The 72,089-nt window shown below is 38.2% G+C and overlaps 2 non-coding genes across 2 annotated transcripts; both read right to left on the reverse strand.

Annotated features, from left to right (window-relative positions):
* Positions 1 to 27,608: 27,608 nt before the first annotated feature.
* On the reverse strand, positions 27,609 to 27,716 carry LOC130942564 (small nucleolar RNA R71). The gene has a single exon (XR_009071132.1). It is a non-coding gene; the product is annotated as a small nucleolar RNA R71 (small nucleolar RNA).
* A 24,930-nt stretch (positions 27,717 to 52,646) lies between these two features.
* Positions 52,647 to 52,754, reverse strand: LOC130942892 (small nucleolar RNA R71). Its single transcript, XR_009071438.1, has one exon. It is a non-coding gene; the product is annotated as a small nucleolar RNA R71 (small nucleolar RNA).
* Between the last annotated feature and the right edge of the window lie 19,335 nt (positions 52,755 to 72,089).

Here is a 72,089-nt window from a genome sequence, read left to right on the forward strand (position 1 = left end):
CAAATCTCTTATATATATGCTTCTAGAGAGAATTATTAACTAATATTCAAGATCTTCAACTCTTCTGAATGTGATTGAGAGTTTTGTTGATATGGATAATTAAGCTTGGCCTTAATTGTTGCATCTTGAGAATTGGAACACGTCGGGCTTGCATTTTAAGTTGTCTGGAGTGCTGTTTTTTCGTGTCCAAAAGATGATGGCAGTACATGGTTGAAACTAAACGTCCTTTATAAACATATGCATATCATCTTGAAGTTCTGGACATTAGCTCTTTTTAACATAATTGAAACTACCTCATTTGGACCTCTATGACTCAAGTTATGACCGTTGGAGTGTGAAGAGGTCAGGGCTGGTGGACATGTACATTGGGCGTATGTGTTTTGGGCTCCAATTTCCTTTCCTTTGGGCACTCTTTTGTTACTTAGGCTATGCTTCTTGGGCCACGCTTCTTGGGCCATGCTTCTATTTTCTTTGTGCTTTCTTTGTGAGAAAGCGTTGATTCTTGCTACTTTTTAAACTCAAAATTCTTGAAAATATAAAACCATTATCTCAACTCCAAATATTTGATTATTTATTAGATTCTATTAGAAATCATATGAAATTTAATTAGAAACCTAAGAAAATAAATAAAAAATCCTAAAAATTGCTTAAGTTGATATGTCATCACAATTTTAAACTTAAAACTTTGCTTGTCCTCAAGCAAAAAAAAAAAAAAAGATAAATGGAGTTTAGTTTAATAAAAAAGATTTGAAACTCTCTTAAGATTGAAAACAAAAGTGGATTGTTTATGTTAATTATTTGTAGTTGCACTTGACTTCTCTTATCCTTCATGAATCTTGCATACTTAGGGTTTATGAGTTTTCTTTTGAATTTGTATTACGTGAAGGCACTTACTTTTTATTTAAATTAGAGAAAAGATCTTCGCAGTTTTTTACTCTAAGGGTTCTGTCACAAGGCCACTTTTAGTGGATTTTTCTTGGCACAATCACCCCAGAAGTGTAAGATCCCGGATTTTTAAAAATTAAATGATAAGTTATTTATGTTTTATTATGTTTATAAAAAATGATATTTTTTTGAGATTTTTACAATTTCTTATTTATAATTTAAAGTTTTAGTAATTGAAAAATAATGAGAATTTTATATGTTTCAATTTGAATATTGAGATTTCGAACTTTGTTTTATGAATGACAATGAAAAATATTTAGAACGTAAACTCGAGTACTTATCTCAAAAGATTTGGCCCAAAGTTAGGCCAAATAGATAAAAACCCACAACAAGCCTTCATTGGGCCCAAGCCCACATATTTAAACCCACACATAATTCAAACTTAGCCTCATTTTCTCCATTTATTGAGAGAGACGAGCTGAAAGAAGAAAGAGAACAGAGGAAAACATAAACCTTTGGTCACTATTCACCAACTTTTTCAATTACTCATAACTTTCAATCTGGAGCTCCGATTGACGAGTCTTTTGTAGCCACACATCGCTCTCCTTATTCTCTTCAATTCTATCTAACTGTTGTAGTGAGTAAGTCCAAAACCCCTACTCTATTTTTAAATTTCCCACTAAATTTGTGTTTTTGGTATATGTTAGTTGAAATATTGTAATTTTAGTTCCTTAGGGGTGCTCTAGCATGGATTCCCGGTGAATTCCATTTCAATTTTGAGTGGGTTAACGTAAAAACACCTAATCCATTTATTATCCCCAATTTTAAGTAAGAACCCTAGTATGAACGTTGGAATAATTATTGTGATTAGATTATATAGAGTAGCTTGGGTGATTGGTTTGTTTTGGTACATGTTAGATGCTTGGGTTGATTTTGGAGCACTTAGTGAAGGTGTGGTATCGTTGGTTGAGGCGTGGTTTCGTTTCAAAAAGGAAATTCAAAGGTTGGGAACCGCCGTCAATGAGGTAGAATTTTTCTTAAAACTATTTTATTACCAAAAATTGTTATAAATCGATATCGATATGAAAATTATATTTTTGGTGATTATATGAGTCTCATTAATAGGTATGTTTGATTGTTGTGGTGATTAATTAATTGGTAGTGGCTTGAATTATAGAATGGATATTGTATGTGTATGTGTGCATAATTATAATGGTGTGATTTAATTGCCTATTATGATTATTGATGTGAAAGTTTGGGCCCAAAGCCGTGATAGGGTGAGAAATCTCCCAAATTGGTACGTTAAGGTAAGTGGTGGTATTACCTCATTGCAATATGTTGAAATAATGATGATGAGTGATTTTTAGTGTGAATGTAAATTTGGATGTATAAGTATTATGTGCTGTCTTGTGAATGAATAATTTGATGGTTTATGATATATATAAACTAGAATTGGATTGATTAGGTTTGGAATGATTATAAATTGGTAATAAGTTATGAGGGTTATGTATTGTTGATGTAAATAGAATTATAGTTGTATGAGTGTGGGTGTCAAATGTTTGATTAGTTGAATTGGTGTTGAAATGGTTAGAAAGGGGTAGAGAATTGATAAATGCATGATTAAGCTTGCTTAGTAAAGGTTTTGGTATTGTTTGGAATTGAATTGGATTGAGAATTAAGAAAATTGAGCAATTGTGTAACTTTGGTAAAAATAGATGTTTTACTAACTTCGACGGGCCATAATTTGGTTCTCGGAACTTTAAATTTTGTGAAACTTGTCTTAAATGAAAATTGGGTCTGTTTAGTTTATGACATTTGAAGAACAGACATAAAAATAATTTTTAACGAAAAAGTTATGCATGTTTAAAATTCATGGTTAAAATCTGAATTCTGCAAAAGTTGTAAAAAATTGAGGTCGTTCGTATGTACGACCCATTCGTACGCATGAGGGGTGTTATAGAATTGAAAGAGTTTTGTGCTCATACACACAAAAGCCAAGTCATGCGTATGCATGACTAAACGTACGCACAACTTGCATTCCAGAATTGAATGTTTTTTATGCGCGTTCTGTGCGTACACACCAAAAGGGGACTCGTGTATACGCACGAGGTATGAATACATATGACTGTCCTGTTTTTCAGAAAATATTGATTTTAACTATTTTTGCCTACTCAATCTGTTTTTTCACCTTTGTAATCCCTATTTATGGTCCACTAACTAGTATTTAACCTTGGGAATGAGTGTGAATATATAGAATGAATTAAATTGAATTATTCTCAAATAAATGTTTGGTTAAACAGGGTGACATAGTTGCAAAAATGGTGGTTCATCCCGTCCACGGTGAGGATGGTGGTATTATCCCACTCATGAGAGTTGGGAATGGAGACTGATAGAAAATTGGGTTTAATGAGTTTAAGCTTGAGAAGTTGAACAAATGGTTATGGTTAATGGATCTAATGGTTATCAGGTTTATTTAAAGACATTAACATTGACTGGTTGTGGTCCAAATGACTGAAATGCCAATAATAGTGATAAATTCTGTTTGCATATTGAAGTGGCACTACCTCCAGGGGATGCGGTTGTTGTATGGGAGTGGAAAAAGTGGTAGGGCACTCTCTCTCGGAATATTTTCTCTACATTCTCTTTTAATTGTGTATGCTAAAAGTGGAGAAGGTGGTAGGGCACTCTTCCTTAGAAAATTTCTCCCACTTACTCTTTTGATTGTTGTTTTAGAGTGGAAAAGGTGGTAGGGTACTCTCCCTTGGAATATTTCTCTCACATCCTCTTTTAAATGTGTGATGAAAGTGGAGAAGGTGGTAGAACACTCTTTCTTGGAATATTTCTCCCACATCGTCTCTCTCTGATTGCAAGGTGGTAGGGCACTATCCCACAGAATTTTTAGGCATCCAAGGGAAGGTGGTAGAGCATTCTCCCATGAAATATTTTTCTCTGAGTATACCTCCAGTAAAAAGTGGTAAGACACTCTCCAACAGAATTATTCCTCCTTGGGATGCGCCACAGAGAGACTAATCCGGGAGATACTAACCGGATTTGGGTCAAGTTCTGATAAGTTAACCAACACATGAACTCATGACTAGTAGGACAGGCATGTATCATACTGCATTTGTTTGAAATTGCTTGGATCTGCATAATTATTTTAGTTTGTCTAATTGATATTCTGTTAACTGCTAATTGCACTACTTGTTATTATTGTTCTCTATATGTGATGGTTTGATTATTTGTTTGATTTTTGCTTGCGTCTGTGACTTGTTGATCGGATCATTGTGAAGTGTGGTGGCTTGTGAATGATTTGATATTATTTTTGGTTAGAGGCCAAGTTTTGTTATTGTTTTGGATCGGAGGCCGAGATTTGATTATTTTGGGCTAGAGGCCGTGACTGGTTGGGTCAGAGGCCGTAATTTAGTAAGTTGGTAAAGATTGATATGTGCATTGGTTTGTGGTGGTTTATGTGTTAATTGATTTTTCTTGGGTCGAAGGCCATGATTAATTATGTGATGGGTCAGAGGCCATGAGTGATTTCTGTTTAAGGTTTGGTAAAGTATAAAAGATCAAGCTAGTTCAGCATATACTTAATGAACCTATGCTTGGGACAGGTTGGTCATTCATTCGGTTTAAGTAACTTTTAAGATTTTATAATGGAAGCATGAATTTGGATTTTGAATAAGTAACTATTGGTGTTTGAAAAAAATTCATAAGACAAATGATAATCACTATGTTTGAGAATCCATCCCTTTTCTTACACGTATCTTCTTATGACAATTTTAAACTTCTTTAGTGAGACCGTGTGGTCAGGTTCTCACCCCCTACAAACTACTCTTTTCAAGAGGTGGACAAGGAAGCTTATGACGTGGTTTTTGCGCTTTATGGTTGTATTATCATAGATGTCTTTTTCCTTGTCTTGTTATTGAGATTTATATTTCGGTAAAGAGGGATAGGAGTCATAATTGTAATAATGATTAATATGTGTAAGTTACTTATTTAAAGGATCCTTGAGAGAGAGAGAGAGTGTGTGTGTGTGTGTGTGTGTGTGTGTGTGTGTGAAGTCATGTAATTGGTATTGTATCTATGCATGCTTGTAAAAAGAAAAAAAGTATTTTTGATTTTTCAAACAAAACAGGGATACTGTTTCAAGTTAAAGGCTCCTATTTTGTTATTATATATGTATAGAAGTCATCGTAATATTTGCTCTATCAGAGTAGTGCATTCAAAAGCATAACATTTTGATAGTAAGGATGTTACAACAAGCATATAACTAGGGTTTTGATCCAGACATCGATGCTCAGAGCCTCTTTGGACTCTAAATATTTTGTCTTATGGAAACTCTTTAAATGAACTTTCAATCGATAATTCCAGATTAGTTGGCCTCAGTTATCAGGTGATAAAGCACCCTTTGGATTTACTGATCCAAGTCTATTCTTAGAATAAAAATACCACAGGCACATAACTGGATCCTAATCATTGGTGCTCAGAGTCTTAAAACTTTTGATTTTTGATCTTTCCATATTTTTTTCACTGCTCCAAAGAATTGATTATCGAAATATCATAATACTTCTTTAAATTTCTATTTCTTGAAGATTCTTTTTTCATTTTCTCAAGATTCAAGTATTTCATATCCCTTCAAATACAACCACATATTCTTAAGTACCACCATTGTTTGTTTTTGAATAATTTAATTCAATCCCTGCATCAAGATATTCTCCATAAAAATAGTTACTGGAGGAACAAGCATTCAAATTTTAAGTTTAAGATGAGAAAAAAAAGGATAAAATATGCTATGTATTCAGGAAGAGAAAAACAAGGAAAATTAAAATAGAAAAGATGAAAGTAATGAAGAAAGAAAATAACTAACCACCAGCAGTGAGGATTTATCTTATTTTGATATTACCCAAGTCTGTTTAGTTATCATCACTACTTCTGGTGTTGATTTTTTATGGTCTATGGTGTTACCAATGTAACACCCTACCATACAGAGTCTTATGCTTAAGTCATAATTCAGAGATGGCAAGGTATTACGACCTCTAAAATAAAAATTAGTACGTATAGTAGTATGAATGATTGATTATAACTAGAAGCCTTTGTAGAAAAAGGGGTAAACCAAAAAAATCGCAACTCAAAAGCGTAACACTCTGATTGATAACGTAATGAACAAGGATAAACCAACGCGAGATTATAAATATACAAAGGAGTGTCAAAAACAGGAATATCAAGACTCAAGATCCGGCTACGAAGATAACCGGTCCGAGCATAGCGATATATGCATATGATAAAAATAAGGAAAACCCCAAAGAAGACCCAAAGGAACACAAAAACATAAAACCTATTCTCCAAAATCTCCCATAAGAGGAGTCATCACAGTTTGTATTATTTAATGGAGATAAAAGTATCTAAGCAAAACATATAAATCAAAACATAGCCCCGAGAACAAAGGATCTTCGCAAATCTAGAAGTCTCCAGCATGCCTCAGCGGGAAACCTCATGTCCTACATCTGAAAACCACAAAATCCGCATGGGTGAGAACCAAAGGTCCCCAGCATGGTAACAGCTTCCACATATATAATACATAATAATAGAGGAAAGCCAAAGGCAATCCTAGAACTTCCTCCAGATAATATCAAAGCTTATAAACAAGCTAAACCATATAAGGGTATCTGACTAAAGATTCTTCAGTCTAACTAATACTTCCCTTTCTAATTCCTTCTCACCTCCAAACCACCCGCAGGAGTATAATGTAGCAAACACAGTTATATCAAACAAGGAATATACAAATAAGAACAATTAAGGCATTTAGATAATTAGCAAGTAATATGCAGTCAAATAGGCAATCTCAAACAATTCATATAGTATGCATATGATGAATGCCTGTCCCTAGTGGCCGATGATATCATCTGTCGGTTATAGAGCCAACCCGACAAGTCCTGGCAGTTAACCATTGGACTGTCCCTCTGTCGTGTCTCCCCAACTTGAGTCATGCTCATTATAACTTGATCATAATCATGATCCATATCCATCACCCTCACTGGTGAATATTTATCCATCACCATCACTGGTGAATATTTTTGGGGGTGAGCTCGTCTGGGAATTTCACAGTGCCCAGCCACCCTGATGACATAGGGTCAAAAGAGCTTCAAGTCTCGACCTGGAGCACGTGGTGGCTAGCCACTGCTTTCTCCCAGGGAAACTCTCATCTCCGATAATGAAAGTGCAACATTCACAATTCATTCAACAGCATATATATGTGTTTATACATAGCCATAATCATGGCCCCGCCGTAACACGACAATAATCCAGCCATCCGGCTCACGGTTAAATCCATAACCAGCCACCCGACTCACGGTTAAATCCATAACCAGCCGTTTCATCAACAATTACAGCCTTTCGGCCCATGGCATAACAAGCACTTCCACCACCATCCTCCGCATCTCACATAATCATCTTTGATCCTCTTTGATCATTCATTTTTCCCTTGCTTCACTCGCAAGTTACCATATTCACTAGCCCTTCTTCTCATAGCTAGACATATCATAATGATTTAAGACATAAGTGGTGAGATCGGAGGCTTAGAAGTATGAGATTTGGCTTTTAAAACTCAAAAGTCAACTTTGGGATGAAAATAGGGCCACGCGTACGCGCACTCCACGCGCACGCGTGGACGGCCTCAAAAACTCATCGACGCGTAAGCGTCATGCACGCTAACGCGTGGATTGAAAACTAGCAAATCGACGCGCACGCGTCAACCACGCGTACGCGTGGGTGCTCTCGTGCCCCAGGCACAAAGCTGGCACAGTTCTGGCACAACTCTCTGGAAAATGGCTGGGCATTGGGTGCAGCACAATCGGCGCGCCCGCGCACATCACGCGCACGCGTGGATGGCACTTTTTGGAAGAACGGCGCGTGGGCGTACGCGCAAAGGGGTCATTCTGCTAAAAATTTTCTGAGTTAAAAGCTGCAGAATTCACAGATTTAAACCCCAATCTTCCAACGGACATAACTTTCTCATTTTAAATCGTTTTTCACCCGTTCTTCGAACGGCATGGACATCCCAGATCCAATTTCATTTCTAAACAAATTTGGCACAAAACAGAGATCCGTAGTCCAAGTTATGCCCCGCCAAAGTATGCCCAAAAAACCATATTTTTCATAAAAACCACAAAGTGCCATTTTCAAAACAAGCCATTTCCAACTCTTTTCAAAATCAGTCAAAACATGCCAATTTCATCCATTTTCTTTGAAATCAATCAAAATATATCAAATTCAACATCAAGCCTCCTCAACTCACACATTGACACTTTACCACAATTTACAAAATCACCATCTCATCATTTTAACCCACTTCACCCAAGTGGCTCAAACTCAAACATATTGACATATCATATACTCTTCCTCATGCCAATTCTCAACAACACCAATTCCAATAAATCATCATTATACACAATCAATATCATACTCACCATCAACATGGTTCAACCTACAATTCAACCATAACCAATCATCAAGCATATATCACAACATGCATATTTCTCACACATCATACCACCAAGGCATCAATAATCATCATCACATATATGACCACATCATATATCTCAATCATTCAACAACATCAACCATTCAATGCCTATCTTAGGGCCTCTAGCCTAAGTATTTCCTACCACATTACATATTTGATACGGGAAACCGAAACCATACCTTAGCCGATTTCCCAAGCTCAACCGGAGCACTTCCAAATCACTTATCCACAAGCTCTCAAGGCCTCAGAACCTCCAAGAACAGATTTTTCACCACCAAATCCCTTTTTCAAGCTTTTCAAAATCACCAATCAAGCTCCAATATTCACATATACACAACCTAAGCCACAATCATCATACCCATACACAACATCTCAATACCCAAACATCATAGAACAACAAATTACACTAGGGTTGAGAATCTTACCACACCCAAGGTCCAAGGAGACAAGATTAACCTTCTCCTTCAAGAGAGTTGGGTCCTATAACATCAAAGAGCCCAAAATCTCAACATTTTTGCTCATAAAACTCGAAAATAAGGCTGGAATTTCGAAGAACAAAACGTGGCTTACCTCAAGATTAATTGTATGCATTTTGTAGAGCTCTTCGCGGTGAATGCGTGGCCACAAACGGAGCGGCAATCGGAGCTCTAGATCAAAAGTTATGGTGTTTGAAGATCAAGTGAGAGAAAGAACTTGAGAGAGAGTTCTCCCCTCCATGGCCTCCATTTCAGCATTTTTGAGTGATAAGTGAGGAGAGAGAGTGCTGAAAACTAGGGTTTTGGTTTAGTTATGTTGGGCCAAGGGCCCACTTTGGGTCCGGTTGGCCCGATTTGGCCCGTTCGGACCAATCTTGGTCTGAATTCTATAAAATTGGTACCGAAATTCTCGTCTCAACCTCCTCTATCATATTAAGCCATAAAAATTACATTTTAGACTTTCTAGAATAAATTTTCATTTATGGGTTAATTAGCCGTTAATTAACCGGGTTTTACAACCAACACCAAACTCAGATATTTACAGAATCTTGATGACAAGTGTAAATTATGGATAAAAGCATACATGCATAAGGAAGAAAAGAACATGATATAACCTAAATGTTGTGGAATTTTTTTATAAACGTAAATCAAAAGTATGAAAATATGTATGCAATAGAGGAAGGTGAAGGGGAAGAAGAAGATGATGATGATGACTAAGACCTCTTAAACAAAAAGAAACACGAATGAAAAAAGAAATACTAACCATGGTTGGGTTGCCTCCCAACAAGCGCTTCTTTATCGTCGCTAGCTTGACATTATATTGAATCCTTTAGGTTGGTGGTTGGGGTATCTCATAGCTTCCCCTAGTGTCATTTGAATTGTTTGGCTCCTATTTATCTTTAAAATCCTTGGGATATAAAGGGTCTTCAAGGATTCTATCGTCCACAGTTTCTTGGACTAGAGTATCAACCAAATCAATGAACATGCAATCTTTCGCTTCTTCTGATTCGCTTGGATATTATATGGCTTTAAAGACGTTCAAGACCATTTGTTCTTCATGAATTCTTAGTGTGAGCTCTCCTCTTTCAAGATCAACAAGTGTCCATCCAGTGGCTAAAAATAGTCTTTCTAGGATGATTGAAGCGTCATCATCTTCTTCCATGTCAAGAACTATGAAATCAGTAGGAAAAATGAATTTTCTGACCTTGACCAATGAATTTTCTACTATCCCATGTGAAAATTTTATTGATCGATGGGCTAGTTGTACCGAAATCTTGGTCAATGTTATCCCTTCAATCTGCAACCTCTTTACCATACATAAGGGCATCAGACTGATACTAGCTCCTAAGTCACAAAGAGTTTTGCCAATGGTGATGTTTCTAATAGTGCAAGAGATCTGAAAGCTTTCTCGATCCTTTAATTTTTGTGGTAGATTTCTTTGAATGATAGCACTGCATTCATTGGTGGGAATTACTTTCTCATCTTCTTAATATGATCTTTTCTTGGTCAACAGTTCTTTCATAAATTTGGCATAGAGATGCATTTATTCAAGGTCCTCAACAAATGGAATGTTGATTTATAACTTCTTAAAGACGTCTGAGAATTTTGAAAAGTTTTTCTCTTAATCTTACTTCTTTAGCCTCTGAGGGTATGGGATTCTTGATTCATAGGATTACTTTGTCTGTTTTAAATTCTGTAGATATAGGAGCTTCCTATGAGTTCTCCTCCCTTTGTTCTTTTGGAGGGTCTTCGATTATCTTCTTGTTTTTATTGGGGAGCACTTTATTGATTATTGTTCCACTTCTTAAGGAGATGGCTTTACATTCTTCCCTAAGGTTTAGTATGGTGTCACTAAGAAAGAAAATATTGCCCATTTCTGCTAATTGCTTGGTCATCTATCCTACTTGCACCTCTAGATTTTTTATAGATGGTTCTTGATTTCGGAGATTTCCCTTGATTCTTGCATGAAGACCTCAGTGGCTTGAGATAGTTTTTCCACCATAAACTTGAGACGTGATTTTTGATGGTTGGTTGGTTGATATGAATTGTTGAAGTCTCTTTGTCATTGGTTACTCCAGCAAAAGTTGGGATGATTCTTCCAACCAGGATTATAAGTTTTGGAAAAAAGATTGTTCTTTTCTGTTGAAGAATGTCCCATAAAATTTACTTGCTCATAGATTGAATGGCCCCCAGTGTATAAATCACACTATTTACCTAGATGTTCTCCTCCATACATATCACATCAAACTTGGCTTTTGATGGCTGCTACTTGATTCTGCTCTATCTGTTTTGTGAATGACTATTTTTGTTTAGCCATCGTCTCGCTCTGTGCTATGAGAGTATCTATGGTATATAGTGCCATTGCACCCTTTTTAGTGGCTCTTTCAGATGAATACATAAAATTGTTGGCCGCCACTGTCTCTATTAATTCTAGTGCTTCTTCAGGTGTCTTTCTATGAAGAGAATCCCCAACTGAGGAGTCAATTATTGCCGTCGAAGTTTGAGAAATACCATCATAAAAGGTCTGAATTTGAGGTCATTTAGAAAAAGTGTGATGTGAACATCTTCTAAGCATCTCTTTATATCTTTTCCAAGTTTGATAGAGCGACTCACCCTCCTTTCGGGATAATGAATTGATGTTATTCCTTAACCGGGCCAGCTTTTGAGGTGGAAAGCATTTAGTTAGGAATTTACTAATTAGATCCTTCCATGAAGTGATGCTGCTCAAGAGTTGTGATTGGAGCCATTATGTGGCTCTATCTTTCAGAAAAAAGGAAAATAGTCTTAGTTGGATAGCTTCAGGGCTAACTCCATTACTTTTCACAGTGTCACGCAGCTACAGAAAATTTTTTATGTGGATGTTCAAATCCTCTTAATGACTGCCTCCGAATTGATCTCTTTGTACTAGTTGGATGAGCGAAGACTTGAGTTCAAAGTTATTTGCTTGAACTGTGGGCCTTACTATGCTAACTTCATAACTATCAGAGGTAAGTGTGTTATAATCTCCCAGGGTCCTTCTTGCATTGTTTTGATTGTTTGCCATTTTTTCTTCTTCTTGTCTCCTAGATCTTGCTTTTTTTCTTAATCGGAATAGAGTTAACTCTATCTTAGAATGATAGTGGAGTGTGGAATCTCCTCCTTCTTGTATGCAAGACAATAATTAAAACAAGATTAAATGCACCTTGTGGAATAAAGAGGAGAAATAAGTAATTTAAATAGAATAAGGAATTAAAAAAAATATTAAAAGAAAATAGGGACAGAGGAAAAAATATGGAATAAATAGGAAAAAGAAGTAATTTAGACTAATTAAGAGTAAAAAAAATAAAATAGAATTTAATTTTAGACAAAAATTATACAAAAAAAGAAAGTAGAAGGGAAGAAAAACTAAAAAAGAACGTGGAATAGAATAAAATAATAACGTAAACAGGATTATTTTTTTTTGTAAGCGTACCTTGTGGAATAAAAGAGAAATAAAGAGAAAAAAGAATTTCAACAAGATAAAGAAACTAAAAGAAAGTAAAAACGAATGTTAAAATTGTAGAAAAACAAAACTAAAGAAAAAGGAATAGAAAAGATTTAGATAAAAAATAATAAATAAAAATAATTGTAAAATAAAAGAAAAGAAAGAAAGAATGTGAAAAAAATCAAGACAGTAAACATGATCTAAATTAAGACTTAATTAGACGTCGTATGTTGTCAATCTCAATTAATTCCTGACAGCGAAAATCGAAAATAATAGATAGTGGCAAGTGCACTGGATCACACAAGTAATACCACGATGAGTGGATGTTATTTCCATGAGGATTAAAGGATTGAACAAGCAAATATTATATTAAAAGCCTAATTAGAATAATTGCACCTGATTGATGATCAAAGAGGGCAAGAGAAAATTTTGGAATTTTGCTGAGAATCTTGAGATGTTGGTTGCTTGGATGTCAAGGATAGTGAGTTTGAATGATGAATAGAGAGAAGACATTGATAATGAGAGTCAGGGACTTTGAAGATGCTTATGCTCTTAGAATAACTTATCTTGTTTGTTTATCTGAAAGTTTGCAAAGATCTTTCACGACAAAATATTTAGTAACTAATTTCCAATTCCTTGACTCCTCAATTCTCAAGCATTAATTAGGCATCACTTTGATTAATCAAGAGACTAAACACAAAAACTGATTCTAGATTTAAATAACATTTAAAAATAGTTCTTAGGTCAAATTATATGTCACATATTCAAACTAGTCCTATCCAGTTAAATCTTAAAAGAAAACATGATTTTCAAAAGTTGTTCTAATCCGAATTATGTCATTTATTCAGAATTAGAGTGATTAAAAATTATGTATGTGTCGCACACTAATTGAACTATTATTCTAAGCCGAATTCAAATAGTCATGTGAAAGAGTTTTCAAGTTATAATTCAAATATCAAAATTTTCAATTATAATAAAAAAATTCAAAAAGATATTAGAAAACCTTTCAGTACCACTAATCTGAATGAAGAACAAATAACTCAATCATGAAATAGATCAATACAAGACTTCAAAATGAAATAAACTTCGATTAATTATCCATAAAAAACATAAACAGAGCTCCTAACCCTTTGACAGAGAATTAGTTACCAATGAGAAAGTAAGAAAAACAGGAAGAAGAGAAGTAGTCTGTGGACTTGATGATCTCCTCTGTGAGCTATGCTCACTTATTTATAGACTAAATTCTAGAATTCAAATTCAAAACTAAACTAATCTTACCTTTAAGAGAGATAAGATAACTACTTATCTTTCGGAGAGAAAGATAAGCTATTTTAATTCAAATTAAAAAATGATAATTCAAATCAATTCTTAACAACCAAATCTCTTATGCTTTTAGAGAGAATTTTTTCTAGATTTTTAACTCTTCTGAACGTGATTGATACTTTTGATGATGTGGATAATTAAGTTTGAGCCTTAATTGTTGCATCCTGAGAGTTAGAACATGCCATGCTTGCATTTTGAGTTGTCTGGGGAGTTATTTTTTCATGTGTCAAAGATGATGGTAGTACGTAACTGAAACTAAATGTCCACTATAGACATATGCATATCATTCTAAAACTCTAGACGTTAGCTTTCTAACGCAAATGGAACCACCTCATTTGGACCTCTGTAGCTCATGTTATGACCACTGGAATGCGAATAGGTCAATATTGGTGGACATGTACGCCAAGCGTATATGTTTTGGGCTCCAGTTTCCTTCCCTTTAAGCACACTTTTGTTCCTTAAGCTATGCTTCTCGGGCCATGCTTCTATTTTCTTTGTGCTTTGTTTATTAGAAAGCATTGATTCTTACTAATTTTTAAGCTCAAAATTTCTGAAAATATAAAAAGACTATCCCAACTCCATATATTTGATTATTTTTAAAATTTTATTACAAATCATAAGAAATATAATTAGAAACCTAAAAAAAAAAATCCTAAAAATTACTTAAAATGACGTATCATCAAGTTCTATCTATATATCTATTTAAAGAATGAATCAATCACAATATATAATTGAAAAACTATAATGTAATTACTTTATTTTTTTATTTAAATATTTTTTGATTGATTTTTTCGTACTAATTGATTTAAAAGAAGAATCAATTGTCTAATATAATATGAAAATTGAAATGTAATAAATAGAGATTAGGGATTTTATTTATAAAAAGAATCAATCAAGGAATATAATCTAAATATAGTGGGAATAAATCAATCATGAGTATAAAGCTTTGAATATATAAAATTGAATAAATAATTCCATAATGAGGCACATTCTCAAGTAAGTATTTGAATCCCTTTCTTCATATGCATTTATTTAAAGAAAGAATTAGTCATGAAATAAAATTAAAAAAATGAAAATGTAATAATAAATTAAGGATTTTAATTATAAAAAAATAATTAATTAAGGGATGAAACCAATATATATATAATAGAAATAAAATTATTGACATAAATGTTTGAATAGAAAAAATGAGCCTGAAACTTAGTGATATAATACATTTTAATTCGTGTTTTGGAATTGATCCTCTCCTACATATCCATTTAAAGAAAAAATCAATATTATTCTTGGGTACATAATAGAAAAAAATAAAAATATGATCAATTAGATTTTATTTTATCCTTTTCACAAAAAGAAACAATTAAGAAAAGCAATCAAGATATAATATAATTGTATGGGTAAGGTTATGTGTAAAATACGATGATATGACATATTATGATGTGTGTTTAATTTTAAAAATGACTGATTTTAAAACGAATATTAATAGATCAATATAGATGAAGAAAAAAGAATTGAAAGTAAAATAGTGTTACCAGAATTTGAGTAAAGAAAAAAAAATATTAAAACGTGTTTATTTTGGGATTTGATGTTAGTTGATAAAAAATTATAATATAAAGTAATATAATATAAAAAAATAAAAAATCAATATAAATTAAATCAATTAGCAATTATTTTGGGAGTTGATGTTAGTTGATGAAAAATATAAAAAGTGGATATAAAGTAATTAAGAAAAATAAATTAGTTACATTGGCTGAGTGAATAATGGTTAAGTAGCATTTCTATTTTTAAATTTAATTATTGAAAAGAACATATTACAAATTTGTAATACTTTAATAAAGAAAATCTATATATATATATATATATATATATATATATATATATATATTATGAATCTGTACATGTATATAATTATGCTAACGATTAAAATTATACATTGGAATTTATGCAATTTAAAATTTTAGAAAACATTATCTACAACATATTATTAGATAATATTGGCCAGAAAGCTTAATAATTTGGGATGATTCGATGGGTATTTGAATTGGATTTTAGAATATTTACATTGAATTTAAAAAAAATTAGTTACCATATATATATATATATATATATATATATATATATATATATATATATTGAAAAATAAAAATATGATACGATATTATATTAAGAAATTGAGAGAATTAAATAAAAAATTAAAGGAATAGAAAAATTTTTAGAATTAGAACCAAGAGAAAGATCAAAGTTTTCAATTATATTATGCATTTTTATAAGACATTGAATTTTAAAAAATTATTAATAAATTATTTATGATTGTTTATATTTACTTGAGATTATATTTTTGAGATTTTGTATATAAATCGGACGGATTCTTATTTGCAATTTAAAGTTTTTATAATTTGAAAATAATGAGTATTTTTATATGCCTTAATTTTAATATTTAGATTTTTAACTTTATTTTATAAATAAAAGAAAATTAATTTACTTATCTCTAATTTTTATTAAATTAGCATTTGACTAAAAATAATTTACAATTTTATAATTAAAAGGTATTTTAAAGATGAAAATTTTATATTTAATTTGGTTTTAATTATTATTCTATCTTTTTAATTATTTTATGAAATTACGCTACTACCCCTATTTTTAATAAAAATACCTAAACTAACTCACACCATCCCAAACTCTAACACATTTACACTCACTCACTCACTTCACTCACCCTCTTCCTCACCAACACACATACACACACGGTTTTGAGAAGAAGAAAGAAAAGAAAGAAAGAGGGAGAAAGAAAAAGAGAGTTATTTATAATTAAATAGTAAGGCCTCGGATTTTTAAAAATTAAATAGTAAGTTATTTATAATTTATCATATTCGTCGATAATTTTATTGTCCTAAAAATAATTAAATTATATTTTATGATACTTTAAGTTTAAAATCTATTATGATTTATAAAATTTTCTAAATAATCGAGCATTTTCATATTAGGAATTAAAAAATAATGAGAGCTTTATACAATTTAAAATTGAATAATTGAAAGTTTTGATTAATTTTATGAACTAAGAGAACATTTATTTATTTGTTTCTAATTTTAAATTAGAATACTTAATTAAATATAATTTTATAAACTATATAGTATTCTTAAATTTAATTATATTGGATTAAATTGGTTTTAAATTAATACTCTACCTAAACCCTAAATTCCCAAAACACAACCCTAACCCTATTTCAAAACACACACACAAAACCCTAACCTAGCCACCGCCACTCACCCACTGCCACCCCCTTTCCTTTTCTTCCCCAAAACCAACACAAGAACAACATATACGCACATGCAGAGAGAGAAGGGAGAAACGAAAGAGAGAGGAAGATCCAAGGGAGGCGTTGCTGGTGGGCTAGAGCCGCTGCTGCATTCGTGCTTCATCGTCGCCGTTTTGTCTTCCATCTATCCTAAACCGCCACGCGAGAGAGCCGAGGAAGAAGACGCTGACACTGTCACGGGCTTCGTCACGCTGGTCTTTGTTACCGTCGGGTCACTTTGCCGTCACGGGAGAGAGGAGATGTGTGAGCTGAAGGGGGCTAGAGGACTGCCACCGCCGTTTGCATGTCAATGTTGCCACTGCCGCGCCCTCCATCGGTGCTGTTGCCCGCGAGGAGGAGGAGGAGGAGCTCGTCGTCGCAATATCTGCACTGTCGAGCTATTATGCAATGCAGAGTCTTCCTGGAGCTGCCGTCCCCTACTGCCACTGTCATGGGCCGTGTGGTTGTTCCGTTGAGCTGCCGCCACCGTTGTTTGGATCGTGGTGGTCGAAAAGACTGCTGATGGAGTTGTCACCAGAGTCGCTACTGTTTTGTTTCTCTGTTACTTTCTAAGTGTAGTAGGGTTGAGTATCAGTGCTTGCATGTTGTGTTTGAAGTCACTATTATTGCCCCAAAAATGGTTCGAAGCTGTGGTTATTGCCGGCCACGAGGAAAATTGGGTTTTGATGCATTTGGTTTTGTGAGTTTTGACGAGTTGAAGTAGGGGCGTTTTCTTAAATTCCTTTGACTTTCAAGAGTTGTTACAAGTCGATAATAGTATGAAAAATATATTTTTATAATTACGTGATTCTTATGAATTGAATTGAACTGTTTGAATGGCTGTGATTATTTATTTAATTTATTTATTGAATTATTGAGGAAGTTGGTTATTCTAATTTGCTGTTTTGGTTTGTTAAATTGGTCATTGTTGAATTGATTTTTCTTGAATTACTGGAAGAATTTTAATGTTGGATTTTAGTTTAATTTTGAAAATATTTGATTTTTGAAAAAGATTTGATATTTAAAGCAAGTTGGGTATGGGTTGAAAAATGTGATTTTGATCAGACCCATAAGGGTGGCATAGTCCGAATTTTAGAGGAGACGTTGCCTAAATTTTTATAAAAATTGGAGACTTTGTTTAAAATGGTTATTTAGAAAGATTTAGATTTTTAAGGATTTTATAATTTGATTTTTGTAGTTAATAAGAAAAGGGTTACATTTTGGAGTTTGATTTATTTAGAAAAGAATGAATTATGTTTTGAATCTGAATTATTTAAGGAAGTAATAAGAGGTATGATGAGAATGAGTGTGAGAATAAAGATTGATTTTTTAGTATAATTTTTGAATAATTGAATGATAATGAGAATGAATGTGAAAATGAAATTGAATTTGATTGAGATACCTGGGGAGCAGAAAGGATTATGGTTCGTCCTGCTTGCTCCAGGTCGGTGAATGTGACGCCTGGGTAGTAGTAGTAGTAGTGAACTATTTCACTTGCTCCAGGTTGAGTCTTTAAACACCCGCCTAGGTAGTAGCAGCAGTAGTGGTTTATTCTACTTGCTCTGGGTTAAGCGGGTAGTAGCAAGGGGGTTGTGGCTCAGGCCTACTTGCTCCGCAATGGGTGTTTCTGTCCAAGGTTAGCTACCAGGACATGTCGGGTTGGCTATATAACTGATAAAAGATATCATCAGCTGTAGGACAAGCATGCATCATATGCATTTGCATGTTTTTTTTAGTTTGAATTTGTTTTGATTTGTCTAATTGCTTATCCGTTATTAACTGGTAATTGTAATACTTATTGTAACTGCTCCTTAAATGTGTTTATCTTGTACTATTTGTATCTGTGTTTGGTTCTGTTTTGAGATTGAGTATTGGTAAATGAATTGATGCCTTAGATGATAGTGTGGTTAATTATGTTTGGGCCGGAGGCCGAGGTTGATTATGTTTGGGCTGGGGGCCGAGGTTTGATTATATTATATTGGGCAGGAGGCTGTGACTTGATTCTGTTCTGGGTCAGGGAGCTGTATTTGAATATATTATGGTGTATTATTAAATTTTGGAATTTTTTATAATTTAAAGAAAAGAACTTTGAATTTGGATAAGTAAACGTCGGATTTTTTTTCAAAATATTCATAAGATAACGATAATCACTGAGCTTGAAAATAGTTTCTTATTAAATATCTTCTTATAACAAATTGCTGAAAATCCATGGTAAGACCATGTGGTTAGGTTCTCACCCCCCCTACAGACTTCTCTTTTCAGGATGAACGAGGAAGCTGAGGAAGTTTTGATGATAAGTGATGAGCGGATATTTTATACACTTTTTGGGGGTAATTTCATATAGTTTTTAGTATGTTTTAGTTAGTTTTTAGTATATTTTTATTAGTTTTTAGGCAAAATTCATATTTCTGGATTTTACTATGAGTTTGTGTGTTTTTCTGTGATTTCAGGTATTTTCTGTCTGAAATTGAGGGAGCTGAGCAAAAATCTGATTCAGGCTAAAAAAGGACTGCTGATGCTGTTCGATTCTGACCTCCCTGCACTCGGAATGGATTTTTTGGAGCTATAGGAGTCCAATTGGTGCGCTCTTAATTGGGTTAGAAAGTAGACATCCAGAGCTTTCCATCAATATATAATAGTTCATACTTTTCGCGAAGATAAACAACGTAAACTGGTGTTTAACGCCGGTTCCATGTTGTATTCTGGCGTTGAACGCCAGAAACAGGTTGCAAGTTGGAGTTAAACGCCAGAAACAGGTTACAACCTGACGTTTAGCTCCAGAAACAGCCCAGACATGTGAGAAGCTCAAGTCTCAGTCCCAGCACACACCAAGTGGGCCCTAGAAATAGATTTCTGCACTATCTATCTTAGTTTACTCATTTTCTGTAAACCTAGGTTACTAGTTTAGTATTTAAACAACTTTTAGAGACTTATTTTGTACCTTGATGAGCGAATAATTTGTACGCTTTTTGGCATTGTTTTTAGTATGTTTTTAGTAGGATCTAGTTAGTTTTTAGTATATTTTTATTAGTTTTTAGTTAAAATTCACTTTTCTGGACTTTACTATGAGTTTGTGTGTTTTTCTGTGATTTCAGGTATTTTCTGGCTGAAATTGAGGGATCTGAGCAAAAATCTGATTCAGAGACTAAAAAGGACTGCAGATGCTGTTGAATTCTGACCTCCCTGCACTCGAAGTGGATTTTCTGGAGCTACAGAAGCCCAATTGCCGCGCTCTCAACGGCGTTGGAAAGTAGACATCCTGGGCTTTCCAGCAATATATGATAGTCCATACTTTGCCCAAGATTTGATGGCCCAAACCGGCGTTCAAAGTCACCTCAAGAAATCCCAGCGTTAAACGCTGGAACTGGCACCCAAATGGGAGTTAAACGCCCAAACTGGCATAAAAGCTGGCGTTTAACTCCAAGAAGAGTCTCTACACGAAATTGCTTCATTGCTCAGCCCAAGCACACACCAAGTGGGCCCGGAAGTGGATTTTTATGTCATTTACTCATCTCTGTACACCCTAGGCTACTAGTTTTCTATAAGTAGGACCTTTTACTATTGTATTTAACATCTAGGAATCTTCGGACATCTAGTTCTTAGATCAGATCTTGGTTCTTCTGGTTCCCTCTCTGGGGCCGAAACCAATGATCACTTTGTTCTTATGTATTTTCAACGGTGGCAGACCCTTCCTAGCCACAGCAAAGGCTGTGATTGATGTTGATAGAGGTGAACTAATCATTCAAGTGAATGAAGAATCCTTTGTGTTTAAGGCTCAAGGATATCCCTCTGTCACCATGGAGATGAAGCTTGAAGAGCTTCCCTCAAATCAGAGACAAATAGAGCCCCCACAGTCAAACTCTAAGTTTGGTGTTGGGAGGCCACAACCAAACTCTAAGTTTGGTGTTGAACCCCCACATTCAAACTCTAAGTTTGGTGTTGGGAGGTTCCCACATTGCTCTGATCATTTGTAAGGCTCAATGAGAGCCATCTGTCAAGCTACTGACATTAAAGAAGCGCTTGTTGGGAGGCAACCCAATGATTATATTTTATATATTTTCTTTTGTTATTTTATGTTTTTTGTAGGTTGATGATCATAAGAAGTTACAAAATCAATGAAAAAAGCAAAAACAAAATGAAAAAACAGGAAGAAAAACAGCACACCCTGGAGGAAGATGTTGCTGGCGTTCAAACGCCAGTAAGCCTAGCAGTTGGGCGTTTAACGCCCAGTCTGGCACCATTCTGGGCGTTTAACGCCAGAAAGGGGCACCAGATTGGCGTTAAACGCCAGAAAAGGGCAAGAACCTGGCGTTAAACGCCAGGAATGGGCACCAGCCCGGCGTTTAACGCCAGAAATGGCTCAAAACGTGATTTTGAGCAACATTTGGTGCAGGGATGACTTTTCCTTGACACCACAGGATCTGTGGACCCCACAGGACCCCCACCTACCCCACCACCACCCTCTCTCTTCTTCCCCCATTCACCAATCACCTCAATACCTCTTCCCCAAAAACCCTTCACCTATCAAATCCCATCTTTCTCTTCACCACTCACATCCATCCTTCATAAATCCCCACCAACCTCACCCTTCAAATTCAAACCACTTTCCCTCCCAAACCCACCCATACATGGCCGAACACACTACCATCTCCCTCTTCCTCATTTCTTCTTCTTCTACTCTCTTCTTTCTTCTTTTGCTCGAGGACGAGCAACCTTTTAAGTTTGGTGTGGTAAAAGCGTTGCTTTTTCGTTTTCCATAACCATTTATGGCATCCAATGCCGGAGAAACCTCTAGAAAGAGGAAAGGGAAGGCAAAAGCTTCAACCTCCGAGTCATGGGAGATGGATAGATTCATCTCAAGGGTGCATCAAGACCACTTCTATGAAGTTGTGGCCTTGAAGAAGGTGATCCCCGAGGTCCCCTTTTCACTCAAAAAGGGTGAATATCCGGAGATCCGCCATGAGATCCGAAGAAGAGGTTGGGAAGTACTTACCAACCCCATTCAACAAGTCGGAATCTTGATGGTTCAAGAGTTCTATGCCAATGCATGGATCACCAAGAACCATGATCAAAGTGTGAACCCGGATCCAAAGAATTATCTTACTATGGTTCGGGGGAAATACTTGGATTTTAGTCCGGAAAGTGTGAGGGTAGCGTTCAACTTGCCTATGATGCAAGGAGATGAACATCCTTACACAAGAAGGGTCAACTTTGATCAAAGGTTGGACCAAGTCCTCACAGTTATATGTGAAGAGGGCGCACAATGGAAGAGAGATTCAAGAGGCAAGCCGGTTCAATTGAGAAGGCATGACCTCAAGCCCATGGCTAGAGGATGGTTGGAGTTCATTCAACGCTCAATCATTCCCACTAGCAACCGGTCCGAAGTTACTCTAGACCGAGCCATCATGATTCATAGCATCATGATTGGAGAAGAAGTGGAAGTTCATGAGGTTATAGCCCAAGAACTCTATAAAGTGGCGGACAAGTCTTCCACCTTGGCAAGGCTAGCCTTTCCTCATCTCATTTGTCATCTCTGTTATTCAGTTGGAGTTGACATAGAAGGAGATACCCCCATTGATGAGGACAAGCCCATCACCAAGAAAAGGATGGAGTACACAAGAGACCCCTCTCATCAAGAGATCCCTGAGATGCCTCAAGGGATGCACTTTCCTCCACAAGACTATTGGGAGCAAGTAAACACCTCCCTAGGAGAATTGAGTTCCAACATGGGACAACTAAGGGTGGAGCACCAAGAACACTCCATTCTCCTCCATGAAATTAGAGAAGATCAAAGAATCATGAGAGAGGAGCAACAAAGACAAGGAAGAGACATTGAGGAGCTCAAGCACTCCATAGGATCTTCAAGAGGAAGAAAGAGCCGCCATCACTAAGGTGGACCCGTTCCTTGATTTCCTTGTTCTTTATTCTTCTATTTTTCGAATTTTATGCTTATGTTTATCCATGTTTGTGTCTTATGATCATTAGTGTCTTTAGTGTCTATTCCTTAAAGTTATGAATGTCCTATGAATCCATCACCTTTCTTGAATAAAAACGTGCTTAATTGAGAAAAAAGGAAAGAATTGCATGAATTCTGAATTTTATAATAGTTTAATTATTTTGATGTGGTGGCATTACTTCTGTTCTCTGAATGTATGCTTAAACAGTGCATATGTCTTTTGAATTTGAGGTTCATGAATGTTGGCTCTTGAAAGAATGATGAAAAAGGAGACATGTTACTGAGGATCTGAAAAATCATAAAAATGATTCTTGAAGCAAGAAAAAGCAGTGAATACAAAAAGAAAAAAAACAAACAAAAAAAAAGAGAGAAAGAAAGAAAAGAAAGAAAAAAAAGAAAGAATAAAGTTGTGATCCAAGGCAATAAGAGTGTGCTTGAGAACCCTGGACACCTCTAATTGGGGACTTTAGCAAAGCTGAGTCACAATCTGAAAAGGTTCACCCAATTATGTGTCTGTGGCATGTATGTATCCGGTGGTAATACTGGAAGACAGAGTGCTTTGGGCCACAGCCAAGACTCAATAAGTAGCTGTGTTCAAGAATCATCATACTTAAACTAGGAGAATCAATAACACTATCTGGATTCTGAGTTCCTAAAGAAGCCAATCATTCTGAATTCCAAAGGATAAAGTGAGATGCCAAAACTATTCAGAGGCAAAAAGCTAAAAGCCCCGCTCATCTAATGAATACTGATCTTCATAGATGTTTTTGGAGTTCATTGCATATTCTCTTCTTTTTATCTTATTTGATTTTCAGTTGCTTGGGGACAAGCAACAATTTAAGTTTGGTGTTGTGATGAGCGGATAATTTGTACGCTTTTTGGCATTGTTTTTAGTATGTTTTTAGTAGGATCTAGTTAGTTTTTAGTATATTTTTATTAGTTTTAGTTAAAATTCACTTTCTGGACTTTACTATGAGTTTGTGTGTTTTTCTGTGATTTCAGGTATTTTCTGGCTGAAATTGAGGGATCTGAGCAAAAATCTGATTCAGAGACTAAAAAGGACTGCAGATGCTGTTGAATTCTGACCTCCCTGCACTCGAAGTGGATTTTCTGGAGCTACAGAAGCCCAATTGGCGCGCTCTCAACGGCGTTGGAAAGTAGACATCCTGGGCTTTCCAGCAATATATGATAGTCCATACTTTGCCCAAGATTTGATGGCCCAAACCGGCATTCAAAGTCACCTCAAGAAATCCCAGTGTTAAACGCTGGAACTGGCACCCAAATGGGAGTTAAACGCCCAAACTGGCATAAAAGCTGGCGTTTAACTCCAAGAAGAGTCTCTACACGAAATTGCTTCATTGCTCAGCCCAAGCACACACCAAGTGGGCCCGGAAGTGGATTTTTATGTCATTTACTCATCTCTGTACACCCTAGGCTACTAGTTTTCTATAAGTAGGACCTTTTACTATTGTATTTAACATCTAGGAATCTTCGGACATCTAGTTCTTAGATCAGATCTTGGTTCTTCTGGTTCCCTCTCTGGGGCCGAAACCAATGATCACTTTGTTCTTATGTATTTTCAACGGTGGAGTTTCTACACACCATAGATTAAGGTGTGGAGCTCTGCTGTACCTCGAGTATTAATGCAATTACTATTGTTCTTCTATTCAATTCCGCTTGTTCTTTGTCCAAGATATCACTTGTTCTTCAACTTGATGAATGTGATGATCCGTGACACTCATCATCATTCTCACTCATGAACAAGGTGACTGACAACCATTCTTGTTCTACAAGCAATCAAGGCTCTAGTGAATATCTCTTGGATTCCTGATAACACGATGCATGGTTGATCGCCTGACAACCGAGTGCTCGCCTGACAAACGAGCCAGCCATTCCGTGAGATCAGAGTCTTCGTGGTATAGGCGAGAACTGATGGCGGCGTTCAAGAGAATCCGGAAGGTCTAACCTTGTCTGTGGTATTCTGAGTAGGATTCAATGATTGAATGACTGTGACGTGCTTCAAACTCCTGAGGGTGGGGCGTTAGTGACAGACGCAAAAAAATCACTGGATTCTATTCCGGCCTGATTGAGAACCGACAGATGGATAGCCGTGCCGTGACAGGGTGCGTTGAACATTTCCAATGAGAGGATGGGAGGTAGCCACTGACAACGGTGAAACCCTTGCATAAGCTTGCCATGGAAAGGAGTAGGAAGGATTGGATGAAGGCAGTAAGAAAGCAGAGAGACGGAAGAGAAGGCATCTTCATGCGCTTATCTGAAGTTCCTACCAATGAATTACATAAGTATCTCTATCTTTACCTTTTATGTTATTTTCGTTCATCACCATCATATATTTGAGTCTGCCTGACTAAGATTTACAAGGTGACCATAGCTTGCTTCATAGCAACAATCTCCGTGGGATCGACCCTTACTCACGTAAGGTATTACTTGGACGACCCAGTGCACTTGCTGGTTAGTTGTGTGAAGTTGTAGTGATCACAATTTCGTGCACCAAGTTTTTGGCGCCGTTGCCGGGGATTGTTTGTGTATGAACAACTGACGGTTCATCTTGTTGCTTAGATTAGGTATTTTTTTTTTCGAAATTCTTGAAGGTGAATCCTAGAGTTTCATGATGATTTGTTGAAATCTGGCTGGCTGAGAAGCCATGTCTAATTTCATTGGACCGAGGTTTCAACTTATCATCACAAGAGCTTGATGATTTTTATCAATCTTGCTTTTGGAGCAGTGATCTGCTAAGGCTTGGCTGGCCTTTGGCCATGTCTAGTGTTTTGGACCGAAGCTTTCTTTGAAAGCTTGGCTGGCTGTGAAGCCATGTCTAATTCTTGGACCGGAGTCTTAGACTAGCATTGCACTGATTCCTGGAATTCTCATTAAGAATTTTGATATCTTTTTCCACTTAATTTTCGAAAAACACAAAAAAATAAAAAAAATCATAAAAACCAAAAATATTTGATGTTTCTTGCTTAAGTCTAGTGTCTCATCTTAAGTTTGGTGTCAATTGCATGCATTCATTCATGTGTCTTAAGGATCTTTAAGTAATTCTTGATGATTTCTTACTCTGATCTTTGAATTCTTTTGGCTTGAGTGTTTATGCGTCTCATATAGTGTCAAACTGCTAAGTTTGGTGTCTTGCATGCATTGTTATTTGATTCTTGTTGCATTTTGATTATTAAAAATCCAAAAATATTTTTAATTTGTGTCTTTTCAAGTCAATAATACAAAGAATTGAAGATTCAGAACATGCTGCAGAGGAATTATACAGAAAAAGCTGAGCATTCAAAAATGCCCAGTGAAGAAGACAGACTGGCGTTTAAACGCCAGCCAGGGCACCTGGTTGGGCGTTTAACGCCCAAAAAGGGTGCATTTTGGGCGTTAAACGCCAGAATGTATACCATTCTGGGCGTTTAACGCCAGGATGGTGCTAGGGGGAAGATTTTGTTTTCAAATCAAATTTTTTTTTCAAATTTTCAAAGTTTTTCAAAATCAAATCTTTTTCAAATCATATCTTTTCAATCAAATGTTTTCAAAATCAATTTCTTGCCTTTTTTTAAAGATACTTACTAACAATTAACGATTTGATTGAACATCTCAAATTTGTTGCCTTTTCTGTTGAGAAAGGTTTAATGTTTGAATCATATCTTTTCTTGTTAGGCAAGTCACTAATTTTCAAAATCAAATCTTTTAAAATTGTTTTCAAAACATATCTTTTAAAATTGTTTTCAAATCATATCTTCTCAATCACATCTCTTTAAAACTAATCATATCTTCTTAACCTCATCTTTTTCAAAATAGTTTTCAATCAAATCTTTTTGATTTCTAATTTCAAAATCTTTTTCAAAAATCACTTGATTTCTTTTCCACTTTCAATTTTCGAAAATTATCAATCAATTTTTAAAATATTTTTGACATCTTTTTAATTAATTTTCGAAAATTCTCTTCCCTCCTTCTCACATCCTTCTATTTATGGAGTACTACTCATTCTTAATGCACAATTCGAACTTTATCTAATCAAGTTCGAATTCCTCTACCTCCTTCTTCTATTTTTCTTTTCCTCTGACACTTCAAGGAATCTCTATACTGTGACATAGAGGATTCCACATTTTCTTGTTCTCTTCTCTTTCATATGAGCAGGAGCAGAGACAAAGGCATTCTTGTTGAAGCTGACCCTGAACCTGAGAGAACCTTGAAGCGAAAGCTAAGAGAAGCCAAAGCACAACTCTCTGTTGAGGACCTGACCGAATTCTTCAAAGAAGAAGAACACATTGCAGCCGAAAACAACAACAATGCCAACAATGCAAGGAAGGTGCTGGGTGACTTTACTGCACCTACTCCCAACTTCTATGGGAGAAGCATCTCTATCCCTACCATTGGAGCAAACAACTTTGAGCTTAAGCCTCAATTAGTTTCTCTAATGCAACAGAATTGCAAGTTCCATGGACTTCCAATGGAAGATCCTCATCAGTTTTTAGCTGAGTTCTTGCAAATCTGTGACACAGTCAAGACTAATGGGGTTGACCCTGAGGTCTACAGACTGATGCTATTCCCTTTTGCTGTAAGAGACAGAGCTAGAATATGGTTGGACTTACAACCTAAAGATAGCCTGGACTCTTGGGAAAAGCTAGTCAATGCCTTCTTGGCAAAGTTCTTTCCACCTCAAAAATGGAGTAAGCTTAGAGTGGAAGTCCAAACCTTCAGACAGAAGGATGGAGAATCCCTCTATGAAGCTTGGGAAAGATACAAACAATTAATCAGAAGATGTCCCTCAGACATGCTTTCTGAATGGAGCATCATAGGTATCTTCTATGATGGTCTCTCTGAACTATCCAAGATGTCTTTGGATAGCTCTGCTGGAGGATCTCTTCATTTGAAGAAGATGCCTACAGAGGCTCAAGAGCTAATTGAAATGGTTGCAAATAACCAATTCATGTACACTTCTGAAAGAAATCCTGTGAACAATGGGACTAGTCAGAAGAAAGGAGTTCTTGAGATTGATACTCTGAATGCCATACTGGCTCAGAACAAGATATTGACTCAACAAGTCAATTTGATTTCTCAAAGTCTGTCTGGAATGCAAAATGCACCTGGCAGTACTAAGGAAGCTTCATCTGAGGAAGAAGCTTATGATCCTGAGAACCCTTCAATGGAAGAGGTGAATTACCTAGGAGAACCCCATGGAAACACCTATAATTCTTCATGGAGAAATCACCCAAATTTCTCATGGAAGAATCAAGAGAGACCTCAACAAGGTTTCAATAATAATAATGGTGGAAGAAACAGGTTTAGCAATAACAAGCCTTTTCCATCATCCTCTCAGCAACAGACAGAGAGTTCTAAGCAGAATACCTCTGACTTAGCAACAATGGTCTCTGATCTAATCAAAACCACTCAAAGTTTCATGACTGAAACAAGGTCCTCCATTAGGAATTTGGAAGGACAAGTGGGTCAGCTGAGCAAGAAAGTTACTGAACTCCCTCCTAGTACTCTCCCAAGTAATACAGAAGAAAATCCAAAAGGAGAGTGCAAAGCCATAACCATGGCCGAATATGGAGAGGAAAGAGAGGAGGTGGACGCCACTGAGGAAGACCTCAATGGGCGTGCACCAATCTCCTCTGAGTTCCCCAATGAGGAACCATGGGAATCTGAGGCTCAAAATGAGACCATAGAGATTCCATTGGACTTACTTCTGCCTTTCATGAGCTCTGATGAGTATTCTTCCTCTGAAGAGGATGAGTATGTCACTGAAGAGCAAGTTGCTAAATATCTTGGAGCAATCATGAAGCTAAATGACAAGTTATTTGGAAATGAGACTTGGGAAGATGAATCTCCCTTACTCACCAAAGAACTGGATGACTTGTCTAGGCAGAAATTACCTCAAAAGAGACAAGATCCTGGGAAGTTTTCAATACCTTGTACCATAGGCACCATGACCTTCAAGAAGGCTCTGTGTGACTTAGGGTCAAGTGTGAACCTCATGCCTCTCTCTGTAATGGAGAAGCTAGGGATCTTTGAGGTACAAGCTGCAAGAATCTCATTGGAGATGGCAGACAATTCAAGAAAACAAGCTCATGGACTTGTAGAGAATGCTTTGGTAAAAGTTGAAGACCATTACATCCCTACTGATTTCATAGTCCTAGAGACTGGGAAGTGCATGGATGAATCCATCATCCTTGGCAGACCTTTCCTAGCCACAGCAAAGGCTGTGATTGATGTTGATAGAGGTGAACTAATCATTCAAGTGAATGAAGAATCCTTTGTGTTTAAGGCTCAAGGATATCCCTCTGTCACCATGGAGATGAAGCTTGAAGAGCTTCCCTCAAATCAGAGACAAATAGAGCCCCCACAGTCAAACTCTAAGTTTGGTGTTGGGAGGCCACAACCAAACTCTAAGTTTGGTGTTGAACCCCCACATTCAAACTCTAAGTTTGGTGTTGGGAGGTTCCCACATTGCTCTGATCATTTGTAAGGCTCAATGAGAGCCATCTGTCAAGCTACTGACATTAAAGAAGCGCTTGTTGGGAGGCAACCCAATGATTATATTTTATATATTTTCTTTTGTTATTTTATGTTTTTTGTAGGTTGATGATCATAAGAAGTTATAAATCAATGAAAAAGCAAAACAAAATGAAAAATAGGAAGAAAAACAGCACACCCTGGAGGAAGATGTTGCTGGCGTTCAAACGCCAGTAAGCCTAGCAGTTGGGCGTTTAACGCCCAGTCTGGCACCATTCTGGGCGTTTAACGCCAGAAAGGGGCACCAGATTGGCGTTAAACGCCAGAAAAGGGCAAGAACCTGGCGTTAAACGCCAGGAATGGGCACCAGCCCGGCGTTTAACGCCAGAAATGGCTCAAAACGTGATTTTGAGCAACATTTGGTGCAGGGATGACTTTTCCTTGACACCACAGGATCTGTGGACCCCACAGGACCCCCACCTACCCCACCACCACCCTCTCTCTTCTTCCCCCATTCACCAATCACCTCAATACCTCTTCCCCAAAAACCCTTCACCTATCAAATCCCATCTTTCTCTTCACCACTCACATCCATCCTTCATAAATTCCCACCAACCTCACCCTTCAAATTCAAACCACTTTCCCTCCCAAACCCACCCATACATGGCCGAACACACTACCATCGCCCTCTTCCTCATTTCTTCTTCTTCTACTCTCTTCTTTCTTCTTTTGCTCGAGGACGAGCAACCTTTTAAGTTTGGTGTGATAAAAGCATTGCTTTTTCGTTTTCCATAACCATTTATGGCATCCAAGGCCGGAGAAACCTCTAGAAAGAGGAAAGGGAAGGCAAAAGCTTCCACCTCCGAGTCATGGGAGATGGATAGATTCATCTCAAGGGTGCATCAAGACCACTTCTATGAAGTTGTGGCCTTGAAGAAGGTGATCCCCGAGGTCCCCTTTTCACTCAAAAAGGGTGAATATCCGGAGATCCGCCATGAGATCCGAAGAAGAGGTTGGGAAGTACATACCAACCCCATTCAACAAGTCAGAATCTTGATGGTTCAAGAGTTCTATGCCAATGCATGGATCACCAAGAACCATGATCAAAGTGTGAACCCGGATCCAAAGAATTATCTTACTATGGTTCGGGGGAAATACTTGGATTTTAGTCCGGAAAGTGTGAGGGTAGCGTTCAACTTGCCTATGATGCAAGGAGATGAACATCCTTACACAAGAAGGGTCAACTTTGATCAAAGGTTGGACCAAGTCCTCACAGTTATATGTGAAGAGGGCGCACAATGGAAGAAAGATTCAAGAGGCAAGCCGGTTCAATTGAGAAGGCATGACCTCAAGCCCATGGCTAGAGGATGGTTGGAGTTCATTTAACGCTCAATCATTCCCACTAGCAACCGGTCCGAAGTTACTCTAGACCGAGCCATCATGATTCATAGCATCATGATTGGAGAAGAAGTGGAAGTTCATGAGGTTATAGCCCAAGAACTCTATAAAGTGGCGGACAAGTCTTCCACCTTGGCAAGGCTAGCCTTTCCTTATCTCATTTGTCATCTCTGTTATTCAGTTGGAGTTGACATAGAAGGAGATACCCCCATTGATGAGGACAAGCCCATCACCAAGAAAAGGATGGAGTACACAAGAGACCCCTCTCATCAAGAGATCCCTGAGATGCCTCAAGGGATGCACTTTCCTCCACAAGACTATTGGGAGCAAGTAAACACCTCCCTAGGAGAATTGAGTTCCAACATGGGACAACTAAGGGTGGAGCACCAAGAACACTCCATTCTCCTCCATGAAATTAGAGAAGATCAAAGAATCATGAGAGAGGAGCAACAAAGACAAGGAAGAGACATTGAGGAGCTCAAGCACTCCATAGGATCTTCAAGAGGAAGAAAGAGCCGCCATCACTAAGGTGGACCCGTTCCTTGATTTCCTTGTTCTTTATTCTTCTGTTTTTCGAATTTTATGCTTATGTTTATCCATGTTTGTGTCTTATGATCATTAGTGTCTTTAGTGTCTATGCCTTAAAGTTATGAATGTCCTATGAATCCATCACCTTTCTTGAATAAAAACGTGCTTAATTGAGAAAAAAGGAAAGAATTGCATGAATTCTGAATTTTATAATAGTTTAATTATTTTGATGTGGTGGCATTACTTCTGTTCTCTGAATGTATGCTTAAACAGTGCATATGTCTTTTGAATTTGAGGTTCATGAATGTTGGCTCTTGAAAGAATGATGAAAAAGGAGACATGTTACTGAGGATCTGAAAAATCATAAAAATGATTCTTGAAGCAAGAAAAAGCAGTGAATACAAAAAGAAAAAAAAACAAACAAAAAAAAAAGAGAGAAAGAAAGAAAAGAAAGAAAAAAAAGAAAGAATAAAGTTGTGATCCAAGGCAATAAGAGTGTGCTTAAGAACCCTGGACACCTCTAATTGGGGACTTTAGCAAAGCTGAGTCACAATCTGAAAAGGTTCACCCAATTATGTGTCTGTGGCATGTATGTATCCGGTGGTAATACTGGAAGACAGAGTGCTTTGGGCCACAGCCAAGACTCAATAAGTAGCTGTGTTCAAGAATCATCATACTTAAACTAGGAGAATCAATAACACTATCTGGATTCTGAGTTCCTAAAGAAGCCAATCATTCTGAATTCCAAAGGATAAAGTGAGATGCCAAAACTATTCAGAGGCAAAAAGCTAAAAGCCCCGCTCATCTAATGAATACTGATCTTCATAGATGTTTTTGGAGTTCATTGCATATTCTCTTCTTTTTATCTTATTTGATTTTCAGTTGCTTGGGGACAAGCAACAATTTAAGTTTGGTGTTGTGATGAGCGGATAATTTGTACGCTTTTTGGCATTGTTTTTAGTATGTTTTTAGTAGGATCTAGTTAGTTTTTAGTATATTTTTATTAGTTTTTAGTTAAAATTCACTTTTCTGGACTTTACTATGAGTTTGTGTGTTTTTCTGTGATTTCAGGTATTTTCTGGCTGAAATTGAGGGATCTGAGCAAAAATCTGATTCAGAGACTAAAAAGGACTGCAGATGCTGTTGAATTCTGACCTCCCTGCACTCGAAGTGGATTTTCTGGAGCTACAGAAGCCCAATTGGCGCGCTCTCAACGGCGTTGGAAAGTAGACATCCTGGGCTTTCCAGCAATATATGATAGTTCATACTTTTCCCAAGATTTGATGGCCCAAACCGGCATTCAAAGTCACCTCAAGAAATCCCAGCGTTAAACGCTGGAACTGGCACCCAAATGGGAGTTAAACGCCCAAACTGGCATAAAAGCTGGCGTTTAACTCCAAGAAGAGTCTCTACACGAAATTGCTTCATTGCTCAGCCCAAGCACACACCAAGTGGGCCCGGAAGTGGATTTTTATGTCATTTACTCATCTCTGTACACCCTAGGCTACTAGTTTTCTATAAGTAGGACCTTTTACTATTGTATTTAACATCTAGGAATCTTCGGACATCTAGTTCTTAGATCAGATCTTGGTTCTTCTGGTTCCCTCTCTGGGGCCGAAACCAATGATCACTTTGTTCTTATGTATTTTCAACGGTGGAGTTTCTACACACCATAGATTAAGGTGTGGAGCTCTGCTGTACCTCGAGTATTAATGCAATTACTATTGTTCTTCTATTCAATTCCGCTTGTTCTTTGTCCAAGATATCACTTGTTCTTCAACTTGATGAATGTGATGATCCGTGACACTCATCATCATTCTCACTCATGAACAAGGTGACTGACAACCATTCTTGTTCTACAAGCAATCAAGGCTCTAGTGAATATCTCTTGGATTCCTGATAACACGATGCATGGTTGATCGCCTGACAACTGAGTGCTCGCCTGACAAACGAGCCAGCCATTCCGTGAGATTAGAGTCTTCGTGGTATAGGCGAGAACTGATGGCGGCATTCAAGAGAATCCGGAAGGTCTAACCTTGTCTGTGGTATTCTGAGTAGGATTCAATGATTGAATGACTGTGACGTGCTTCAAACTCCTGAGGGCGGGGCATTAGTGACAGACGCAAAAGAATCACTGGATTCTATTCCGGCCTGATTGAGAACCGACAGATGGATAGCCGTGCCGTGACAGGGTGCGTTGAACATTTCCAATGAGAGGATGGGAGGTAGCCACTGACAACGGTGAAACCCTTGCATAAGCTTGCCATGGAAAGGAGTAGGAAGGATTGGATGAAGGCAGTAGGAAAGCAGAGAGACGGAAGGGAAGGCATCTTCATGCGCTTATCTGAAGTTCCTACCAATGAATTACATAAGTATCTCTATCTTTACCTTTTATGTTATTTTCGTCCATCACCATCATATATTTGAGTCTGCCTGACTAAGATTTACAAGGTGACCATAGCTTGCTTCATAGCAACAATCTCCGTGGGATCGACCCTTACTCACGTAAGGTATTACTTGGACGACCCAGTGCACTTGCTGGTTAGTTGTGCGAAGTTGTAGTGATCACAATTTCGTGCACCATACCTCATGACATTTTTAGATCCGAATTTTGTACTCTTTGACGGCATGAGTCTCTAAACTCCATTGTTGGGGGTGAGGAGCTCTGCAGCGTCTCGATGAATTAATGCAATTATTTCTGTTTTCCATTCAAACACGCTTGTTTCTCTTTAAGATGTTCATTCGTACTTAACCATGATGAAGGTGATGATCCGTGACACTCATCACCATTCTCAATCTATGAACACGTGCCTGACAACCACCTCTGTTCTACATTCGACTGAATGAATATCTCTTGGATTCCTTAATCAGAATCTTCGTGGTATAAGCTAGAATCCATTGGCAGCATCCTTGAGAATCCGGAAAGTCTAAACCTTGTCTGTGGTATTCCGAGTAGGATTTAGGGATTGGATGACTGTGACGAGCTTCAAACTCGCGAGTGTTGGGCGTAGTGACATGATCGAGAACCGACAGATGATTAGCCGTGCGGTGACAGCACATTTGGACCATTTTCACTGAGAGGACGGATGGTAGCCATTGACAACGGTGATCCACCAACACACAGCTTGCCATAGGAGGAACCTTGCGTGCGTGAAGAAGAAGACAGGGGGAAAGCAGAGATTCAGAAGACAAAACATCTCTAAAACTCCAACATATTCTCCATTACTGCGTAACAATTACTAATTTCATGCTCTTTTACTTTTTACAACTGAAACTAAAGAACCCTATCGGTATCCTGACTAAGAATAATAAGATAACTATAGCTTGCTTCAAGCCCACAATCTCCGTGGGATTCGACCCTTACTCACGTAAGGTATTACTTGGACGACCCAGTGCACTTGCTGGTTAGTTGTGCGGAATTACATAGTGTGAGTGTATTTTTCGTGCACCAAATTTTTGGCACCGTTGCCGGAGATTGTTCAAATTTGAACAACTGACGGTTTATCTTCTATTATTCCTTTTAAAAATCTTTCAAAAATATTATTTTTCTTTATTAGTTTTTAATTTTTCTGGGAGTCTTTTGTGTGAGTTTAGTGTCATATTTTAAGTTTGGTGTCAATTGCATGCTTTTCTTTGTCTTTCAAATTTCGAATTGCATGTTCTTTGTTCTTCCTTGATCTTCAAATTGTTTTTGTCAATTTTTCTTGTTTGATATTTGGTTTGTCTTGTTTTGTGTCTTTTCTTATTTTTCTTGTGCATTTTCAAATTTTTTAGTTTTCAAAAAATTTTATTTATTAAATACCTTTTTAAAGCACGTTAAATTTATAGCTCAGTTGGCTAGAGCGTTGGCTTATGTTCTTGGCAATTGGGTATCTTCTTTTTAAAACTTTTTTCAAAAATAATTTTTCTTTGATTAAATCTTGCACCAAACTTTAAGTTTGGTGTTCTCTTGTTAATTTTCTTTAATTTTCAAAAATTTATTTTTGCTTTTCTAAAAATTTTAAGTTTGGTGTTCTTCCTTTTGTTCTTGTTATTCTTGTGAGTCTTCAAAGTGTTCTTGAGTCTTCTTTGTATTTTGATCTTAAAATTTTTAAGTTTGGTGTGCCTTGGTGTTTTCCCTCCAAAATTTTCGAAAACAAGGAGCATTGGATTTAAAAATTTTAAGTCTTGTGTCTTTTGTGTGTTTTTCTCTTTCATAATAAAATTAAAAAAAAATTATTATTTTTTTCTAACTATTTTTTTAAAACAATTTTTTTCGAAATTTTTTATAAAAATTCATATTTCAATTTCAAAATTTTTCAAAATCTTATCCTTTTAAGAATTTAAAAAAAATCACATCTTTTTCAAAAATATCCTAACCACTTTCTCTCTCCTCACTTTTTCAAAAATCTTCATAAACTATTTTCAAATTTTTTATTTTTATTTTTTATTTTAGTTTTTATTTTATTTAATTTTATTATTTTGAAAATTATTTTTCTTATATAATAAAATAAATAAAATAAATCCATATCATCTCCCTTTATCCATCATGGACCTAAGTGGAAATGAACAGTCCAGAAGGACTCTGGGGTCGTATGCTAACCCTACTACTGCTTCATATGGAAGTAGTATCTGTATACCCTTCATCGGAGTTAGTAGCTTTGAGTTGAATCCTCAGCTTATTATCATGGTGCAGCAAAGTTGCCAGTATTCCGGTCTTCCACAGAAAGAACCTACAGAGTTTCTGACACAGTTTTTACAAATTGCTGACATAGTACATGATAAAAAAGTAGATCAGAATGTCTACAGATTATTACTGTTTCCATTTGCTGTAAAAGACCAAGCTAAGAGGTGGTTAAATAACCAACCTAAGGCTAGCATAAGGACATGGAAACAGCTGTTAGAAAAATTCCTGAATTAATATTTCCCTCCAAAATGGATGACACAGCTAAGGCTGAGCATCCAAGACTTTAAACAAGGAGATAATGAATCCTTTTATGATGCCTGGGAGAGATACAGAGAGATGCTAAGAAAATGCCCCTCTGAAATATTTTCAGAGTGGGTGCAGTTAAACATCTTCTATTATGGGCTTACACAGAAAGCTCAGATGTCTTTGGACCACTCAACTGGTGGATCTATATACATGAGAAAGACAATTAAAGAAGCTCAAGAGCTCATTGATACAGTTGCCAGAAATCAACATCTGTACCTAAGCAGTGAATCTTCCATGAAAGAAGAGGCTAAAACAGTAACTGATGAACTCAGTCCTGCAGAAGAAGTTACTGAATTCAATCAGCAATTAGATTTTCTAACAAAATAGCTAGCCAAATTCAAGGAGATATTGCAAGAAACAAGAATGGCTAATATAAATATGGAAGTGCAGTTGAAGCAAACAGAACAGCAGTTATCAAAACAAATAACAGAAGAGTGCCAAGCAGTTCAATTAAGAAGTGAGAGAACATTAAATACCTCACTTCAAGGCAGCAGGAAGCCAAGAAATGAACAAACTGCTACCCAAAATCCCTCTGAGGATAGTAAGAGCCCAAAGAGGAACAATTTTGGCGTTCAAATGCCAGAAAGGGGTGAAGGGCTGGCATTAAACGCACAACCTTCACTCAGTTCTGGCGTTCAAATGCCAGAAATAGGCAAGAAGTTGGCATTGAATGCCCAAAAAAAGCTCAGTTCTGGTGTTCAGACGCCAGAAACAGGTAAGGAGTTGGCGTCTAACGCCACTCCAGCTTTCACTCCTGGCATTCAAACGCCAGTGGGGGATTAGACACATACAAGTGCTGATAGCAACCCCTCTAAAATGGCTTTTCAACCCACATCTGTAGGCAATAAACCTGCAACAACTAAGGTTGAGGAATACAAAGCCAAAATGCCTTATCCTCAGAAACTCTGCCAAGCGGAACAGGATAAGCAATTTGACCGCTTTACAGACTATCTCAGGACTCTTGAAATAAAGATTCTGTTTGCAGAAGCACTTGAGCAAATACCCTCTTATGCTAAGTTCATGAAAGAGATCTTAAGTCATAAGAAGGATTGGAGAGAAACTAAAAAAGTTTACCTCACTGAAAAATGCATTGCAGTCATTCTGAAAAGCTTACCAGAAAAGCTTAAAGATCCCGGAAGCTTTATGATACCATGCACATTAGAGGGTACTTGTACCAAGCAAGCTCTATGTGATCTTGGGGCAAGTATCAATCTAATACCTGCATCTACTATTAGAAAGCTTGGTTTGACTGAAGAAGTCAAACCAACCTGGATATGTCTCCAACTTGCTGATGGCTCCATTAAATACCCATCAGGCGTGATTGAAGACATGATTGTCAAGGTTGGGCCATTTTCCTTTTCCACTGACTTTGTGGTGCTGAAAATGGAGGAGAACAAGAGTGCAACTCTCATTCTAGGAAGACCTTTTCTAGCAACTGGACGAATCCTCATTGACGTCCAAAAAGGGGAAGTAACCCTGAGAGTCAATGAGGACGAGTTTAAGTTGAATGTTGTCAAAGCTATGCAGCATCCAAACACCCCAAATGACTGCATGAGCATTGATATTATTGACTCTCTGGTGAAAGAGGTTAATATGATTGAAAGTCTCGAATCAGAGCTAGAGGATATCTTTAAAGATGCTCAGCCTGATCTGGAGGAACCAGAGAGAATAATAGAATCTCTGAAAATTCCTCAGGAAGAGGAGAAACCTCCCAAACCTGAGCTCAAACCATTACCACCATCTCTGAAATATGCATTTCTGGGAGAAGGTGATACATTTCCTGTAATCATAAGCTCTACCTTAGAGCCACAGGAAGAGGAAGCACTAATTCAAGTGCTAAGGACACATAAGACGGCTCTTGGGTGGTCCATCAGTGATCTTAAGGGCATTAGCCCAGCCAGATGCAGGCACAAGATCCTATTGGAGGGTGACGCTAAGCCAGTGGTTCAACCACAAAGGCGGCTGAATCCAGCCATGAAGGAGGTGGTGCAGAAGGAGGCCACTAAATTACTAGAGGCTGGGATTATTTATCCTATTTCTGATAGCCCTGGGTAAGCCCTGTCCAAGTTGTTCCTAAGAAGGGTGGCATGACAATGGTTCATAATGAAAAAAAAATAAATTGGTTCCTACAAGAACAGTTACAGGGTGGCGTATGTGTATTGATTATAGAAGGCTCAATACAGCTACCAGAAAGGATTATTTTCCTTTACCATTCATAGACTAGATGCTAGAAAGACTAGCAGGTCATGAATACTACTGCTTCCTGGATGGATATTCAGGTTATAATCAAATTGCAGTAGACCCCCAGGATCAAGAGAAAACAGCATTCACATGTCCATCTGGAGTATTTACATACAGAAGGATGCCATTTGGTCTGTGCAATGCACCTGCAACCTTTCAAAGGTGCATGCTCTCTATTTTCTCTGATATGGTGGAAAAATTTCTGGAAGTCTTCATGGATGATTTTTCAGTATTTGGAGACTCATTCAGCTCCTGTCTTGACCATCTAGCACTTGTTCTAAAAAGGTGCCAAGAGACTAACCTGGTTTTAAACTGGGGAAAAATGTCACTTTATGGTGACTGAAGGAATTGTCCTTGGGCACAAAATTTCGAACAAGGGAATAGAGGTGGATAGAGCTAAGGTAGAGGTAATTGAAAAATTACTACCACCTGCCAATGTTAAGGCAATCAGAAGCTTTCTGGGGCATGTAGGATTCTATAGGAGGTTTATAAAAGATTTTTCAAAAATCGCCAAACCTCTAAGTAATCTGCTAGCTGCTGATACGCCATTTATCTTTGATAAGGAGTGTCTGCAGGTGTTTGAGACTCTGAAAGCTAAGCTGGTCACAGCACCAGTCATCTCTGCACCAGACTGGACATTACCATTTGAACTAATGTGTGATGCCAGTGACCATGCCATTGGTGCAGTGTTGGGACAAAGGCATGACAAGCTTCTGCACGTCATTTATTATGCCAATCGTGTTTTAAATGACCCACAGAAGAACTACACAACCACGGAAAAAGAGTTACTTGCAGTGGTTTACGTCATAGACAAGTTCAGATCCTACTTAGTACGATCAAAAGTGATTGTGTACACTGACCATGCTGCTCTTAAATATCTACTCACAAAGTAGGATTCAAAACCCAGACTCATAAGATGGGTGTTGCTTCTACAAGAGTTTGATATAGAAATAAGAGACAAAAAACGGACAGAGAATCAAGTAGCAGATCACCTGTCCCGAATAGAACCAGTAGAAGGGGCGTCCCTCCCTCTTATTGAGATTTCTGAAAACTTTTCGGATGAGCAACTCTTTGCCATCCAGGAAGTGCCATGGTTTGTAGACATTGCAAACTACAAGGCAGTAAGATTCATACCCAAAGAGTATAGTAGGCAGCAATCAAAGAAATTAATCACAGATGTAAAGTACTATCCTTGGGATGAACCATATCTCTTCAAGAGATGTGCAGACGGAGTAATCCATAGATGTGTGCCTAAAGAAGAAGCACAGAAGATCCTCTGGCACTGCCATGGATCACAGTATGGAGGACATTTTGGAAGTGAGCGAACAGCCACAAGAGTCCTCCAAAGTGGCTTCTACTGGCCTACTATCTATAAAGACTCCAGAGTGTTTGTACTTAATTGTGACAGTAGCCAAAGATCTGGCAATCTACCTCACAGTTATGCCATGCCTCAACAAGGGATCTTGAAGATTGAGTTGTTTGATGTATGGGGTATTGACTTCATGGGGCCTTTCCCACTATCATACTCAAACACTTATATTCTGGTGGCAGTGGATTATGTATCCAAAAGGGTGGAAGCTATTGCAACACCCACTAATGACACTAAGACAGTGCTGAAATTCCTCCAGAAACACATCTTCAGCAGATTTGGTATTCCTAGAGTACTAATCAGTGCTGGAGGCACTCATTTCTGCAATAAATAGCTTTACTCTGCTTTGGCTTGATATGGAGTTAGCCACAGGGTAGCTACTCCATATCATCCACAGACAAATGGGCAAGCTGAAGTCTCTAATAGAGAACTTAAAAGAATTCTGGAACAGACTGTGATTAACCGTAGAAGGGATTAGACAAGAAGCTTGGATGATGCTCTGTGGGCATACAAAACAGCATTCAAGACTCCTATAGGAACTTCTCCATACCAGCTTGTGTATGGAAAAGCCTGTCACTTGCCAGTGAAACTGGAGCATAAGGCCTATTGGGCAACCAGATTCCTAAACCTTGATGCCAAGTTAGCTGGAGAAAAACGATTGCTCCAGTTAAATGAGCTAGAGGAATTCAGACTCAATGCTTTCGAAAATGCAAAAATTTACAAAGAGAAAGCAAAAAGATGGCATGATAAGAAGTTGTCATCCAGAGTCTTTGAGCCAGGGCAGAAAGTTCTGCTGTTTAATTTTAGGCTCAAATTATTCCTCGGGAAATTGAAATCCCGGTGGAGAGGTCCCTATGTGATTACAAGTGTGTCACCATATGGATACGTGGAGCTTCAGGATAATGACTCTGACAAAAAGCTCATTGTTAATGGACAGAGAGTCAAACATTATCTTGAAAGCAATTTTGAGCAAGAATGCTCAAAACTGAGGCTTGATTAAAGCTCAGTAATAGTCCAGCTAAAGACAATAAAGAAGCGCTTGCTGGGAGGCAACCCAGCCATTAACAAAGCTTATTTTTTCAATTAATTGATTTTTATAGGTTCATATTAATTTTCTTCAAGGTAAAATGGCAATTGCATGAGTCCACAGAGTTACAAAAGGATTCAGAGGATAAAACAGCAAAAAGAAGGTCATTGGTGTGAAAAAGCCAGTAAGAGCTGTTTTGGGCGTTAAACGCCCAAAAGAAGCATCTACTGGGCGTTCAACGCCAGTAGAGATAGCCATCTGGGCGTTAAACGCCAGAAAGAAGCATCTTCTGGGCGTTTAACGCCAGATTTACAGCGTCCTGGGTGTTCCAAAAAACGCCCAGTGACAAAGGAGTTTCTGGCGTTTAACGCCAACTGGAAGCAACAGTTGGGCGTTAAACGCCCAGGAGAAGCTACAAATGGGCATTAAACGCCCAAAACATGCAGCGTTTGGGCGTTTAACGCCAGGATTGTGGGGAGGAGGTAAATTCGTTTTCAATTCAAACTTTTTCCATTTTTTATGTTTCAATTCATGATTTCTTGCATAAACATGTTACAAACTCTCATATTCCAAACTTCAATTCCAAAAATTTTTAATCCTAATTTTTCAAATCCTTTTTCAAAGATATGAAATGTATCTTAATTCATAAATACAAATCCTTTTCAAATCCTCTCCAACTTCAAATCAAATCTTTTTTAAAACTCAATTATCTTTTAAAATTCTTCTCAAATCTTTTCTTTTAAATTCATCATATCCTCTTTTCAAAATTCAGATTTATCTTTTTTTAAAATATCTTTCATATCTTTTCAATTTCAAATTGCATCTTTTTCCTATCATACTTATCTTTTACAAATCGTATCTTCTATCATATCTCATTCAAAATTTTCGAAAAAAAACCACCCCCTTTTCTTTAAATCCTAGTTTGGCCTCCTTCCTCTCCTCCACAATTCAAAAAATTGGCTCTCCTTCTATCCCTCTCCTTTCCTTTCTTTTGCTTGAGGACAAGCAAACCTCTAAGTTTGGTGTGTTTATCCGCGATCACTAAGCCACACCCACTAAGATCATGGCTCCAAAAGGAAAACAAACCACTCCAAGAGGAAGGAAAGAGAATATTCCAAAACCACTTTGGAATCAAGGGAAGTTCTTAACCAAAGAACATTCAGACCATTACTACAAAATAATGGGTCTAAGATCAGTGATCCTGGAAGTCAAATTTGATCTGAAAGAAGATGAATATCCGGAGATCCAAGAGCAAATTCGAAACAGGAGCTGAGAAATCCTAGCTAATCCTGAAACAAAAGTGGGAAGGAACATGGTTCAGGAATTCTACTCTAATCTGTGGCAAACAGACAGGCAGAGATTAGCTGGAGCCGCCTTCTACGACTATCAAACTCCGGTCAGAGGAAAGATTGTTCACCTTCACCCTGACAAAATCAGGGAGATCTTTAAGCTACCTCAGCTAAAAGATGACCTAGACTCCTTTAATAGGAGAATGATGAGAACAAATAAGGGCTTGGATAAAATTCTAGAGGACATATACCTCGCGGGAACCAAGTGGACAACCAGCACAAAGGGTGTCCCAAATCAACTCAAGAGAGAAGATCTCAAACCAGTCGCCAGAGGCTGGCTGAACTTCATTGGGCGTTCTATACTGCCCACTAGCAACCGCTCTGAAGTCACCATAAAAAAGAGCAGTAATGATCCATTGCATTATGTTGGGAAAAGAAGTGGAAGTTCATCAGCTGATTTCTTGTGAACTTTACACAATTGCAAACAAGAACTCCAAAGATGCCAAATTGGCTTATCCAAGCTTAATCTCTATGCTATGTAAAGATGCTGAGGTGAAGATGGGAGTAACTGAGTATATCTCAGTTGAGAGACCAATCACCAAAAAGTCAATGGAGGGACAACAGGTGCATGACGACCCCATCAAGAGGAGAGCACAGGAGTTCCTCTCGAAAATCCCTCAAATTGAATACTGGGAGCACCTTGAAGCATCTGTCACCAATTTGCAAGAAGCTATGGAGCAACTAAAGGAAGAATAGCAAAATCAAAATAGCATGCTTTGCAAACTGCTTAAGGAACAAGAAGAGCAAGGGCGTGAACTGAGGGAACTGAAGCGTCAGAAGCTGTCTCTTGAAGGGCCAAGCACCCCACATATTAAAGAAGCATCCACCTCCCAAAATAAAGGTTGTTGAGTCCTAATCTTTGCCTTAACTCTGTGATAACTGTTCTTATTAGAAATTTACCTTAGAAGTTATATATTAGTAGTAGTAATTAGTATATCTATTTTGATTTTATCTCCAATTAAGCTATAATTTATTTTTCTCATCATCATCAAACATAAATAAAATAGTAGATTTTTTAGAATAAAGAGGCAATATTTTTTCGAGTTTTTAATAAGGAAAATTCTAATTATTTATATGTGGTGGCAATACTTTTTTTTCTTCTGACTGAATGCTTGAACAGTGCATATTTTTTTTATATTGAATTTTATGAATGTTAAAATTGTTGGCTCCTAAAAGAATGATGAACAAGAGAAATATTATTGCTGATCTGAAAAATCATGAAATTGATTCTTGAAGCAAGAAAAAGCAGTGAAAAAAAAGAAAGAAACAAAAGAGGTAGAAAAAGCCAATAGCCCTTTAAACCAAAAGGCAAGGGTGAAAAGGATCCAAGGCTTTGAGCATCAATGGATAGGAGGGCCCAAGGAAGTAAATCCAGGCCTAAGCGGCTAGATCAAGCTGTCCCTAACCATGTACTTGTGGCATGCAGGTCCAAGCAAAAAGCTTGAGACTGAGTGGTTAAAGTTGTGATCCAAACCAAAAGAGTGTGCTTAAGAACTCTGGACACCTCTAATTAGGGATGTTAGCAAAGCTGAGTCACAATCTGAACAGATTCACCCAATTATGTGTCTGTGGCATTTATGTATCCGGTGGTAATACTGGAAAACAAAGTGCTTAGGGCCACGACCAAGACTCATAAAGTAGCAGTGTTCAAGAATCAACATACTAAACTAGGAGAATCAATAATACTATATGAAGTCTGAGTTCCTATGGATGCCAATCATTCTGAATTTCAAAGGATAAAGTGAGATGCCAAAACTGTTCGGAAGTAAAAAGGTACTAGTCCCGCTCATCTAATTAGAATTTGAGCTTCACTTAAAACTCTGAGATACTATTGCTTCTTGATTTCTTTTTATCCTATTTTATTTATCTAGTTGCTTGAGGACAAGCAACAGTTTTAGTTTGGTGTTGTGATGAGCGGATATTTTATATGCTTTTTGGGGGTAATTTCATATAGTTTTTAGTATGTTTTAGTTAGTTTTTAGTATATTTTTATTAGTTTTTAGGCAAAATATATATTTCTGGACTTTACTATGAGTTTGTGTGTTTTTTTGTGATTTCAGGTATTTTCTGGCTGAAATTGAGGGAGTTGAGCAAAAATCTGATTTAGGTTGAAAAAGGATTGCTGATGTTGTTGGATTCTGACCTCCCTGCACTCGGAATGGATTTTTTGGAGATACAGGAGTCCAATTGGAGCGATCTCAATTGGGTTGGAAAGTAGACATCCAGGGTTTTTCAGCAATATATAATAGTTCATACTTTGCGCAAAGATAAATGACGTAAACTGGCGTTTAATGCCAGTTCCATGTTGCATTCTGGCATTGAACGCCAGAAACAGGTTACAACCTGACGTTTAACTCAAGAAACAGCCCAGGCACGTGAGAAGCTCAAGTCTCAGCCCCAGCACACACCAAGTGGGCCCCAGAAGTGGATTTCTGCACTATCTATCTTAGTTTACTCATTTTCTGTAAACGTAGGTTACTAGTTTAGTATTTAAACAACTTTTAGAGACTTATTTTGTACCTCATGACATTTTTAGATCTGAACTTTGTACTCTTTGATGGCATGAGTCTCTAAACTCCATTGTTGGGGGTGAGGAGCTCTGCAGCGTCTCGATGAATTAATGCAATTATTTCTGTTTTCCATTCAAACACGCTTGTTTCTCTTTAAGATGTTCATTTGTACTTAACCATGATGAAGGTGATGATCCGTGACACTCATCACTATTCTCAATCTATAAACGCGTGCCTGACAACCACCTTCGTTCTACATTCGACTGAATGAATATCTCTTGGATTCCTTAATCAGAATCTTCGTGGTATAAGCTAGAATCCATTAGCAGCATCCATGAGAATCTGGAAAGTCTAAAACTTGTCTGTGGTATTCCGAGTAGGATTCAGGGATTGGATGACTGTGACGAGCTTCAAACTCGCGAGTGTTAGGCGTAGTGACAGACGCAAAAGGATCAATTGATCATATTCCGACATGATCGAAAACCGACAGATGATTAGCTGTGCGGTGACAGCGCATTTGGACCATTTTCACTGAGAGGGCAGATGGTAGCCATTGATAACGGTGATCCACCAACACACAGCTTGCCATAGGAGGAACCTTGCGTGCGTGAAGAAGAAGACAGGGGGAAAGCAGAGATTCAGAAGACAAAGCATCTCCAAAACTCTAACATATTCTCTATTACTGCATAACAATTACTAATTTTATGCTCTTTTACTTTTTATAACTGAAACTAAAGAACCCTATCGGTATCCTGACTAAGAATAATAAGATAACCATAGCTTGCTTCAAGCCAACAATCTCCGTGGGATTTGACCCTTACTCACGTAAGGTATTACTTGGACAACCCAGTGCACTTGCTGGTTAGTTGTGCGGAATTACATAGTGTGAGTGTAATTTTCGTGCACCAATAAGTCCTTAGTTGTAGTGTTTCTGTTCGTACATATATTCGTCATAGTTTTCCCTCGCCTTTGTCATTATAATTTTGTAAGAGGGACAGGAGCTGTATGATATGTACGTATCTAACATTTGTAAGTTACATGTATAAGAAGTTTTGTATATATGTATATGCATATTTATTTTCAAATAACAAGAACTTTCGATTTCTCAAAGAAATAGCGGTCCAGTATTCGAGTTAAAGACTCATATTTTACTATTATTAAGTATAGAAGTCATCATAATATCCCAGCTATCGAAATGGCACAGTCAGAAGCGTAACATTCTAATCGTGAGGGTGTTACAGTTGTCGCGTTCTACCGTCGCGCTCTGTCGTCGCTGCCGGATATGCCTTTGTTGCCGGTGAACGAAGTTGTTGTCGCCAAGATCCGTTGTCGGTAAGGGTGTTTTTGGTTCTAGTTTCCGTTTTAATTTTTTGGAACGTTGTCGTCACTGCATGTTGTTACAGTCACCGTCGTCGAAGTTCTGGTCGTCGCTGCCACTTGAGGTGGTTGTCGAGGCTACCGCCAAACTGATTCAGAGATCGCTGTTGTTTTGTTTTCTTATTGCACTAAGTATTTATGTTTTGAAATCCCCAGCATTAGTATTCTGTTATGTTTGGTTAAGACTCTGAGATTTGGTAATGTAAGGTCAAGTTCTGCTTGTTGCAGTCGCTTTTATGTTACTGCGGTTGCTGCAAAAGTGGTTTAGAGCGGAGGTTGCGGTTGCTATAACTGCAGGCCGAGAGAAACGACTTTCTGTGATGCGTTTGGTTTATGGGTTTGCTTATCGAGGTAGAGGCTTTTTCTAAAAACTTACTTTTGTAATTGGAATTGTTATAAATTGATATTGATGTGTGAAATGCATTTCGAGTGATCATGTAAGTCTTATGAGTTGTCTGGTTTGTCTTAGATGAATATGGTTGTTTGTTTGATTGAATTATTGGTTGATTTTGTTAAAATTGAAGATTTCTTAATTGGTTTGATTTGATATGATTTTGATAGTTTGAAAGTCTGAATTTTGTATTATTGGAAATTGATTTGGTCTTAAACCCATTGAAAAAGGTTGAAGATTGGTTTGGTTAGGACCTGAATAGGGTGGCAAAGTCCAAGTTTTAGGGGAGATAATGACTTAAGTTTTGGAATGAATTATAGAAAAAAATATTTATGTTTGAACTTATTTCATTAGAAAAAATTATTGTATTTTGAATGTAAATATGTAAGAAAACAATTATATTTTAAGGTCAAATTTAATAGGAAAATACGTATGTTGTGAAATTTGATTAAATAAGCATATTTGAAGGAGTTCTTGTGAACCTCAAAGTAATTGAATTTTTTATTCAATAATTTTATGTTTACGATATTTTTGAAAAAGTTTAAAGTATTCTTTAAGTTTTGATTTAGCACACAAAACAACTTGTGAGCCTTTGGAATCACTTCATATTTAAGAATGAAATTGAAATTGGTTTCGGTTTAAGTAAAAATGGCTTTGAAAATTTGATTCGGAGTAATTGATTACATGACTTGATTTGGTTTAAATTCTATTTTTATTTATTCAAATCAAGAAGTTAAGGTTTTAGAGATTTTCAATGAATTTAAGGAAATGAGTTAGGTTATTCTCCCCTAAAGTCATTGAGACTTTGCTATGGAATTTTATTACCAAATTCTTATTTAGGATGAATGATTTTGAGCCTATCAGAAGAGATTTTAAATTTGGCATGGTTTTGGAGTTGTTTGGAAGTTTTGGAAAGATGTTGCGAAAAGTGGCTCTGTTTTGAAAAGGAAATTTGTTTTTGAAAAAAAAGTGGCTTATGAGCTTGAAATAACTTGAGAAATGAGGATTTTGAAATTGAGACAAAGATGAGTTTGATTTTTGGTTTCAAAGAAAAGTGATTTGAGGAAAAAGTGATATATGGCATGAACGATGATTTGACCTGATATGGATTATAAAGGAAGTGAGGAAATGATGATGAATAAATGATTATGAATGGTTATGAATGAATATGAATGATAATATGGCTTATGCACTTCTAGTTATCTGAGATACAAGTTTTCCTAGGTAAGAGTAGTGGCTTGCCACCATGTACTACAGGTTGAGACTTGATACTTTGTTGACCCTATGTTGCAAGGGTGACCGGGCACTTATAAATCCCCAGAAAGGTTCCCCCAATGAGCAGAATTTATTTATGAATGAGAAAAAGCTATGCATAAACTCTTGGGATGCACGTATGAGAGATTTTCCAGGGTTTAGCAACCAAACATGTCGGGTTGGCTTGATAACTGACATATGAGACTCATCAGCCATAAGGCAGGCATTCATCATATGCATCTATGTGACATTGTTTGGGTGTGCATATTGTAATTGGTTTGTCCACGTGAATAATTATGTTTAACTACTAATTGCTCTACTTGATGTAACTACTTTAATTGTGTTTGAACCCTCTTATTTGTGTTTGTGACTGAAATTGAGTGGATTATGGTGAATTAGATGTTGATTGAGTTGTTTAGGCCTAGGGCTGTGACTGGTTTATGTTTTTAGTTTAGTAAAGTATGAAAAATAGAACTGGTTTAGTATAGACTTAATGAACCTATGCTCAGAACAGATTGGTCATTCATACTTGTTCCAAAGGTTACCTGAAATGTTGAGGTCAATCTCGGACGAGGTGTCCCGATTTGGTTGAGTCAGCCGTGCCCTACTTGTTGGAGTTGAGGTGCCGCCGGTCCTTGATCCCTTGGGGAGCGGGGTGGTGGTACCTGATGAATTCACATTTCATGATATTTATTTGTTCTAATTTGGTGGATTTCATCGACTTTTCTTACATTTATTCATTAAAATAGCATGCTTTTATCAATTCTTTCCTAATTGTGCTTAATTGTGAAAAAACATGTTTTTTATGCTTAAATTGCCAATTTTAATTCACTTTTCTCCATTCGATGCCTTGATATGTTTGTTTGAGTGATTTAAGGTGTTGAAGGCAAGAATGGCTTGAAGAAGTGGAAGTAAAGCATGCAAAGTGGAAGAATTCAAGAAATGAAGGATTTGTAAAGCTGTCAACCTGACCTCTCGGTACTAAAGTGATCATAACTTGAGCTACAGAGGTCCAAATGAGGCGGTTTTAGCGGCATTGAAAATTTAACGTCCGAAGCTTTAAAATGATATACAATTTCTTATAGTGGACTGATGAGCGGATAATTTATACGCTTTTTGGCATTGTTTTTAGTATGTTTTTAGTATGATTTGGTTAGTTTTTAGTATATTTTTATTAGTTTTTAGTTAAAATTCTTTTCTGGACTTTACTATGAGTTTGTGTGTTTTTCTGTGATTTCAGGTATTTTCTGGCTGAAATTGAGGGACCTGAGCAAAAATCTGATTCAGAGACTGAAAAGGACTGCAGATGCTGTTGGATTCTGACCTCCCTGCACTCGAAGTGGATTTTCTGGAGCTACAGAAGCCCAATTGGCGCGCTCTCAACGGCGTTGGAAAGTAGACATCCTGGGCTTTCCAGCAATATATAATAGTCCATACTTTGCCTAAGATTTGATGGCCCAAACCGGCGTTCAAACTCACCTTCAGAAATCCCAGCGTTAAACGCCGGAACTGGCACCAGAATGGGAGTTAAACGCCCAAACTGGCACCAAAGCTGGTGTTTAACTCCAAGAAGAGTCTCTACACGAAAAATGCTTCATTGCTCAGCCCAAGCACACACCAAGTGGGCCCGGAAGTGGATTTTTATGTCATTTACTCATCTTTGTAATCCTTAGGCTACTAGTTCCCTATAAGTAGGACCTTTTACTATTGTATTTTCATCTTCGAATCTTTGGACATCTAGTTCTTAGATCATTGGGAGGCTGGCCTCACGGCCATGCCTAGACCTTGTTCTTATGTATTTTCAACGGTGGAGTTTCTACACACCATAGATTAAGGTGTGGAGCTCTGCTGTACCTCGAGTATTAATGCAATTACTATTGTTCTTCTATTCAATTCCGCTTGTTCTTTGTCCAAGATATCACTTGTTCTTCAACTTGATGAATGTGATGATCCGTGACACTCATCATCATTCTCACCTATGAACGTGTGACTGACAACCACCTCCGTTCTACCTTAGATTGGGTGAATATCTCTTGGATTCCTGATACACGATGCATGGTTGATCGCCTGACAACCGAGTGCTCGCCTGACAAACGAGCCAGCCATTCCGTGAGATCAGAGTCTTCGTGGTATAGGCAAGAACTGATGGCGGCATTCAAGAGAATCCGGAAGGTCTAACCTTGTCTGTGGTATTCTGAGTAGGATTCAATGATTGAATGACTGTGACGTGCTTCAAACTCCTGAAGGCGGGGCGTTAGTGACAGACGCAAAAGAATCACTGGATTCTATTCCGGCCTGATCGAGAACCGACAGATGGATAGCCGTGCCGTGACAGGGTGCGTTGAACATTTCCACTGAGAGGATGGGAGGTAGCCACTGACAACGGTGAAACCCTTGCATAAGCTTGCCATGGAAAGGAGTAAGAAGGATTGGATGAAGACAGTAGGAAAGCAGAGAGACGGAAGGGACCAAGCATCTTCATACGCTTATCTGAAGTTCCTACCAATGAATTACATAAGTACCTCTATCTTTATCTTTATGTATTATTCATATATCACCCATACCCATTTGAGTCTGCCTGACTAAGATTTACAAGGTGACCATAGCTTGCTTCATACCAACAATCTCCGTGGGATCGACCCTTACTCGCGTAAGGTTTATTACTTGGACGACCCAGTGCACTTGCTGGTTAGTTGTGCGAAGTTGTAGTGATCACAATTTCGTGCACCAAGTTTTTGGCGCCGTTGCCGGGGATTGTTTCGTGTATGGACAACTGACGGTTCATCTTGTTGCTTAGATTAGGTATTTTTCAGAGTTCTTAAGAATGAATTCTAGTGTTTCAAGGTGATGTTCTTATCATCACCAAAGCTGATTGATTATCATCAATTTAGCTCTTGAATGCAATGTCCTGCTGAAGCTTGGCTAGCCATGTCTAATTCCTTTAGACTAAAGCTTTAGACTAACATTGCATGATTCCTGGAATTCTCATTAAGAATTTTGATATCTTTATTTTACTTTTCCACTTAATTTTCGAAAAAAAAATTACAAAATCATAAAAACCAAAAATATTCTATGTTTCTTGTTGAGTCTAGTGTCTCATGTTAAGTTTGGTGTCAATTGCATGTTTCTGTTCTTCTTGCATTTTTTCGAATTCATGCATGTGTCTTCATTAATCTTCAAGTTGTTCTTGATGATTCCCTTACTCTGATCTTTAAATTCTCTTGACTTGAGTGTTTTGTTGTTTTCCATATGCATTCTCATTTTGTTAGTGTCAGTAGTATACAAACTGCTAAGTTTGGTGTCTTGCATGCATTGTTATTTGATTTTAGTTGCATTTTGATTATTCCTCATTATTAAAAAAAATCCAAAAATATTTTTAATTTGTGTCTTTTCAAGTCAATAATACAGAGAATTGAAGATTCAGAACATACAGCAGAGGAATTACACAGAAAAAGGCTGGGCGTTCAAAATGCCCAGTGAGGAAGGCAGACTGGCGTTTAAACGCCAGCCAGGATGCCTGGTTGGGCGTTTAACGCCCAAAAAGGTAGTGCATTGGGCGTTAAATGCCAGAATGTGCACCATTCTGGGCGTTTAACGCCAGGATGGCACAAGAGGGAAGATTCTGTTTTTAATTCAGATTTTTTTCAAGTTTTCAAAGTTTTTCAAAATCAAATCTTTTTCAAATCATATCTTTTCAATCAAATCTTTTTCAAAATCAATTTCCTTCCTTTTTCAAAGATACTTGCTAACAATTAATGATTTGATTGAACAATTCAAGTATGTTGCCTTTTCTGTTGAGAAAGGTTTAATGTTTAAATCATATCTTTTCTTGTTAGGGAAGTCAATAATTTTTAAAAATCAAATCTTATTTTTTAAAATTGTTTTCAAATCATATCTTTTCAATCATATCTTTTTAAAACCATAACTTTTCAATCATATCTTTTTAATCACATCTTTTTCAAAATAGTTTTCAATCATATCTTTTTAAATTCTAATTTCAAAATCTTTTTCAAAAAATTACTTGATTTCTTTCCCACTCCTGGTTTTCGAAAATCAATTAAAGTTTTTCAAAATGTTTTCAAAATCTTTCACTTAATTTTCGAAAATTTCTTCCTCTCTTCTCACATCCTTCTATTTATGGAGTACCACTCCTTCTCAATGCACAATTCGAACTCTATCTGATTAAGTTCGAATTCTTCTACCTCTTCCTTCTAATTTCCTTCTTCTCTGACACCTCAAGGAATCTCTATACTGTGACATAGAGGATTCCATATTTTCTTGTTTTCTTCTCTTTCATATGAGCAGGAACAAGGACAAAAGCATTCTTGTTGAAGCTGACCCTGAACCTGAAAGGACCTTGAAGCGAAAGCTAAGAGAAGCTAAGGCACAACTCTCTGTAGAGGACCTAACAGAAATCTTCAAAGAAGAAGACATGGCAGCCGAAAACAACAAACAATGCAAATAATGCAAGGAAGGTGCTGGGTGACTTTACTACACCTACTCCCGACTTCTATGGGAGAAGCATCTCTATCCCTGCCATTGGAGCAAACAACTTTGAGCTTAAGCCTCAATTAGTTTCTCTAATGCAACAGAATTGCAAGTTCCATGGACTTCCATTGGAAGATCCTCATCAGTTCTTAGCTGAATTTTTGCAAATCTGTGACACTGTCAAGACTAATGGGGTTGACCCTGAGGTCTACAGACTTATGCTATTCCCTTTTGCTATAAGAGACAGAGCTAGGACATGGTTGGACTCACAACCTAAAGAAAGCCTGGACTCATGGGAAAAGCTAGTCAATGCCTTCTTGGCAAAGTTCTTTCCACCTCAAAAATTGAGTAAGCTTAGAGTGGAAGTCCAAACCTTCAGACAGAAGGATGGAGAATCCCTCTATGAAGCTTGGGAAAGATACAAACAATTGATCAGAAAATGTCCTTCTGACATGCTTTCTGAATGGAGCATCATAGGTATTTTCTATGATGGTCTCTCTGAACTGTCTAAGATGTCTTTGGATAGCTCTGCTGGAGGATCTCTTCATTTGAAGAAGACGCCTACAGAAGCTCAAGAGCTGATTGAAATGGTTGCAAATAACCAATTCATGTACACTTCTGAAAGGAATCCTGTGAACAATGGGACTAATCAGAAGAAAGGAGTTCTTGAGATTGATACTCTGAATGCCATTCTGGCTCAGAACAAGATATTGACTCAACAAGTCAATTTGATTTCTCAAAGTCTGTCTGGAATGCAAAATGCACCAAGCAGTACTAAGGATGCTTCATCGGAGGAAGAAGCCTATGATCCTGAGAACCCTTCAATGGAAGAGGTGAATTACCTAGGAGAACCCTATGGAAACACCTATAATCCTTCATGGAGAAATCACCCAAATCTCTCATGGAAGGATCAACAGAGACCTCAACAAAGTTTCAACAACAATAATGGTGGAAGAAACAGGTTTAGCAATGGCAAGCCTTTTCCATCATCTTCTCAGCAACAGACAGAGAATTCTAAGCAGAACCACTCTGACTTAGCAACCATGGTCTCTGATCTAATCAAAACCACTCAAAGTTTCATGACTGAAACAAGGTCCTCCATTAGGAATTTGGAGGCACAAGTGGGACAGCTGAGCAAGAAAATTACTGAACTCCCTCCTAGTACTCTTCCAAGCAATACAGAAGAAAATCCAAAAGGAGAGTGCAAAGCCATCAACATGGCCGAATTTTGAGAGGAAGGAGAGGAGGTGAACGCCACTGAGGAAGACCTCAATGGGCGTGCACTAGCCTCCAATAAGTTCCCTAATGAGGAACCATGGGAATCTGAGGCTCAAAATGAGACCATAGAGATCCCATTGGACTTACTTCTGCCTTTCATGAGCTCTGATGAGTATTCCTCCTCTGAAGAGGATGAATATGTCACTGAAGAGCAAGTTGCTAAATACCTTGGAGCAATCATGAAGCTAAATGACAAGTTATTTGGAAATGAGACTTGGGAGGATGCACCCCCTTTGCTCACCAAAGAACTGGATGACTTGTCTAGGCAGAAATTACCTCAAAAGAGACAAGACCCTGGGAAGTTTTCAATACCTTGTACCATAGGCACCATGACCTTCAAGAAGGCTCTGTGTGACTTAGGGTCAAGTGTAAACCTCATGCCTCTCTCTGTAATGGAGAAGCTAGGGATCTTTGAGGTGCAAGCTGCAAGAATCTCACTAGAGTTGGCAGACAATTCAAGAAAACAAGCTTATGGACTTGTAGAGGATGTTCTGGTAAAGATTGAAGACCATTACATCCCTGCTGATTTCATAGTCCTAGAGACTGGGAAGTGCATGGATGAATCTATCATCCTTGGCAGACCCTTCCTAGCCACAGCAAAGGCTGTGATTGATGTTGATGGAGGTGAACTGATCATTCAAGTGAATGAAGAATCCTTTGTGTTTAAGGCTCAAGGATATCCCTCTGTCACCATGGAGAGGAAGCATGAAGAGCTTCTCTCAAATCAGAGTCAAACAGAGCCCCCACAGTCAAACTCTAAGTTTGGTGTTGGGAGATGGTGCACGAAATTGCAATAACACTTTTGCAATCCCGCACAACTAACCAGCAAGTGCACTGGGTCGTCTAAGTAATACCTTGCGTGAGCAAGGGTCGATCCCACGGAGATTGTCGGCTTGAAGCAAGCTATGGTTATCTTGTAAATCTTAGTCAGGATATCAGAAATTATCAGGATTGATTGTAAAAAGCAAAAGAACATGAAAAAGGTACTTGTTTTGCAGTAATGGAGAATAGGTTGAGGTTTGGAGATGCTCCATCTTCTGAATCTCTGCTTTCCTACTGTCTTCTTCATCAAACACGCAAGGCTCCTTCCATGGCAAGCTGTATGTAGGGCTTCACCATTGTCAGTGGCTACCTCCCATCCTCTCAGTGAAAATACGTCCCTGATGCTCTGTCACAGCATAGGCTAATCATCTGTCGGTTCTCAATCAGGCCGGAATAGAATCCAGTGATTCTTTTGCGTCTGTCACTAACGCCCCACCCTCAGGAGTTTGAAGCACGTCACAGTCATCCAGTCATTGAATCCTACTCAGAATACCACAGACAAGGTTTAGACTTTCCGGATTCTCTTGAATGCCGCCATCAGTTCTAGCTTATACCACGAAGATTCCGATTAAAGAACCCAAGAGATATCTACTTAATCTAAGATAGAACGGAGGTGGTTGTCAGCCACACGTTCATAGTTGAGAATATGATGAGTGTCACGGATCATCACATTCATCCGGGTTAAGAGCAAGTGATATCTTAGAATGGAAGCAAGCATGATTGAATAAGAAACAGTAGTAATTGCATTAATCCATCAAGACACAGCAGAGCTCCTCACCCCCAACCATGGGGTTTAGAGACTCATACTGTGGAAAGAAACGTGTAAGAAATGTTATGAGGTCATAAGGTCCGGATACAATGTCAAAAGATCCTATAAATAGTAAACTAGTGTCCTAAGGTTTACAGAAATGAGTAAATGACAGAAAAATCCACTTTCGGGCCCACTTGGTGTGTGCTTGGGCTGAGCAATGAAGGAATTTCGTGTAGAGACCTTTTCTGGAGTTAAACGCCAGCTTTCATGCCAGTTTGGGCGTTTAACTCCAAATTTTATGCCAATTCCGGCGTTTAACGCTGGAATTTCTGTAGGTGACTTTGAGCGCCGGTTTGGGCCATCAAATCTTGGGCAAAGTATGGACTATTATATATTTCTGGAAAGCCCAGGATGTCTACTTTCCAATGCCGTTGAGAGCGTGCCAATTGGGCTTCTGTAGCTCCAGAAAATCCACTTCGAGTGCAGGGAGGTCAGAATCCAACAGCATCTGCAGTCCTTTTCAGTCTCTGGATCAGATTTTTGCTCAGGACCCTCAATTTCAGTCAGAAAATACCTGAAATCACAGAAAAACACACAAACTCATAGTAAAGTCCAGAAGAGTGAATTTTACTTAAAAACTAATAAAAATATACTAAAAACTAACTAAAAGATACTAAAAACATACTAAAAACAATGCCAAAAAGCGTATAAATTATCCGCTCATCACAACACCAAACTTAAATTGTTGCTTGTCCCCAAGCAACTGAAAATCAAAATAGGATAAAAAGAAGAGAATATACTATAGACTCCAAAATATCAAAGAAACATAGTTCCAATTAGATGAGCGGGACTAGTAGCTTTTTGCCTCCGAACAGTTTTGGCATCTCACTCTATCCCTTAAAGTTCAGAATGATTGGCATCTATAAGAACTCAGAACTCAGATAGTGTTATTGATTCTCCTAGTTAAGTATATTGATTCTTGAACATAGCTAGTGTATGAGTCTTGGCTGTGGCCCAAAGCACTCTATCTTCCAGTATTACCACCGGATACATACATGCCACAGACACATAATTGGGTGAACCTTTTTAGATTGTGACTCAGCTTTGCTAAAATCCCCAATTAGAGGTGTCCAGGGTTCTTAAGCACACTCTTTTTGCTTTGGTTCACGACTTTATTTCTTTCCTTTTCTCTCTCTCTTTTTTTTTTTGAAAATTTTTTTTTTTTTGTATTCACTGCTTTTTCTTGCTTCAAGAATCATTTTGATGATTTTTCAGATCCTCAATAACAGTTCTCCTTTTCCATCATTCTTTCAAGAGCCAACAATTTTAACATTCTTAAAACAACAAATTCAAGAGACATATGCACTGTTCAAGCATTCATTCAGAAAACAAAAAGTATTGTCACCACATCAAACTAATTCAACTAGTTGCAGAGATAAATTTCGAAATCCTGTACTTCTTGTTCTTTTGTGATTAAAGCATTTTTCATTTAAGAGAGGTGATGGATTCATAGGACATTCATAACTTTAAGGCATAAATTTTATTAATTATGAACTAAGAACAAGACTCAAATATAGATATAAGATGAGACTAAAAATAAAAATAGAAAATAAGACAAGAAAAACGAAAAAATAGGCTCCTAATGATAGAGGTTTTCACAGAGTTAGAACTCAACAACCTTGATTTTGAGAAGTGGATGCTCCCTCAGCTTGAGAGGAGAGCTTTTGGCATTTCAACTCTTGGAGTTCACGCCCCTGCTTCTCTTGTTCCTTCAGCAATTTGCAGAGCATGCAGTTCTGATTCTGCTGTTCTTCCTTCAGTTGCTCCATAGTCTCTTGCAACTTGGTGATAGATGCTTCTAGGCTGGACCAGTAGTCAATTCTTGGGAATTCAGGGAGGAATTCCTGCGCCCTCCTCTTGATGGAGTTGTCTTGCACTTGTCCTTCCATTGACTTCTTGGTGATTGGGTGTTCAATGGGTATGAACTCATCTACTCCCATCTTCACCCCAGCCTCTTTACAGAGCAAGGAAATCAAGCTTGGATAAGCCAATTTGGCTTCAGTGGAATTCTTATTTGCAATTGTGTAGATCTCACAAGCAATCACATGATGCACCTCCACTTCTCTTCCAAGCATAATGCAATGAATCATCACTGCTCTCTTAATGGTGACCTCAGAACGGTTGCTAGTGGGCAATATGGAACGCCCAATAAAGTCTAGCCAACCTCTTGCAATTGGCTTGAGGTCTCCCCTCTTGAGTTGGTTTGGGACACCCTTTGAATTGTTTATCCACTTAGTCCCAGGGAGGCATATGTCCTCTAGAACTTGATCCAACCCTTTATCTACTCTCACCATCCTCCTATTGAAGGAGTCAGGATCATCTTGTAGTTGGGGCAACTTGAAGATTTCTCTTATTTTGTCCAGATGGAAGTACATAACTTTCCCTCTGACCATGGTTCTGTAGGTATGGTAAGCGGTTCCAGTCATTCTCTGCTTATCTGTCAGCCACAGATTTGAGTAGAATTCCTGAACCATGTTCCTTCCAACCTTTGTCCCAGGATTGGTCAGAACTTCCCATCCTCTGTTTTGAATTTGCTCTTGGATCCCCGGATATTCATCTTCTTTCAGATCAAATTTAACTTTCGGGATCACTGACCTCAGACCCATTATTTTGTGATAATGGTCTTCATGTTCTTTGGTTAAGAACTTCTCTTGACTCCAAAGATTCTTTGGATTATTCTCTTTCTTGCCTCTTAAATTGGTTTGTTTTCCCTTAGGAGCCATGATATTGATGAATCTTGGCTTAGTGATCACGGAAAAGCACACCAAACTTAGAGGTTTGCTTGTCCTCAAGCAAAAGAAAAGAAAGAAGAGAGAAAGAGAAAGAGGAAATTCGAATGGTGTGGGTAAAGGGGGTTCCAAACGTGAATTTATAAGGGAGGGGAGAAGAGATTTCGAAAAAAATAAAAATTTGAAAGGAGATTTGAGAAGATGTGAAAAGAAATTGAGGAAAGGGTGAGTTTTTGAAGAAGATTTGGGATTAATTTGAAATAGATTTGAAGAATGGTTTTGATTTGTGAAGATTTGAAAGTGAATGATGAAAGGTTGAAGTGCATTTATGTAGAAGAGTATGGTTAAAAAGAGGAAAGTTTGAAAAAATTTGAGTTGAAAACAAAAATGTGGTCCCCCCACCTTTCTGGCGTTAAACGCCCAGAATGGCACCCATTCTGGCGTTTAACGCCCATTTGCTACCCCTTTTGGGCGTTTAACGCCCAGTCAGGTGCCCTGGCTGGCGTTAAACGCCAGAAATCCTTTGCACTGGGCGTTTTTCCAAAACGCCCAGGATGCTGCACACCTGGCGTTAAACGCCCAGAATGGTGCCCATTCTGGCGTTTAACGCCCAAAATGGTACCATTACTGGCGTTAAACGCCCAGAATGGTGCCCATTCTGGCGTTTAACGCCCAAAATGCCCCTTACTGGCGTTTTTTCGCCAGTAAGCTCATTTTCTCTGCTTTTTGAGCTGAATCCTTCTGTAACTCTGTGAATTCCTTCATTTTTGATACTTGCCTCTGTAAGAACAATTCATACAACTTTCTAATGACTGGGTTGCCTCCCAGCAAGCGCTTCTTTACTGTCTTTAGCTGGACTTTTACTGAGAATCACTCAAGCCTCAGTTTTGAGCATTCCTGCTCAAAATTTCCTTCAAGATAGTGCTTGATTCTCTGTCCATTTACAATGAACTTTCTGTCAGAATCAGTATCCTGAAGCTCAACATATCCATATGGTGAGACTCCTGTAATCACATACGGACCCCTCCACCGGGATTTGAGTTTTCCTGGAAACAATTTGAGCCTGGAGTTGAAGAGCAGAACTTTTTGTCCTGGCTCAAAGACTCTGGTTGACAATCTCTTGTCATGCCACTTCTTTGCCTTTTCCTTATAAATTTTTGCATTTTCAAAGGCATTGAGTCTGAACTACTCTAGCTCATTTAGCTGGAGCAGTCTTTTCTCACCAGCTAACTGTGCATCCATGTTTAGGAATCTGGTTGCCCAGTAGGCCTTATGTTCCAGTTCCACAGGCAAATGACAGGCCTTCCCATATACTAGTTGGTATGGGGAGGTTCCTATAGGAGTCTTGAATGCTGTTCTATATGCCCACAGAGCATCATCCAAGCTCTTTGCCCAATCCTTTCTCCGGGCTATCACAGTCCGTTCCAGGATTCTTTTTAGTTCTCTGTTAGAGACTTCAGCTTGCCCATTTGTCTGTGGATGATACGGAGTTGCCACTTTATGGCTAATTCCATATCTAACCATAGCAGAGTATAGCTGTTTGTTGCAGAAATGAGTGCCCCCATCACTGATTAGCACTCTGGGGACGCCAAACCTACTGAAAATGTTTTTCTGGAGGAATTTCAGTACGGTTTTGGTATCATTAGTGGGTGTAGCAATTGCTTCTACCCACTTAGATACATAGTCCACTGCCACCAGAATATAAGTGTTTGAGTATGATGGTGGGAATGGTCCCATGTAATCAATTCCCCATACATCAAACAATTCTATCTCTAATATCCCTTGTTGAGGCATGGCATATCCGTGAGGCAGGTTACCAGCTCTTTGGCAACTGTCACAGTTACGCACAAACTCTCGGGAATCTTTATAGAGAGTAGGCCAGTAGAAGCCGCACTGGAGAACTTTAGTGGCTGTTCGCTCACTTCCAAAATGTCCTCCATACTGTGATCCATGGCAGTGCCATAGGATCCTTCGTGCTTCTTCTCTGGGTACACATCTGCGGATCACTCCGTCAGCACATCTCTTAAAGAGATATGGTTCATCCCAAAGGTAGTACTTGGCATCTGAAATTAATTTCTTTCTTTGCACATTGCTGTACTCCTTGGGTATGAACCTCACAGCTTTATAATTTGCCATATCTGCAAACCATGGAGCTTCCTGAATGGCAAAGAGTTGCTCATCTGGGAAAGTCTCAGAGATCTCAGTAGAAGGGAGGGACGCCCCAGCTACTGGTTCTATTCGGGACAGATGATCAGCTACTTGATTCTCTGTCCCTTTTCTGTCTCTTATTTCTATATCAAACTCTTGCAGAAGCAACACCCATCTGATAAGCCTGGGTTTTGAATCCTGCTTTGTGAGTAAGTATTTAAGAGCAGCATGGTCAGTGTACACAATCACCTTTGATCCCACTAGGTAGGATCTAAACTTGTCAATGGCATAGACCACTGCAAGTAATTCTTTTTCTGTGGTTGTGTAATTCTTCTGTGCATCATTTAGAACACGGCTAGCATAATAAATGACATGCAGAAGTTTGTTATGCCTCTGCCCCAACACTGCACCAATGGCATGATCACTGGCATCACACATTAATTCAAATGGTAATGCCCAATCTGGTGCAGAGATGACTGGTGTTGTGACCAGTTTAGCTTTAAGGGTCTCAAATGCCTGCAAACACTGTGTGTCAAACACAAATGGCGTGTCAGCAGCTAACAGGTTACTCAAAGGTTTAGCAATTTTCGAAAAATCCTTGATAAACCTTCTATAGAATCCTGCATGCCCCAGAAAGCTTCTGATTGCCTTAACATTGGCAGGTGGTGGTAATTTTTCAATTACCTCTACCTTTGCCTTATCCACCTCTATTCCCCTGCTTGAAATTTTGTGCCCAAGGACAATTCCTTCAGTCACCATAAAATGGCATTTCTCCCAGTTTAAAACCAGGTTAGTCTCTTGGCACCTTTTCAAGACAAGTGCTAGGTGATTAAGACAGGAGCTAAATGAGTCTCCATATACTGAAAAGTCATCCATGAAGACTTCCATAAATTTCTCTACCATATCTGAGAAGATAGAGAGCATGCACCTCTGAAAGGTTGCAGGTGCATTGCACAGACCAAAAGGCATCCTCCTGTAGGCAAACACGCTACAAGGGCAGGTGAATGCTGTTTTCTCTTGGTCCTGGGGATCTACTGCAATTTGGTTGTAGCCTGAATAGCCATCCAAAAAGCAGTAATAATCATGACCAGCTAATCTTTCTAGCATTTGGTCTATGAATGGTAAAGGAAAATGATCCTTTCTGGTGGCTGTATTGAGTCTTCTATAATCAATACACATGCGCCACCCTGTGACTGTCCTTGTAGGAACTAGTTCATTTTTTTCATTATGAACCACTGTCATGCCTCCCTTTTTGGGAACAACTTGGACAGGGCTCACCCAAGGGCTATCAGAAATAGGATAAATAATCCCAGCCTCCAGTAATTTAGTGACCTCTTTCTGCACCACCTCCTTCATGGCAGGATTTAGCCTCCTCTGTGGTTGGACCACTGGTTTGGCATTATCCTCCAACAGGATTTTGTGCATGCATCTAGCTGGACTAATGCCCTTGAGATCACTTATGGACCACCCAAGAGCTGTCTTGTGTGTCCTTAGCACTTTAATCAGTGCTTCCTCTTCCTGTGGATTTAAAGCAAAGCTTATAATCACTGGAAAAGTGTCACCCTCTCCCAGAAATGCATATTTCAGGGATGATGGTAGTGGTTTGAGTTCAGGCTTAGGAGGCTTATCCTCTTCCTGAGGAATTTTCGAAAATTCCTTTGCCTCCTCTGGTTCTTCTTGATCAGGTTGAGCATCTTTGAAGATGTCCTCAAGCTCTGATTCTAGGCTTTCAGCCATATTGATCTCTTCTACCAGAGAGTCAATAATGTCAGCGCCCATGCAGTCATCTGGCGTGTCTGGATGCTGCATAGCTTTTACAGCATTCAACTTGAACTCATCCTCATTGACTCTCAAGGTCACTTTCCCCTTTTGTACATCAATGAGAGTTTGTCCAGTTGCTAGGAAAGGTCTTCCTAGAATGAGAGTTGCACTCTTGTGCTCCTCCATTTCCAGCACCACAAAGTCAGTTGGAAAGGCAAATGGCCCAACCTTGACAATCATGTCCTCTATTATGCCTGATGGGTGTTTAATGGAGCCATCAGCAAGTTGGAGGCATATCCTGGTTGGTTTGACTTCTCCAATCAACCCAAGCTTTCTGATAGTGGATGCAGGTATTAGATTGATGCTTGCTCCAAGATCACATAAAGCTGTCTTGGTGCAAGTGCCTTCTAATGTGCATGGTATCAGAAAGCTTCCAGGATCTTGAAGCTTTTCTGGTAAGCTTTTTAGAATGACTGCACTGCATTCTTCAGTGAGAAACACTTTTTCAGTTTCTCTCCAATCCTTCTTATGGCTTAAAATTTCTTTCATGAATTTAGCATAAGAAGGTATTTGCTCAAGTGCCTCTGCAAACGGAATCTTTATCTCAAGAGTCCTTAGATAGTCTGCAAAGCGGGCAAATTGCTTATCCTGTTCCGCTTTGCGGAGTTTCTGAGGATAAGGCATCTTGGCTTGATATTCTTCAACCTTAGATGCTGCAGGTTTATTCCTTACAGAAGGGGTTGAAGAAGCCTTTTAAGAGGGATTACTGTCAGCACTCTCAGGTGTCTGATCTCCCCTTGGCGTTTGAACGCCAGGAATGGGTGGAAAATGGGCGTTTAACGCCAACTTTTCCCCCTTTTCTGGCGTTTGAACGCCAGAACTGGGCAAGGAATGGGCGTTTAACGCCAACTTTCCTTCCCTTTCTGGCGTTTGAACGCCAATATTCCTCTCTGGGCTCTTACTGTCCTCAGAGGGATTTTGAACAGTGGTTTGGTTGTCCTCTGTCACTTGTTCCTTGTTTGGCTTTTTACTCTTTTGAGCAGTGTTATTCAAGGTCTTCCCACTCCTCAATTGAACTGCTTGACACTCCTCCGTTATTTGTTTAGATATTTGCTGTTTTGCTTGATTCAACTGTAGTTCTATGCTCTTATTAGCAACTTTAGTTTCATGGAGCATCTCTTTAAATTCTGCTAACTGTTCTGTCATCAGGAGCAATTGTTGATTGATCTCATTCATCTGTTCTTGAGGGTTAGGATCAGTGACTAATGCCATGACTTCCTCCTTTGGAACGAACTCATTGCTAGAATACAAGTATTGGTTTCTAGCAACAGTGTCTATAAGCTCTTGAGCTTCTTCAATTGTCTTCCTCATGTGTATAGATCCACCAGCTGAGTGGTCTAAAGACATCTGAGCTTTTTCTGTAAGCCCATAGTAGAAAATGTCTAACTGGACCCACTCTGAAAATATTTCAGAGGGACATTTCCTTAGCATACCTCTATACCTCTCCCAGGCATTGTAAAGGGATTCATTATCCTCTTGTTTAAAGCCTTGGATGTCCAGCCTTAGCTGTGTCATCCTCTTTGGAGGGTAGAAATGATTCAGGAATTTGTCTGACAACTGTTTCCATGTCTTTATGCTTGCTGTAGGTTGGTTATTCAACCACCTTTTAGCTTGATCTTTTACAGCAAATGGGAACAGTAATAGTCTGTAGACATCCTGATCTACCTCTTTATCATGCACTGTGTCAGCAATTTGTAAGAACTGTGCCAGAAACTCAGTAGGTTCTTCCTGTGGAAGACCGAAATACTGGCAATTTCGCTGCACTATGATAATGAGTTGAGGATTTAGCTCAAAGCTGCTTGCTTTGATGGGGGGCGTGCAGATGCTACTCCCATATGCAGCTGTAATGGGGTTAGCATATGACCCCAGAGTCCTTCTGGACTGATCAATTCCACTTAAGTCCATTATGGACAAAAGGGAAATGGTAATGATTGCAAAGAGATAAATTTTGCTTATTTTTATTTTTTTTTTGAAATATCCGAAAAAAATTAAAATAACATAAAATAAAACAAAAGGAAAATAAAATAAAAAAAATTCGAAAATCAAAGGGAAAATGAAATCAAAGAAAATTGAGAACTGAATCAATTAGTAAAAAAAAAGATTTTGAAAACAGCAATTAAAAAGATATGATTGAAAAATTTTTATGAAAAAGATTTGATTTTTAAAAAGAGGAAAGAGAAAAACACAAAAAGACACCAAACTTAAAATTTTTAGAAATCAAACACTAATTTTTTTCGAAAATTTTAAGAGAAAAACACAAAGAGGACACCAAACTTAGAATTTTTTTATGAATCAAAAAGGGACTAAGAACATGCAAAAATCGAAAATTAAGAGAAGAACAAAAGCATGCAATTGACACCAAACTTAGAATATGAAACTAGACTCAACTAAAAGACTCTAAACCAACAAAAATAAAACAGTCCTAATCTAAGCAACAAGATAAGCCGTCAGTTGTCCAAACTCGAACAATCCCCGGCAACGGCGCCAAAAACTTGGTGCACGAAATTGCAATAACACTTTTGCAATCCCGCACAACTAACCAGCAAGTGCACTGGGTCGTCCAAGTAATACCTTGCGTGAGCAAGGGTCGATCCCACGGAGATTGTCGGCTTGAAGCAAGCTATGGTTATCTTGTAAATCTTATCAGGATATCAGAAATTATCAGGATTGATTGTAAAAAGCAAAAGAACATGAAAAAGGTACTTGTTTTGCAGTAATGGAGAATAGGTTGAGGTTTGGAGATGCTCCATCTTCTGAATCTCTGCTTTCCTACTGTCTTCTTCATCAAACACGCAAGGCTCCTTCCATGGCAAGCTGTATGTAGGGCTTCACCATTGTCAGTGGCTACCTCCCATCCTCTCAGTGAAAATACGTCCCTGATGCTCTGTCACAGCATAGGCTAATCATCTGTCGGTTCTCAATCAGGCCGGAATAAAATCCAGTGATTCTTTTGCGTCTGTCACTAACGCCCCGCCCTCAGGAGTTTGAAGCACGTCACAGTCATCCAGTCATTGAATCCTACTCAGAATACCACAGACAAGGTTTAGACTTTCCGGATTCTCTTGAATGCCGCCATCAGTTCTAGCTTATACCACGAAGATTTCGATTAAAGAAACCAAGAGATATCTACTTAATCTAAGATAGAACGGAGGTGGTTGTCAGTCACACGTTCATAGTTGAGAATATGATGAGTGTCATGGATCATCACATTCATCCGGGTTAAGAGCAAGTGATATCTTAGAATGGAAGCAAGCATGATTGAATAAGAAACAGTAGTAATTGCATTAATCCATCAAGACACAGCAGAGCTCCTCACCCCCAACCATGGGGTTTAGAGACTCATACTGTGGAAAGAAACGTGTAAGAAATGTTATGAGGTCATAAGGTCCGGATACAATGTCAAAAGATCCTATAAATAGTAAACTAGTGTCCTAAGGTTTACAGAAATGAGTAAATGATAGAAAAATCCACTTCCGGTCCCACTTGGTGTGTGCTTGGGCTGAGCAATGAAGGAATTTCGTGTAGAGACCTTTTCTGGAGTTAAACGCCAGCTTTCATGCCAGTTTGGGCGTTTAACTCCAAATTTTATGCCAGTTCCGGCGTTTAACGCTGGAATTTCTGTAGGTGACTTTGAGCGCCGGTTTGGGCCATCAAATCTTGGGCAAAGTATGGACTATTATATATTGCTGGAAAGCCCAGGATGTCTACTTTCCAATGCCGTTGAGAGCGCGCCAATTGGGCTTCTGTAGCTCCAGAAAATCCACTTCGAGTGCAGGGAGGTCAGAATCCAACAGCATCTGCAGTCCTTTTCAGTCTCTGGATCAGATTTTTGCTCAGGACCCTCAATTTCAGTCAGAAAATACCTGAAATCACAGAAAAACACACAAACTCATAGTAAAGTCCAGAAGAGTGAATTTTACTTAAAAACTAATAAAAATATACTAAAAACTAACTAAAAGATACTAAAAACATACTAAAAACAATGCCAAAAAGCGTATAAATTATCCGCTCATCAGGAGACCACAACCAAACTCTAAGTTTGGTGTTGAACCCCCACATTCAAACTCTAAGTTTGATGTTGGGAGGTTCCAACATTGCTCTGAGAAAATGTGAGGCTCCATGAGAGCCCTCTGTCAAGCTACTGACATTAAAGAAGCGCTTGTTGGGAGGCAATCCAATGTCATATTTTATATATTTTCCTTTGTTATTTTATTTTATTTTGTAGGTTGATGATCATGAGAAGTCACAAAATCAATTGAAAAAGCAAAAACAGGAAGAAAAATAGCACACCCTGGAGGAAGAACCTACTGGCGTTTAAACGCCAGTAAGGCTAGCAGATGGGCGTTTAACGCCCAGTCTGGCACCATTCTGGGCGTTTAACGCCAGAAAGGGGCACCAGACTGGCGTTAAACGCCAGGAAAGGGCAAGAACCTGGCGTTAAACGCCAGAAATGGGCACCAGCCCGGCGTTTAACGCCAGAATTGGCTCAAAACACGTTTTTGCATGCCATTTGGTGCAGGGATGACTTTTCCTTGACACCTCAGGATCTGTGGATCCCACAGGATCCCCACCAACCCCACCACTCTCTCTTCTTCTTCACCATTCACCAATCACCTCAACACCTCTTCCCCAAAAACTCCTCACCTATCAAATCCCATTTTCTCTTCACCACTCACATCCATCCTTCATAAAACCCCATTTACCTCACCATTCAAAATTCAAACCACTTTCCCACCCAAACCCACCCATAAAGGCCGAACCACAAAGCCACCTCCATCTCCTCCATTTCTTCTTCTTCTACTCTCTTCTTTCTTCTTTTGCTCGAGGACGAGCAAACCTTTTAAGTTTGGTGTGGTAAAAGCGTTGCTTTTCGTTTTTCCATAACCATTTATGGCATCCAAGGCCGGAGAAACCTCTAGAAAGAGGAAAGGGAAGGCAAAAGCTTCCACCTCCGAGTCATGGGAGATGGAGAGATTCATCTCAAGGGTGCATCAAGACCACTTCTATGAAGTTGTGGCCTTGAAAAAGGTGATCCCTGAGGTCCCTTTCAAACTCAAGAAGGGTCAACTTTGATCAAAGGTTGGACCAAGTCCTCATAGACATTTGTGAAGAGGGCGCTCAATGGAAGAGAGATTCAAGAGGGAAGCCAACAAGAGATCTCACTCATGAACATGAGGAAATTCCTCATCATGAAATCCCTGAGATACCTCAAGGGATGCACTTTCCTCCACAAAACTACTGGGAGCAAATCAACACCTCCCTAGGAGAATTGAGTTCCAACATGGGACAACTAAGGGTGGAGCACCAAGAACACTCCATTCTCCTCCATAAAATTAGAGAAGATCAAAGAATCATGAGAGAGGAGCAACAAAGACAAGGAAGAAACATTGAGGAGCTCAAGCACTCCATAAGACCTTCAAGAGGAAGAACAAGCCGCCATCACTAAGGTGGACCCGTTCTTTAATCTCCTTGTTCTTTATTCTTCTGTTTTTCAAAAATTTATGCTTATGTTTATCCATGTTTGTGTCTTATGATCATTAGTGTCTTAGTGTCTATGCCTTAAAGTTATGAATGTCCTATGAATCCATCACCTTTCTTAAATGAAAAACTGTTTTTAATCACAAAAGAACAAGAAGTACAGGATTTCGAATTCATCTTTAAAACTAGCTTAATTAGTTTGATGTGGTGGCAATACTTTTTGTTTTCTGAATGTATGCTTGAACAGTGCATATGTCTTTTGAATTTGTGGTTCATGAATGTTGGCTCTTGAAAGAATGATGAAAAAGGAGACATGTTACTGAGGATCTGAAAAATCATAAAAATGATTCTTGAAGCAAGAAAAAGCAGTGAATACAAAAAAAAAGAAGGAGAAAAACGAAAAAAAAGGGGAAAAAGAAAAAGAAAAGAAAAAGAAAGAAATAAAGTTGTGATCCAAGGCAAAAAGAGTGTGCTTAAGAACCCTGGACACCTCTAATTGGGGACTTTAGCAAAGCTGAGTCACAATCTGAAAAGGTTCACCCAATTATGTGTCTGTGGCATGTTTGTATCCGGTGGTAATACTGGAAGACAGAGTGCTTTGGGCCACAGCCAAGACTCAATAAGTAGCTATGTTCAAGAATCATCATACTTAACTAGGAGAATCAATAACACTATCTGGATTCTGAGTTCCTAAAGAAGCCAATCATTCTGAATTTCAAAGGATAAAGTGAGATGCCAAAACTGTTCGGAGGCAAAAAGCTACTAGTCCCGCTCATCTAATTTGGAGCTAAGTTTCATTGATAATTTGGAGTCTATAGTATATTCCCTTCTTTTTATCTTATTTGATTTTCAGTTGCTTGAGGACAAGCAACAATTTAAGTTTGGTGTTGTGATGAGCGGATAATTTATACGCTTTTTGGCATTGTTTTTAGTATGTTTTTAGTATCTTTTAGTTAGTTTTTAGTATATTTTTATTAGTTTTTAAGTAAAATTCACTCTTCTGGACTTTACTATGAGTTTGTGTGTTTTTCTGTGATTTCAGGTATTTTCTGGCTGAAATTGAGGGACCTGAGCAAAAATCTGATTCAGAGACTGAAAAGGACTGCAGATGCTGTTGGATTCTGACCTCCCTGCACTCGAAGTGAATTTTCTGGAGCTACAGAAGCCCAATTGGCGCGCTCTCAACGGCGTTGGAAAGTAGACATCCTGGGCTTTCCAGCAATATATAATAGTCCATACTTTACGCAAGATTTGATGGCCCAAACCGGCGTTCAAAGTCACCTTCAGAAATCCCAGCGTTAAACGCCGGAACTGGCACCAGAATGGGAGTTAAACCCCCAAACTGGCACCAAAGCTGGCGTTTAACTCCAAGAAGAGTCTCTACACGAAAAATGCTTCATTGCTCAGCCCAAGCACACACCAAGTGGGCCCGGAAGTGGATTTTTATGTCATTTACTCATCTTTGTAATCCTTAGGCTACTAGTTCCCTATAAGTAGGACCTTTTACTATTGTATTTTCATCTTCGAATCTTTGGACATCTAGTTCTTAGATCATTGGGAGGCTGGCCTCACGGCCATGCCTAGACCTTGTTCTTATGTATTTTCAACGGTGGAGTTTCTACACACCATAGATTAAGGTGTGGAGCTCTGCTGTACCTCGAGTATTAATGCAATTACCATTGTTCTTCTATTCAATTCCGCTTGTTCTTTGTCCAAGATATCACTTGTTCTTCAACTTGATGAATGTGATGATCCATGACACTCATCATCATTCTCACCTATGAACGTGTGACTGACAACCACCTCCGTTCTACCTTAGATTAGGTGAATATCTCTTGGATTCCTGATACACGATGCATGGTTGATCGCCTGACAACCGAGTGCTCGCCTGACAAACGAGCCAGCCATTCCGTGAGATCAGAGTCTTCGTGGTATAGGCAAGAACTGATGGCGGCATTCAAGAGAATCCGGAAGGTCTAACCTTGTCTGTGGTATTCTGAGTAGGATTCAATGATTGAATGACTGTGACGTGCTTCAAACTCCTGAAGGCGGGGCGTTAGTGACAGACGCAAAAGAATCACTGGATTCTATTCCGGCCTGATCGAGAACCGACAGATGGATAGCCGTGCCGTGACAGGGTGCGTTGAACATTTCCACTGAGAGGATGGGAGGTAGCCACTGACAACGGTGAAACCCTTGCATAAGCTTGCCATGGAAATGAGTAAGAAAGATTGGATGAAGACAGTAGGAAAGCAGAGAGACGGAAGGGACCAAGCATCTTCATACGCTTATCTGAAGTTCCTACCAATGAATTACATAAGTACCTCTATCTTTATCTTTATGTATTATTCATATATCACCCATACCCATTTGAGTCTGCCTGACTAAGATTTACAAGGTGACCATAGCTTGCTTCATACCAACAATCTCCGTGGGATCGACCCTTACTCGCGTAAGGTTTATTACTTGGACGACCCAGTGCACTTGCTGGTTAGTTGTGCGAAGTTGTAGTGATCACAATTTCGTGCACCATGGACATAAGTCTAAGTGTGCATACGCACACAATTTGTACGTATGCACAAGTCAGGAAATCAGCAAGTATGCGTACGCACAAGTCCTGGCACATGAGCTCATTAATTGAAAATCGCTGGGGGACAAATTCTAGGCCTCTAAAATCCAATCCAACTCATTTCTGAAGCTATTTCAAGCCAAATTGAAGAGGGATGAAGGGGGGAGCACTTAGTTTTACGTTTTATCATGTTTTAGGGTAGTTTTCTAGAGAGAGAAGCTCCACCTTCTCTCTAGAATTGGGGTTTTTAGTTTACTTTCTCTTTAATTTCAGCATTTAATTCTTGTTTTAATGTAGTTTCATTTATATTTCTTGCTTTCTTGTCTTGATCATCTTCATTTCTTTTGTTAGTTTCTCAATTTTGCCACTTTTATATTTATGAATACTCTTGTTACTTTTATTTTCCTTTAATACAATTTTGATGTTTTATGTTTCTTTTATGCTTATTTGAGTTGTTATTATCATTTTATTGCAATTGGTAGTTATAGCATTTATTTTTATTACAATTTATGATATTTTTCCTTTTATGCATGCTAGGTGTTTGATAAAATGTCTCTTTTAGCTTTTGTGTAGTTTTTCACACTCTTGGTTAGAAATTGGGTAATTAGGTGAACTTGAGTTATGGATGTCCATTCCACATTGTGTTAGGATTGTTAATTGGTTTGGTTTCTATTGACGCTAGTCTTTCACTAAGTTAATTAGTGAGTTGACTAGGACTTATGGATTGAGATCAATTATTCCCTTTTGACTTATCCTCGATGTTAGGATAGACTAATTGGGATTAATTCTACACAATTACCATGTTTGTGGTCTATGACTAAGATATGAATCCTCAATTCCCTAATCCTTGCCAAGAGCCCTTTTTGTCACTTGAATTCTATTTTTGAAATTGCTTGCTTTGAATCTTAATTTTCTTGCATGCTTATTTACTTTCTTACATTTTAATTTCTTGCAATCTTGTTATCTCAAAACCCCCTTATCTCATAGCCAATAATTGAACATTTTATTGCAATTCCTAGGGAGAACGACCCAGGAGTTTAAATACTCTTGGTTATTTGATTCGAATTGTGATAATTCTTTATTTAAACTTTGATTGTGGGAGTTAGTTGTTGATTTGGTTATACTTGCAATGAAGTGATTCTATTTTAAGAAATTCTAGATCAATACTAATTCTCATCTATCAGTACCTGCAAGAGACTCCGATGCTTAAGTCAGCACGGGCTTTAGGCAGGTTTATACTAGAATTGGAGTGTGTGTTATACATGGGTGCTCCAGTGTATTTATAGCGGAGTCAGGTGACTTTTTTAGGGAGATAAGTTTTCTTATCTTATCTTTTACCTGCTGGTCAAATCTTATCCTTTGGTCACTGCCTTCTAGAAGGCGGTGGACTTCTGTCGAGTTGGGCCTCTCTGGGCCTTTGCTGTGGGCTTTCGACTTCCTTTGGGAGAAGTCAAGCTGTAGGTTAGGCCGTCCCAAGAGGTTGGAGCTTTGGTTTCTTAAGCCCAGACCTCATGCTCGGGAGGGGTATGAACAGTTCCCCTGCTTGAGCTTCGGCTTTTTCAAGAGGTCGTGCTCATTCTGAGCCTCGATCTCTTTTTGGAAGGTCTTGCTCAAGCATTCTTTTAGTTGGTCGTGCCTCGGGCGTCTTTATCTTTCTCGGGTCATTATGTGTCTTTAATTTCTTTTTGAAACGCGAAGTGTTTGCTTTAAATGCTGCACCAGTCACAAGCGAAACAGCTTCTTGGTTTTTACGCGAGCACTTTTATGGCTCATTAATTAGGCTTTTATTCCTTTTTCCGTTTCGATTTTCCCTCCTTTCACTATGTTTAAAATCTCAGAATTTCTTTCAATTTTCACTTTTTCTTCTTCCGCTTGTTTCCTTATTCAGAAAGAAAGTTTTTCTTTCGTTATTCCTTTGATCGTCCAGCGCTCCAAGATCACTTCTTTAGTCGACTCTGAGGATTCCGTTCTTTCCGTGGGGACTATCTCGCAGTTCGCCGTCTGCTTTCCTGTTGTCCTTCTTTTTCTTCAGGTTGGTTCCTCCCTTCCTTTTTTCTCCTTTTTGTTGATGGTTGTTTTGGTTCTCTGCTACGATACTTGTTTCTATTGGTATTTTGTTTTTGGATTTTATTTCAAA

The sequence above is a fragment of the Arachis stenosperma genome, chromosome 7 (assembly GCF_014773155.1).
Source record: "Arachis stenosperma cultivar V10309 chromosome 7, arast.V10309.gnm1.PFL2, whole genome shotgun sequence".
NCBI lineage: Eukaryota > Viridiplantae > Streptophyta > Magnoliopsida > Fabales > Fabaceae > Arachis > Arachis stenosperma.